Source organism: Vicia villosa, linkage group LG1 (genome assembly GCF_029867415.1).
Source record: "Vicia villosa cultivar HV-30 ecotype Madison, WI linkage group LG1, Vvil1.0, whole genome shotgun sequence".
Classification (NCBI taxonomy): domain Eukaryota; kingdom Viridiplantae; phylum Streptophyta; class Magnoliopsida; order Fabales; family Fabaceae; genus Vicia; species Vicia villosa.
The window spans coordinates 99866031-99938119 of record NC_081180.1 but is presented as its reverse complement, the minus strand read 5'-3'; the positions used below and the strand labels follow the sequence as shown (position 1 = coordinate 99938119).

At 34.5% G+C, this 72089-nt stretch overlaps 4 protein-coding genes across 4 annotated transcripts; 2 read left to right on the top strand and 2 right to left on the bottom strand.

Annotated features, from left to right (window-relative positions):
• The first annotated feature begins 20531 nt into the window (after positions 1-20531).
• Positions 20532-21550, top strand: LOC131613419 (uncharacterized). The gene has a single exon (XM_058885091.1). It carries the CDS (start codon positions 20704-20706, stop codon positions 21112-21114), a length of 411 nt encoding a protein of 136 aa, XP_058741074.1. The 5' UTR covers positions 20532-20703; the 3' UTR covers positions 21115-21550.
• Positions 21551-45046: 23496 nt separating this feature from the next.
• LOC131613412 (isoliquiritigenin 2'-O-methyltransferase-like) lies at positions 45047-46330 on the top strand. The gene is made up of 2 exons (XM_058885088.1): positions 45047-45566; positions 45649-46330. The coding sequence occupies exons 1-2, from the start codon at positions 45109-45111 to the stop codon at positions 46322-46324; spliced, it is 1134 nt and encodes a 377-aa protein (XP_058741071.1). The 5' UTR covers positions 45047-45108; the 3' UTR covers positions 46325-46330.
• Positions 46331-54076: 7746 nt separating this feature from the next.
• LOC131613404 (isoliquiritigenin 2'-O-methyltransferase) lies at positions 54077-55499 on the bottom strand. The gene is made up of 2 exons (XM_058885080.1): positions 54976-55499; positions 54077-54892 (listed from the first exon to the last, which is right to left on the bottom strand). Exons 1-2 carry the CDS (start codon positions 55425-55427, stop codon positions 54217-54219), a joined length of 1128 nt encoding a protein of 375 aa, XP_058741063.1. The 5' UTR covers positions 55428-55499; the 3' UTR covers positions 54077-54216.
• A 1436-nt stretch (positions 55500-56935) lies between these two features.
• Positions 56936-67353, bottom strand: LOC131643696 (uncharacterized). The gene is made up of 7 exons (XM_058913992.1): positions 66615-67353; positions 65584-66300; positions 60613-60965; positions 59017-59228; positions 58086-58342; positions 57801-57979; positions 56936-57534 (listed from the first exon to the last, which is right to left on the bottom strand). Exons 1-7 carry the CDS (start codon positions 66865-66867, stop codon positions 57451-57453), a joined length of 2055 nt encoding a protein of 684 aa, XP_058769975.1. The 5' UTR covers positions 66868-67353; the 3' UTR covers positions 56936-57450.
• Between the last annotated feature and the right edge of the window lie 4736 nt (positions 67354-72089).

Sequence of the window (72089 nt, the reverse complement as noted above, 5' to 3'; positions counted from 1 at the left end):
CAACACCTGCAATTTTGCAAGCTTTATTGTTTCCTAGCAGTACTGATCCACCATCTTGATCACATAATTCCTCGAACAAGTCTTTGTTTGGAGTCATGTGCCAAGTGCAACCTAAATCCATAATCCACTCCTTCCTAGAGTCACTGCTCGAAACCACAAGGACATCAGATGATTCGAAATCATCTTGAACAATGGATGCATTACCATTATCCTTACCTCCATGATCTTTCAGGCGTTCAGGACACACCTTTCTTGTGTGACCCTCCTTCTTACAATGATAGCATCGAATACTAGATGCTTCGCCACTATAAGACTTCGACTGGCTTTTGCCCTTTTTCTTCTCGAACTTACCATCCTTTCGCAAGAATTTTCCTTTAACGGAAAAACCTTCACCAACAGTCGAAGGTTTATGCTCTTTTCGTTCGTTCAAGTCCTTAGAATACATGGCTGATTGAACTTCTTCAAAGGTCAGAGACTCCCTTCCATACAAGAGAGTTTCTTTGAAGTGAGCATGTGATCGAGGCAAAGAACACAATAGTAACAGTGCTTGATCTTCATTGTCGATCTTCACATCAATATTTTCAAGATCATGAATCAGCTATTGAACATATCCAACTGCCCAGCCAACACTTTGTCTTCAATCATCTTGAATGAATACAAAGCTTGCTTCAAGTAGAGTCGATTTACCAGCGATTTGGTCATGTACAAAATTTCAAGTTTCACCCATAACCTTGATGTCGTCGTCTCCTTTGATACCTGCCGGAGAACCTTATCACCAAGGCTCAACAAAATTGCACTGTGTGCTTTCTCGATCATATTCGTCTTCCCTGCTGCCGTCAATTCTGCATTCATGGTTGCCTCTCCCTTCAACGCTTCCAAGCAACCCTGCTGAACCAGTAGGGATTTCATCTTCAAACGCCATAGACAGAAATCATTCACTCCAATGAACTTTTCAATCTCATACTTTGTTGAAGGCATCTTCTCCACGCTCACCGCACCAATTTGTTGTGAAAAACAATGTCAAGAACAAAATATAATAGGGAATTAGGGAAGATAAAAAGAACACAAGGAATTGGTTATAACTGCTATTCTTTAACTTTCTCTCAAAACAAGAGTACAAGTTTACAAGAATAACAAATAACCTCTCTCACCCTAAATTAGGATTTGCAGCTTAGTAATGATGAGAGACTAGTATGCTATTTATAATAAAACCTAACATACTAACTAATGAGCTTTTTCCACAAGGCCCATTACACAAGCCAACTTAATAAACAAGCTAACTTAACAAATTAGGGTTTAAACACTAAAACCTAATTTAACATGCTAACAACCCTAGCATCTTCGACACAAGCATGTGAACAACCTTCGACTTTATGCTTAATCCTGTCGAACCAAGAAGCTACCCTTCGACCATACTAGAGTTCGATCCAATATCTCACATATATATATATATATATATATATATATATCACATACAATTGACCTACTTACCAAATCCACAACAATTTTGGTCACTTATTTGTTGACTGTTGACATAGATATGATGAGTGCTTTCAACTAGGGGTGGCAAAATGTGTCGTCCGCCCCACCCAGCCTTAAGCCCGCCAAAAAAAGAGCGGGGGCGGGCAAGCTCGCCAAGTGAAAATGAGCATAAAAAGTTAGGCCACCTCGCCAAGGTGGTAGGCTTGCCCGCCTATTTTTTATTTATTTATTTTCATTGTTTTAATAAATTAATAAGTTTTTTTTTTACCTTTCAATTAAATTTTTCACTTATTTTTTAGAACAAGTTTTTATAAAGCATCTTTTTAACAAATTTTACTTAAAAAAATATTGCATATATTCACAAATAAATGTATAAAATAAAATCATCAAGATTTGAAATTACTAAAAATAACTAAAAAATGGCAGACTTAAGGCAGGACGAGCTGAACGAATAGGCGAAGTGAACTTTGGCAGGGCAGATTTTGATGGACGGCGGGCCCAAAATCCCAACCCAACCCGCAATTTTTTGACGGGTGCGCGGGTCGGCCCTGCGAGCCACGACCCGTTTTACCACCCCTACTTTGAACCTCAATCTCTAAAGGATCAAGCACACACCTTTTCATATAATGGTCCTATTGATGTTCATGGTAATCATAAGAATTAAGCCTCTACTTCTGCACAAGCAACTTCTCTTTTGACTCATCAAGACAATCTTCATGTTCCTCAAGGTCCTGAGTCTCATACCTGGTTTACAGACTCAGGTGTTTCTCATAATATTACTTCTAGTCCAATAAATTTACAAAATATACATTCTTGTGCATATCCAAATAAAGTTCTTGTTGGTAGTGGTCATAGATTAGTAGTTAAGTCAGTTGGTTCCTTAAAATTCAAATCCAAATTTATGTCAAATTCTATGTTGAAGTTGAATAACTTGCTTCATGTGGCTAGCATCATTAGAAATCTAATATTTGTGTCTAAACTTTCCAAAGATAACAATGTTTACTTTGAATTTCATTCTAACAAGTGCTATGTTAAATCACAAACATCTAGCTTGGTGTTGTTTGAAGGGTTTCTTGAAGATAATGGATTATACTGCTTCAACAATCTAGCTTTATAATTCTTAAATAATCTCATATGAAATAAGTCTCAAAACTTGTGCCCTATTATTAATAAACTATTGTTAGTCTTATATCTGATAATGTAGTTTAATTCCCAATAATGTTTCCATTTGGAACTCTAGGTTACCGCATTCTAATCCTAAAGCCATACATAACATACATGTTTTGTGTAATATACATTTGAATAATAATAATTTTATTGATTTTTGCAACTCTTGTTGTTTTAGAAAATCACATAGAATGTATGCTTTTTTGTATCAAACTAAGTACATTTGTTTCTTTGAATTAATTTATACTAAATTGTGGGGGCCATCTCCTACTCTGTCAAGTAGTGTCCATTCATACTATATTACTTTTGTAAATGTTTTTACAAAATACACTTGGATCTATCGGCTAAACAGAAAGATGATGCTATATATGTCTTCGACTTGTTTCAAATCTATGCCAAGACTCAATTCAATGCCAATATCAAAGCTATTCAATCTGATTATGGGGGAAAACTTAGGCCTTTCACCAAGTATCTTAATATCAAGAACAATGGAGAGAAAGCATATGTTGTTTGAAATTTTTTTGCATTGTGCATAGGCTAACTTGTCTTCATACTTTTCACCAAAATGGAAAAGTGAAGCAAAATTATATGCAAATAGTTGAAATGGGCTTCAACTTGTTTGCTCATTCATCATCACCAATCAAATTTTGGGATCATAACATCTTAATAACTATTTATTTGATTAATAGGATTGTTATGCCTTGCACAACAAGAGACCAGACTATAAGTCACTAAAAATGTTTGGTTGTGCATGCTTTTCACTTCCGAGACCTTACAACCAACATAAAATGCAATTTGGAGGCTCTACATGTGTGTTTTTGGGGTATCTCCTAGACAAAAAGGTTATAAGTGTATGAACAAGGAAGGAATAAATTTTATATCAAAGTATGTGGTGTTCGATGAAACCGAGTTTCCTTATCATTACTTATAGTCTCTATCATAGAACTCTGAGTCAAAAAGTCCAAACCAATCTCATAGAAATTCTACTTTACCTCTAGCTTTGTGTAGGAAATTTCAACATGAAGAGAAAATCATATTACTTCCCACATTGACAAAACCAATGACTTAACCATACTAACTTCAGTTTCCCAAATTGAGTCAGCTGGTCCAAACTGAGACAGTTGGTCCAAACCAAGATTTACGTGCTATTTTTTTTTATGAACCATCAAATATTCCAAATAATCCCCAACCTGTCACAAGCTCATCTACTCATAATGATAGTCATGCTCAAAATCATAGCCCATATTGGTGTGCACACATTCTAGCTCATAAGTCATTTCAAGAAAGTGAAAATATTTCCTCTCTCTCTCTCTCTCTCTCTCTCTCTCTCTCTCTCTCTCTCACTAGTTCATATCTCAGTCCACTAAGTCCGTATCTCCTTCCTTTCGTAGTCAACTTCCAAACACCTAATGACTTATCAATAATCATTCTATTCTAACAAGATCCAAAACTAGTAAATCCAAACCAAAAGTATTCCTTGTTCACTCATCATACAACACCATAAAGTATGCCTTATCTCAACCTTGGTGGTTTGGAGCTATGAAATTTGAGTATAACTCACTTATAAAGAATGAAACTTGAACTCTCACAAATATTCCACCTCATAGAAAATCTATAGTCTGCAAGTGGGTTTTCAAGGTAAAGGAAAATTTAGGTGGGAACATTAACAAGTATAAAACAAGGCTTGTAGGAAGAGGGTTTCACCAACGATAAGGTTTGTTTTGATTTTTATGAAACCATCTGTAGTAAAACCTATCACCATTAGAGTCATTTTGTCTTTAGCCCTTACATACAAGTGAGAAATTTAACAAATTGATATCAATAATGCCTTTTTCAATTTTGAATCCAAGAGGAGGTTCATATGCAACCACCATCTGGCTTTGTCAACACCAACTTAACTCTTGTGTACAAGGTAAAGAAGGGAATTTATGGTCTAAAGCAGGCTCCAAGGGCATGGTATAAAAATATCCATCAAGCCTTACTTTAGTTTGCCCTATCCCCCAACAAATGTGATTATTCACTCTTTTTTATAACCCTTAAGACATTAAGTTGTATGCATTGGTTTATGTTTGTGATACAATGCTCATTCGTACATCTTCTAAACTAATACATGATCTTATCATCAAACTCCATGATAGGCGATTCTTCTTCGGAACAGGATTTTCAAAGGTATTGGAATCATAAGGTATCATATCTTATCCACTCTTTGGACCGAAAGAAAATCCGAGTTCTTGGTTCTGTGCAATAACTCCTCGTGATTGATTGGCTCCGGTCGTCGGATAAAGTTTTGGAATCACATTTGGTGTGGCTTCCCCTTGATTCAACACACATCTTTGGATTTTCTTCGCGCTAAAGATATCAACTTGCATTTTGTTTTGGCAGAGTTTGTTCACAATGGTCGTTGGGAGTTTTCGCCTTCTTGGTATGTTTGGTCCCCCTCTCTTCTGTCTTGGATTCCAGACCTTCCCTGTTCCATAGATGATAGCTTGGATCTGTTAGTTTGGAACCATAACGTTACGTGCCCTTAACTCTGAAAGATGCATACAGTTTCAAAGATACGCTTTTGCCGGATCGTTCTTGGCCCAAGATTATTTGGTGCAGTAACATTCCCCCTAATAAGGCTATGCTGGTGTAGAGAGTTATGCATGAGAAAATTACCACTGATGTTTCGCTTAAAAATTGCGGAATCTCTTTGGCTCCATGTGTTATCTTTGTAACTCCAAGGAAGAAACTACTAATCACCTTTTTTTCCAGTGCAGTTTTGCTACTGCCATCTGGGACTGGCTTAGGAGCAAAGCCAATATCTATTCAAATCCATCTTCAATGGAACAATGGTTAAATTGTTGTAAAGGTGCTAACAGTAATCAATCTTCCCTTGTTCTCAAAGCGAAGATTATTCTCATTATCAATCAGATTTGGTCTTCTTCTAGGAATAGCTGGAGGCATAATAACATTCTCCTTAGTAAGTTCAAATCAATTAACTAGATCATGTCGAATGTGAAGCTGTTTGGAAACAATTCTGCCAACGTCTCCGCTATTTCCATTTTGGATTTCATCATCATCAAAGTGTTTGATGTCACTATCCGTCCTCCTCGCGCTCCTAACATCATAGAGATTTTATGGAGTCCTCCTTCTTTGGGTTGGCTCAAATGCAACTGCGATGACTCGTTTAATCCGGTTACTACGGTTGTTGGGTGTGGAGGGATTTTCCGAAATTACTTGGGTAATTTCATCCTTGCTTTTGCAGAGAGTATTACTTCGGCATTGTCGGTGTTCGCAGGATTTTCTGCTATTCTAAAAGCTATTGACATAGCTATTTCTCGTGGTTGGAGGAAATTTTGGATCGAAACTGATTGTAGTATGGTTGTTAATGCTTTCTTTAATCCGGATTTGGTTCCCTTGAAGCTTTTTCATAGGTGGAATAGAAATTTGAATCCGACTAATACTACTAACATCATCATTACTCACATACACAAGGAGAGGAACTCTTGTGCTGATTTTTTTTGTCTAGTTTAGCGCTCAACACAGGTTCCACCGTTATTTTCGACTCCATCCCTATTGGGATTAAGGGTGATTTTGTAAAAAATATGTTAAGAATGCCTTTCTTTACATTTGATAGTTTTTGATGGGGTTAACTTAGCTCCCCTTTTTTAGGTTTTGATTGTATCTCTTTCATTATCAATATATGAGCCTTATTAAAAAAAACACACCCTCTTCATCTATACAACCTAAATAATAAATCAAGAAAATTAAACGAAATTGTTTCCGTCTCTAAAACGACTACAGTCTCTCTCTCTCCAAAAAGATAATGAAAATATATCAAAGAAAATAGATCGTTTTAGAGTAAAACAATCTTCTTCTTTTTTTCTATCTAATTTTAATGATAAATTTATGAAATGTGTTGATTACAAATTTTAGAAAGAGTTAATATATATCTATTTTCTCCCCTGTCAAATTGACGATTTTGAAAAATCCCCCTATAAAAGAAGCTTGAATTTCTTCCAAGTCAAATGAAGATTCTTCTGTTTTGACCCCTTAAGAAACCCAAACATAAAAAATAATGACATGATAGAGGAGTTTTTTGAAAATTGTCAATTTGGCAGAAGACAAAATAAATATTAATTCTTAAAAATTACACAATATTTAATTGGTTATCGATGAGTAAATTTCCTATAAGAATAAAATAGGAGAATCTTCAAAAGACAAAGAAGGAATCCAAACTTTTTTTCATAATGAGTTTTTTAAAAATCACCAAATTGATAGAGAGTAAAATAGATATTAATTTTTTAGAAAATTTGTCTTTTATCTATAAATGTAATACACTTAAACATAATTATTATCGTAAAAATAATTATATTACTCTATCTTGTTTTATTAGAACGAACTAGTAAAGTGGAAAACATTTTTCCTCATGGATTTCTTTAAGAGTTCAGATCTTTTATTACTTGAATTAATCAGTTCTTGACAAATATTATTTTCTTTATCTTTATTTAAAAATACTTATCTTAAACTAATTAAATTATCATTGTATCTTATTTATTTAATAACTTAAATTTATTAATTATTCAATAAATTAAAAAAAAATATTTTTTATAATAGAATTCGGAAGGAGTACTTCAAAGCTTCCATGATTTAGTCCAATTGCAGGTGAGACGGATAGTTAGAACTTTCATTCACATTTGATAACTTGAATTCTTATCCAAAACTTCATAAGGAATGAGTTTAGTTTCAATTTCAAAGACGCGTTGAGAATGGAAAGAGATGTTGATGTTTTAAGCCCAGTCTTTACTGCATTTTCTCTTAGTCTACCTAAAGTTATTGTAGAAAAAGACCGGTTGACTAAACAAATCAATCAGTATCACCAATACTATTACTAGTCATTTGGAACATTTTAGCAATTTTTTTACAAGTGTGTTTGGATGAGGTAATTAAAATTTTTAAAGGAATTTAAAATTTAAAATAATTTAAATGATTCAATTAAATTTCATATATTTTTAAATTATTTTGTTTGGATAGAGTATTAAGATAATTCATTGTTAAATTTTTTAATAATTTTTTATACAATTTAAATTTTTTGGACCAAATTAAAAATTAAAAAGTAGGAACCAATTTGAAATTTTTTAAAATTTGAAGGATCAAACTGTAAATTTTAAAAATTATTAAGGACCAATTTGTAATTTTTTAAAAATTCTTAGGGTCAATTATATAATTTTGAAAAATATGAGGACCAATTTGCAAAATTTGAAGAAATAATAATACAAATACATTATATGTAGTATGAAAGAAATTTCAAATTCTTTGGTTTTGGTGTCATTTCAAAATGATTAAATTTAACTTGGATATAATACTCCATAAATTTCTATCATTTTAACAATTTTTCATTTTTGTATCCAAACAATAAATTTTGTGCAAATCATTTTAAATTCCCTTAAAACATTACATTACCTCATTAAAATGCTTCATCCAAACACACTCTAAAAGACTTGAAGAAATATTATGAATTGATAATTCAGGGCCGTTTAAGAGCCAAATAAGTTAATATAAGGTTTTAGGCATTACAATTTAAAAAAAAACCTTAAAAAATTCAATTTATTTATTTATAAATTTAAAACATGTTAAAATTCTTCTTTAGATTATACGGTAAAGGGAAAAGCACCTCCTTATTTTCAAACTTATGAATTTAACTTTTAATTTCTCAAATTTCCGAATCAGTAGAAACTTTCAACAACAAATGCAATGTTACAACAATAGAAAACTCTAGAAGCACTGCCCTCACCATAATGAATCTCTCATCTCAATTTGAGTCGTACTCTCATTCCAACGCTGCGGTGATGCAATGGATGGTCGGGTAATGGATATGTTAAAGGTGTATGAATATCCGTGCTATGAGTCGGGCATATCATCATTTTGATGGTTTAGTTCTTGTTTTTCATGGGACAGGAGAGCCACATCGTAGGTATTTTAGTACCAGCTGTAAAGGATTTCGAGACCCTCGACATAAAGGAGGAGCTTGTATTGGATGCAAGGTTGCAAGAGAGAATCCTCAAAGCTTATCTTCACTATGAAAAATATACTTCTTACTTCTTAGTTGTCGTCTTGCTTTCTCTCAAGCATTGAAAGATGTTATGTATAAGGCGGTTGTTGAGCCTAGATCTGTATGTGCTTGGGTTTGATTGTTACTTCTTCCAAATTGTACCTTATAGGTGCTCGCCTCATAATAGGCGGGATAAGAGGTTTGAGAATTAGAAGTCCTTGCAATAACATCACATTTTAAGGTGTGTGACTACTTGAAGAGGCACATATGATCTTGCTAAGTTAGTTGATAATGTGTTGGACAATATTATTTAGGTTATGTGGGAGTTTATATTGAGGAGATGGTAAAAAGATGGATGCTAACATAAGACAATGTCTCTGCAAAGTTATAGATTGCCACTTCACAATGGTTGTGAAAGTGTTGGTATAATCCAGAACGACCCCTTATAGTAGATATATAATGAAGATTTCGAAGGCTAAACACAAGTACATTCCACCCCTTATGATTACCACTTGGATGCTCCGTATTATATCCGGCCTGTTTCTAAGTTCATATGATACATGTCTATTCGCCAAAGTTTTTTATTTTTTAGTTATGTGTGTTTTTATCATCAAATAAAGTCATCATAATCATACACACATGCATTATAGTTCATTTCATTCAAAAATCAAAAGTCAACAAAAAAGTCAACATTTCATGTGTTGTAGAATTTGACTAAAAATTCATGCATCGTGCATCATTGTTAAAAAATTATTTAAATCATCACACTATTTCATTAGGAATATTCATTAATCATATCATACATCATAATAAAAAGTCAAAGAAAACTCAATATTTTACATGTTGAAAGAAATTGAATAAAATTGCATTATTTATGTTAATGGTGTAGTGAAGGCATACAAAAGCCATAAGGATAATGAAAAATGAATAATATGAAACTAGCTCAGGTAGAGGAGAAGATAACAAGAGAGATAAAGCTATTGATTATTCATTGAATAAAAGTAAAGATACAATGTTAGTATATATGTACAATGGATAATAACTAAAAATTATCTAAGAGTAGTTAACTGTACACATTTGAGGCTTGGATAGAAGGATAAATAAAGTAAGCTATGCTAACTTCCCTCCTCAAGTTGGACTATGTATGCTATGAAGTCCCAACTTGCACAAGATAGATGATAGCGCGGGTGAGTGCAATGGTTACAATACATTTTTTTTATGATTTCAAGGTCATTTTCTCTTAGCCTGCATTTGTCTATTGTGATAGCAAATATGCTATTTACCTTGCCCATAATCCTACATTCCATGAAAGGAGTAAACATATAGAGCTTGACTGTCACATTATTCGCAAAAACCTGTAGTCCAAATTGATACATCTATTACTTGTTTCTACAAAGGCTCAACTGGCATGTGCTTTTACTAAGCCATTGCACTCGCCAAGGTGCAATGGAAAAAGGAGATGTGAATATGGAATTGGCTTGAGAATTAATTTTTTACTGTTGGAGCAATTCTATGATGTTGTTATACTGCTCCTGAGTGAACCCCATTGAACATGTAGTTGACCCTTGTGGAGAAGCTTTAGAGGCAAGATTAACTGTAGCTGCGGATTGAGAACTATTACCAGCACTCTGTGGTTTTCCCTTGCCTTTAAACCCAGAAGGGAATCCATGCTTTAAAAACAAGTTTCCACAATGTGGTTTGTTCTTCCACAGTGGGTGCAGACACGACAGTAACCTCGAGCCCTTGTAAATCCTTGTGCTTTGCCCTTTGAGTATGGAGGTCTTCCATGAAAATGTGTTGAATTGGACTAGACTTGAAAAGCAGTAGTTTCTTCATTGTTATTACTATGGAACTCTGCATCTCACGCTCTTGTTGAATAACTAAGGAAAATGCCTTAGCAATGTCAGGTAAAGGACTCATAATCATTATTTGAGACTTGGAATGTGTGAACTTCTCATTTAATCCCTTTAAAAACCTAATAACACAATCTTGTTCACGATATTTCTGGATTGAAGCAATCGCACCACATGAACAAGGGATGGCGCAAGAACACGCAATAACAAGACGATAGTTGTCCAGTTCATCCCAAAGAACTTTGAGTTGTGTAAAATAGTTAGAAATATCAAGATTACCTTACCGGAGCTTGTTGAGATCCTCCTGAATATCAGAGATGCGAAACAAGTCACTATGCGAAATGCGAGTTTGTAAATTCTTCCATACACCAGCAGCGCCATCGATCCACAAAACTAATTTTGTAATGGATTCTGAAATAGAGCGATGAAGTCAAGCGAGGACCATGGTATTGAATCGAATCCATGGTGCATAAAGAGGATCTGTGATCGAAGGTTTGATTAAGGAGCCATCAATGAACTTCTCCTTGTTCTTGGAGATTAATGCGATATGCATCGATCTTGACCAACTGTGATAGTTCTTGTCATCGAGTAAAGAGGAAACAAGGACAAGTGCTGGATTTTCATTGGTATGTAGGTAGTAAGGGTTTGTGGAATTTGTAGAGAAGTTCTGGTAGGTCTTGTAAGCCATTGATGCAAGGAGAAATCAAGAACGCCGATGAAGAAAATAAGAAAAATCAGTTCTGCAATGTGCAAAAGACGAAAGGATGAAGTAAAAGAGGCGAAGATAAGGAATCAATGGCTACCAGAGCTTTGAAAGCTCTAATACCATGTTAATGTTGTAGTGAAGGCATACAAAAGCCATGAGAAGAAGGAAGAATGAACAATACGAAACAAGCTTAGGTAGAGGAGAAGATAACAAGAGAGATAAAGCTATTGATTATTCATTGAATGAAATTAAATATACAATGTTAGTATATATGTACAATGGATAATAACTAACAATTATTTAAGAGTAGTTAACTGTACACGTGTGAGGTTTGGATAGAAGGATAAATAAAGCAAGCTATGCTAACAATTTCATTATGCATTTTGAAAAATAAATTCATGATCATTTGATTTATCATCATTATATCCATTATAATTTTATTAATCATTTTCATACATCATAAAACAAAAATTAAGTTTCTAGAAGGTCCAAAATATCTTTTATTTATCACATCATTATTTCATGGATTTATTGTATCATTATTTACTATTTAATTAAATAAGCTTCTATAATGCACTCACACCTTTCTCACATCCTTTTTCTTAATTCTTAAACTATCCTTTCTAGAGTTTATAAATAAACCCATTCTCATTCACAAATCTCACCAAGAATCACTCACAAGAACAATCCAAAACTTTTCACAAATTTCTATCCAATTTTCAAGTCATTTTTATTTTTTTATTTAGGTAGACTTTTAATGTTTATTGTATATTTAATTTTATTTGCATTATTATTCTTGCCATACTTAATTAGTACCGTAATCATTACCATTTTGCATGGAAACTCCATCGATTCAAAATCAAGAGTTTAAAGTGTTCTTGAACCTCCATGAGCAAAAATGATTAAATTTGAATTATTATTTTTTGAACTTTTTGTTGCTTATTATTATTTTTTATTTATTTTGAGGATAGATTCTTGTTCATGAGATCGAGTAGACGAATTTTCATTATTCATTTGCTTATTTCCATGAAAAACTGAGCAAGTTTTGGCCAAATCACGTCAAAAGAGGGTTGTTGTGTTTTTGAATTTTTTAGTAAATTTTTTTTTGTTTATTTGCTGATTTTTAGTTGCTTTAAATTTTATCTCTTTAGTTTATTTTATTGTTTTTTAGTTAATGCATGATTGTTAATACAAGAAAATTGTGCGCAATAAAATCAAGGGTTAAATATACAATATCCTCTTTAATGTAGGCGAGATTCGGTTTACCCCCTATAAAAAAAAATTTAGATCCCCCTTGAAATGTTAAAATTCTATGTCTTTTTTCCCCTAAGTGCACAAGTGACTCCCCTGGAATATATATTTTTTGGATTTACCCGCCCCCTAAATTTAGTGTTCAAATTGTACGGTTAGGGGGGAATTAAAAAAATATTACCGGGGGGGGGGGGGGAATCAAAAAAAAAATTACAACGCGGTAAAGAGAAACTCTCCTACATTGTAGGGAGTATCGTATATATAACCCTAAAATCAATCTTCCAATAGTCTCAAATGCTTGATCAACATCAATTTACTTTTCCCAATCGCTTCACACACAAACCTTTTGTAATTATTTCAATAAACTCTTGGTCAACACCAAGCTCTTTTTCTAAAGCTTTTCACAATAAATATAGTCGAATACCACAAACCCTAAGTGATGAAGGAGGAATGATTGTGTGTATACCCCTTTATTCCGAGCCCTAAGATGTTTGTTGTATAACATGTATTTGAATGCTCACCTTCATCCATGGACTTTAATTCGATTCTAATAAATAACTTTTTTGTAATAAAAGGGCTTCCACCTAAAATCAACTTCAAATCATTCAAACCTTTTTGCCTCTTGGCTTTTCAATTCAATACCTTTTCAAAAACCAAAGACACTTTGTCTATTCCGCGACGAAGCAAAAAATCCTTTGACATGTGAAGATCAAACGTTTTCCACTAGAATGTGATGATGGCAAGAATATGTGCCAGTCCATATTTAGTCATCCATTCTTGAAGTGATGCAAATGTTCAATTATCCATGTTTTGGGCAACAATGTTTTTTGTGTGAATATGATCGAGTATCTCTCGATAAAATCAACCGACCCATAAACATTTGCTACCTAGAACTATGTAGCTTTGAGTTCTCCATCGCACATGGAGATACATAGGAGCGAGACCCAAAGTCTTGTCAGGCACAATAATAAAAAATTTAAATTATATTCCTCCCTTCTCTTCGCATAACAATAATAAGAATGCAAGTAACCTTTATGCCAACATTCGTCCACAAGACTAACTAAATGTGTCTCATTGAGTATAATAGATTTGAAGGGTGCTAATATCTTCCCCTTGCATAACCGACTCCCGAACCCTATTTTGGTTGCGATGACCATCTTACCCTTTCTTTCGTGGATTTTATCAATATTTTACCTTTTATTTTGGAATAAATAAAGTTCGAAGGAGACTCTGTTGTATTTCGAGCTTGCGATACGCTCGAGTATTTTTCGCGCCGTGACAACTATTCACACGTGTCTTAAATCGTTCCTAAAAAGGACATTGTATGGTAGAGACAGTTTGCGAGACCATAACATATTAGACGTTGTGTGTGGAGAAAGTTCTATAGTGACAAGAGATATTTTATATGCAATCATTCTAGTTGTTAACTTATGGTTAGGAGGAAGATACTCAATGAATTTGGGTGGGTTTGTAGCTTATACACCTTTGACATTATTATTGAAGCCTGATAGTGGGATACACCCAAACATTGTAGATTCTATTTGGAGGTGTTTGTTATCAAATGTTTCTATGAATTGGGTTGGTAAAAAATGTGGCATAATACCTTAAAAAGCTCTAGTTTGACGTTGGGGTGTTGGGTGTTATTGAGGCCATTTTGCATAATGCCAAGAGGGTGTTGAGCAAGCAAAGTAAAATAGTTCTTTGGCTATGATCATTCTAGATTTATCAAATGTTCTTAACATGGTATATTGACCGAACCTACTATGCAAGGCGGGGGTGAATTGTACATTTATTTATTTATGGATTGAGTTTCTTTATGGTTAGGCAATAAGGTGTTAGAGTAAACCCTAATAATCAATCAATATTGATTGTATTTTCCTTTGCATCATGACTTTGATATATAACTTGGATCATATTTTGGGAGACATCAAGAGATGTGTAATCACGCTCTCCAAGGTTTATAATGTCTATAATTATTCATCCTTCATTTCACATATTGAACCAAAAAAATATCACTACAAATCTTATAATTAATAAATATGAACAATGATTGGAGATCGAGATGACAACATACAGAGTTGGAAGAACCTGAGATCATGTCGTAGGGATCATATATCCTGACTGAGGTTAGTCAATCAGTGGCTCGGGTGGGGATATTCTTTCTACTAGAAAACGTTGATTTATCAACCTTCTTTGCCAAAGTAATGATCTTTGACAAAGATAGTATTTTTAAATAAAACTTCACCAGCACGTCCGCTTTCTCATCCTTCTTCAGAATCATACGCCTATGATGAGACGGAATGATCCGAGGGTAACCGGACTGAGCGAGATAAACAGGTACCGCATTGTCCGGATGAACGAATTCATCACCATCATAGGCCATTATCAAGGATGAAGTTGCTTTCTTTAAATATAAAGTACAAAACAACAGGATATTTGCATTATTTAACTACAAATCGACCTGGAATTATGTTTAATGTGTGTATGTGCACTAAATTTCATGCTTCCTCACAGGAATCTCACTTTAAGACTCTTAAACATATTTTAAGGGTACCTTAACGGAACATCAAACCAAGGTCTTTTGTTTCTTAAAGGAAGTGATTGTATCTTAGTAAAATTATTTGATTATAATTTTATTGGGTGCAAATCTTATAGGAAGACTATTAGTGGTACTTGTCACCTATTTGGAAATTGTTTGGTTTCTTGGCACAATAAGAGGTAACACAACGTTGCTCATTTTACTATCGAGCCTGAATATGTAGGCGCTGGTAACTGTTAGGCACAAATCCTTTGGCTAAATAAAAAACTACTAGATTATGATTTAAAATTTGGTTTCGTTCCAATTAAGTGCAATAAAGCTAGTGCGATTAGTTTCACTAAGAATCTAGTTTTTAATTCATGCACTAAGCATATTAATATTAGGCACCATTTTCTCAGGGCTCAAGTGGAAAAAGATGATGTGATTTTTGAATATGTGGACGCCAAAAATAAACTTGTTGATATTTTTTTAGAAAAGCATTGTTTGCGGATCCATCTTGCTTTGAATAAACTTTGATGCCGTTCTTATTTGTTTTAGCCATATGTTTTCTTATATACAAACATTTTCCTGTGAAGCAATTTTTGTTGTATATTAACTATAATTGCATGACATCTCCAAACTTTTATCTCTTAGTTGTTTAATCTTCTTATCTGATTAATCTAATTTTATTTGATTTTATTTGCTAGGCTACTTATCTTCTTATCTTGTAGCTGTTATATGACTAGTTGTGTTGCATTTTAAACCTTTTCAAGTGATATTTTTCTATAAGCATGTTGCTCTATTAGTTTCCCATAATGGATTATTTATGTTTGTTATTCCATCTTATTTTCCCTGATGATAGATGTTTTGATGATATTTGTTTATGTCATTCTATGCATGTATTACATTTGGCATGTTTATTAGTAGACTATTTTTTGTAAATATTTTTTTATAACTATTTTAGCTTATTTTCTTCTCGAATATGTTTTATGATTCCTTTGTGCTAGATATTTGCATTTTAGGCTCTAATTTCCCTATCTCCTTTTTATTTTGTCAAAGGTAACATAGGCCGCAATGAGTCTATATCTATTTTATGCATTTTATGAAGTTTTTTGTAGTGTAATTGTCGCGACGGAAAAATTGGAGATTAAGCTATTGATTAACTTAACTCACAAATAAAGCAAGAGTCGCCACCAATCTTTATTGCTTCCAAAGAAATGGGAAAAGAACGAATAAAACCGAAATAATTTTTTAAACAAAATTAATAAAACAAAGAGAAACGGGTACGAGAGTTGATTATGCAAGGGGAAGGTATTAGCACCCCTCACATTTGTGGTACTCCACAAGAACCTTTTTGAAAATCTGTGTAAAATAAAAGAGTTGTGTGCAAAGGATGAATAAGATGGGATTTTTTTTTTGTTTTTTTAGTTATGCTCGGCAAAACGTCGCATCTTGTGCCTACATACATCCTTTGTGCAACGGAGAAGTCAGAGCATTTGTAGTTCTACTAAAAAAAGAAACATGATGGTTTATTTTAAATGAAAAGACACTTTGTCATCTCAGAGGATAAAACTCAGTGAACCAACCTTGAACACGAGAACAAGTGGATTCTTTGCATCATGCGTGAAATAAGGGCTCCAACTCGGATATAGATCAACGAGTATGCCACTAGCTCTTTCAAGTGGAAAAGAATTAACTATATCAATCAATATCAAGGGGATAGGGAATTACATCTCAACTATGATAATTACTCGTGTCTGATCTTTAGGAAAAGATTTTAAAAGAAAAGCCAAATGGCAAAAGGTTTGAGTGAAGTTAATTATCAAAAGTCAGTTATTTACAAAAAGAATTTAAGTTAGGAAACAAGGAAAATTTTGAAAATGAGGGAGAACATTTTGAAAATTTAAGAAGGGGAGGAGATGAAGAGACTATCTTAAAGCATAAAGTAAAAGCCAAGGACAAGAACAATCTAAACAACCAAGAAGTCAACACTTGACATGAATTCAACATAAGCATTCCTTTCCTTTGGATTAACCTCAAAGCATAATACTAGATGAACAAAAGCACTTGAATAGATAACCATAAATTCAGAATAACAATCCAATTAAGCATATATCAAATAAAACTTGAACTCGTCTCAGATGAATTCGTATTAGATAAACTTATATCGGATGAACTTTCAAAGTTTCAGATTATTAGAACACCTGCACACAGACAAGACAACCAGATAAAATAGATAATAGATGAAATTCCAAGGGCCTTAGATGAATTGGTCTCAGATGAAAGGTTCCAAGGTCAAGGTCTTAATTCTAGGTCCATAGGTCTAACTCCTTGAGAAAAGGATAATAGCCATAGTCCAAAGTCTTAAATAACCATTTTTTAGGATTTTCTCATTATTAAGAGCCTTTTAACAAGCAAACAAGATATAAGCTCAAGTGAGCAAAGAGAAAATAAGTGCTCAAGAGAGCAAAAGAAAAAGAAGGTAAATATAAAATGCTATGAATGATAAATGACATAAAATAAAGAGCGGAAAAGTAAAGTGCGGAATAGTAAAGTGCAGAATAGTAAGGTTAAAATAATACAAAGTTAGTATCAATGATTAATGCTTCGATTCGGGGCAAATTTAACGCTATGTTGACCAATCATAAGTGAACTTATATGGAAAATGCGCCTATATGAGGCCGATCAATAATAATCTATGTGTTTAAGAACAAGTTAGAGAAATGATATAGAAGATCATCCTCCTAAAACTTGCAACACATGTAAAAGAACAAACAAGATGATCAAGACAAAGTCAAGGAGATTATAAGATCATTACATCAATCAAAGCCTTCTTAGTACTTAGGACAAAGTTATCATCAAATGCCCTGAATATAATGCAGCGTCAAATGGACGATGGGCTCGGTGAGCCGTGTACGGTGTCTAGGTGACATCATCTATTGTTAGAGCATCCAAACTCTTACTGTACTCTGCAACCCCACTCTGAATCGTCTGTCTGGCCCTCCATTTCCTTGCATGTGGAGCGTTTGATGCGACACGCTGCACCCTTCTATCATAGATGTTGGGGAAATGCTCGTATATCCAGCACTTGGCCCTCTTGGGAAGGCTCTATCCATATGAATAGATGCCTCCGTAGAAGTACGAGTTTTGGCCTCTGTATCTGTAGGAGTAGCATCCTCATCGGTAGCATGCACTTCCTCATAAGCACCAATTACCTTCTCCACAACAACATGAACCTCCTGAGCCTCAACAATTATCTTAGCCTCAACAGGTTCCTCCACAAGAACAGGCTCCTCCACAATAACTAGAACCTGCTCAGCCTCCACGGGAACAGGCTCCCCCACAACAACTGGAACATGATCATCCTCCACAGGAGCAGGCTCCTCCATAATAGCATAAACTCTAGCAAGTCGACGTCGAGGTGCGCAGAACTGCCCCTGACCCTCCACCTGCTCAGCTATTCGTTTCCAGTGAGAATCGGTATGAGCATGTCGTCCATCCCGTAGCTGGGAAGCCTCTACCTGAGCAGCTCTAGCAGCAGCTGCCGCTCTATCACTGGTCCTGTAGACTATGGTGTTGCCCTTTCCTCTTGTCCTCACTAAAAAGAAAGGAAAAAACAATAAAAAAAGAAGTTAAAAAAATGATATGCAAGATATTACCAGAAATTTCAAAATTTTCTAGAATTTTTCAAAAAAATTTGAACTATCAGTGATTTCAAAATTTCCGGTAGGATCTACTGGAATTTTTTGAAAATTCTGAAATTTCTGAGAAATTATATCTGAAATTTTGAAATTTTCGGTATCGCTCAATTTTTTTCTAAATAATTTCTGATATGATTGAGAAATTTTTGGTATGACACTTACTATTTGCAAAGAATTTTCTGTATTACTGGAAAATTTCCGGTATCGCCCTATAAGTTTCAAAATTTTCGATTTCCAACTACAAATTTGTGAAATAGTGGAAAATTTTAAAAATTTAAATAGAATGGCTAAATTACTCCCAGGATCCTTTAAGTTATTTAATTGTAACAGTTTGGTCCTTCTAGTTTTTTTTGTAACAACTTGGTCCTTTTGGGTGATTTATGCCTCCTTTTTCTCTCATTTTAAACATTTATAAATGTTGATTGTTGTATTTTTGATTGCATTTCATCATTTTTATACCACTCAATATAATTGCATCCACAATTAGCACATTTTCTCTGTTAAAAAAGGATAACGGTGTGCACATTTGATAATATAAAGGACTTAGTTGTAGCTAAAATAACATGAAGGACCAAACTGTTACAATTAAATAACTTAAAGGACTCTGGGAGTAATTTAGCCAAATAGAATTATATTTGACTTTTCACTTGTTTTAAGGAGTGTCATATATAATTTGATGGTGACATGCAGAATTCTCAAATGTTTGGTTATATTCAAAATCTCGCTAGTCCAAAATATGTTTTCTTTTACCTTCACCTAATTGACACTTTTTTTGGTAACATTTGCCTAATGGACAATGTGGGCAGTGCCAGTTCATTTATTTTAACTTTGATGCTATAGGTTAATCAGAGGAAATAGGAGTAAATTTCCAGAATCATGTTTGTTTTTCAGAAATGTGAGTGTGCGAGAAGTTCTTTACGGAATCTGGGCCTATTTGTGGTACAATATTTGGGCCATATTTTGGTACTATTGCTGCTGCTAGCATTCATATGCTTAACGAATTAATACTTCTTATTAGGTCAGTCACACAAACAAGATGTTCCAATTTGGTTGAACATAGTTAAAGTCTGATTTGCTGCATTGTCCATAAATGTTGAATGCGTAGAAATGAAGCCAAAAAAAACCCCTTTAATAAACTCATCAATTTAATTACATCACACTTAGTCAAGTTTGTCCCTACATTAACTCCCTCACTTACACCATTTTGGTCCCTAAAACTACATATTCTTTTTTTGGGTGACCACTAATTGAATTGTCTCACAAAAGGACCATGTGTAACACAATAGATCTAACACAAAACAATATAGATCAAATAAAACTCTTTTGAAAACACAAATTCAGAAGAACGAACGTTGTCCGTCTGATCGTAAACCGACGATCTTAAAAATATAAATTTTAATATTATAATTAAAAAAATATTTCATTTAAAATATATCATTGAAATTTTAAATGAATTTGATTTTGATCCAATGGTCATTAATATTTCGACTTTACATAAACCTAATTCAACACCCCCTATATTACTCAATTGGTCAATACCACTATTTGGAAAATAAGTTATAAATCAATTACCCTATGAACCCGGCACAATTAGCAACAGTTAGCTATATGTTACTATCATTACGTCACATAATAAACACCTGGAGTTATCTTTCGTCACACTTTAATCAACAACATATGAGTTTCATTTTACATCTCAGTTACATAGTTAAAATCAAATTCTTAGCCATGCACTTTTTATTTTAAAGTTACATGTATTTTTTTTATTTTTAAATTACATATATTTTTCATTTTCATAAAAACAACAAAAACATCATACATAACTTGTGAACCGAAAAGTGCATGTTATGTTAGCCTAATGCAGCAGTTGAACTAAACTGTTCCAATTGAAACCTTCAAACCTAACACACACAAAAAAAAAACTCACACATCATGTTCCAATCACATTAATATTTGACAAAGTGTTTGATTTTAAATATCCACAAAAACAAATGGGAACAGAAGACTTTACCTTCCCAAGAATAAATGACACTTTTCCATATATCATTGATTCACCTCCTCTTTGGAATTCATCATCAACATCATCCTCTTCTAAAAAGGATAATTTCTATGAAGAAAATTTGGACTCAAAGGGTCAAAGGAAGAGCTTTTCATCAACACAAAAAGGAAAGAAATCAACAAGAGAGTTAGAAGATGAAGAGGTTGTTCCAATGGATTTATTATGGGAGGTTTTCAATGAAGAGGGTGTTGAGTATAGATCCTTAACAATTGGTAATACAACAAAGAATTCTCTTATTCATCATACCAAGAATAAGCCTAGTATGTTGGAGATGTTGAAGGTTTTGAAGAAACTTTTTTCCATCAATAATTCTCATGGTAAATCAAGAAGGAGAATGCTTTAATTTCTAGAATTGTTTTGGTGATCATGCTATTGGTTTTTGGGTAAGAGTACCTATTCATGTTTTATTTTTCTTTAAGAGTTTAGAAGATATATGCATATGTAAAAGTACATGATAAAATTACATAGTTTTTTTTTTCTTTGATTCATGTGAGTTTAATTAATATATATGTACTTTTTTTAATTAAGTAATCACACTTTTGTCCTATTATTAGACCTTTTGGACTTGAATTGATTAGGCTTATTAGTGCAATAGTTGCTTGTATTTGGTTTAGTTTTTCTTTGAATTATGAATGATTTGTTTTGCATGTAACAACTTGTTGTATGTGGAAAAAATTGATTGGTTCCTAAAGGCTTGGGATAAGATTATGTAATAATATTAATTTGATATGTTGAAGTTGCTTTTGACAAAGTATGTAGAAAAGCTGGTTCAACATGTTGGTTGGGGTGAGTTCTCTTCTAAATTTGAAAATTTCAACCTAAATAATGGAATGAGTTGCTATCTAGAGCATCTTGTAGTTGTTCATTTAAAATTGATGTTTGTTTGTTTGTTCTACAACTGAATTAATAGTTCCAAGGACATTGATATCTAAGAGTTTGAATTTCAATTTAAAGGTTTGTTTGGTAAGATTAAAAAAAAAAAGAATTTTTAGTTTTTAATTTTTCGCTTTTCAGTTCACGTTAATGAAAAAGTTCTATTTGGTAATGTTATTTTAGTTTTTAACTTGTAGTTTTTTTACTAGCTTTTAACTTTTTTTTTTTAAAAGCTATTTGAAGTAGCTTTTGAGCTTGTAGCTTTTAACTTGTGTTTTTTTTTTTTTTTCATTTATACCCTTATTATTATAACAAAATATTATTACTCTTATTAATTAAAATGATCTTTTATGTTATTTTGTATTTATTAATTAATGAAGCAGCTAATTTATCAAACATTCATGTTAACTTATCAGCTATCGGTGACCAGCTATCAGCTACCGGCTAGTTTTACCAAAGAGAGCACAAGACTCTCCATTTTTGTACACTTAAAAAACTTATTAGATTCCAATCATGTCATGTTATCTAAGCTCATTTGTTTAAAAAATTAGTGGGTAGTTGATAAAAAAAAGTTTTAATTAAGGATTAAATTAAAGGAGTACTAGGGGTACTCAATCGCAACTACAAAAGAAAAGGGAGATCCAAAAACGATCCCAAACAAAAATTACATACCAATTGAGATTTAACAAAAATAATGTAGAGGATTTGCAGAATTCGTAAAAATTATAATTGGCGTAAATAATTTCTCCATGGGACGACCACTTCCAAAGTAACACTTTAATATTCCAAATAATATCGGAAAGACTCCACTTCTCCGATCCGTTCTACTCCATAAACTCCAACAATCTCCGATCCAAATTAATCCTTCTATTCCCTTCCTTACTCGTTTGGCCTTAAAAAAGAAAAACATATGCAAAAAAAATTCCCATAAAATGTATGTTATAACCAAATCTATATCCAACCAACTACAAATAGAACTCCACACTTTCTTTGTTATCTCACGGATAGTTGATAAATTAGTTTATAGAGAATGAGCTTATATAAGATGTCTATTAAGCTATATGATAATTTATAAAGAATAATTAAGTTAATTAATTGAATTTGTAATGTTTGATAAAATTAGTGGTTAACTTAAATGACACAAAAATATGTTTATGTAAATTTTAATTTTTTTTCCAAGTAAGATAACGAAAGTAAAGATAAGAGAAAAAAAATAATAAATTATAAGCTTTAAATTGAGTTTCAGACTTTTTTGTTGTATGATCCATGATATATTTAGATTGAGATTTTTAAACTTATACCATTACACAAGTCCCTCTTATACCCTCAGTGAAATTCCCAAGTGCACAATTATATTGTGTAATAAATAAATTTGTTTTCATGGAGAGTTGTGTTGACTGCCAATTTTTTATTTTGTGAAGATTATCTAAGCGGGTAGAAAATATGTTGGATTGATTTTTGTTGAAAATATAACAAGAATAAGAAAGCCTTAGAATCACGACGCTTCATAATGATATGTCTATATATTGTTGGAACAAACACAAAGTTTGCAGGTGAATCAATGGAAAAAATGAAGATTTTAAAAAGATTGAGAAATATGAGATATTGAGGTAGAGAGAGCAATGGAGGAAAATTATATCAAATGACATTAACTTTGACCAAATTACATGAGGGTATTTATAGGATACTAAACATTACAACTTGGAATCAAACAGACCCATAAAACAGCTGAAAAACAAATTATCACGCATGAAATCGATTTCCCCAAACGGGATAATAGATTGCCACATCTGCAAATGTAAAAATAAAACACTTCAAGTCTCAGGAAATCGATTTCCAAAATAGGGGTAATCGATTTCCCCTTCGCAACTTTGAATTTTCAGACTTCCAGAAGTGCTTTTCCCATAAGCTGTTTTCTACGGAACAGTCTCAAAAGCTTCCACAATACATTTGAACTATCAAGGACTTCAATACACCACCTTAATTCAGATGCTCCAAGTTCTTCATACCTAAACTTGTCACTAGCTTCTTGAAAACCACATTTGTTACACCTTTCCTTAACAAATCTGCAACTTGTTCTTCGACAATATCCTAATCGCAACTGGCCTGCACACACCATATCCCTCAAGTAATGAAATCTCATCTCAATATGCTTGCTTCTCTCATGTGCTATGGGATTCTTAGCAAGATTAATAGCAAACATGTTATCAACCAAAAGTGTGACAGCTTCCTCTACCTTGCTGCCCAACTCTTCCAGCAGATTCACAAGCCACGCATTCTGACACGCACACCACGACGTCGTGATATACTCGGCCTTACAAGAAGAGAGTGCTACCACAAGTTCCTTCTTAGAACACCAAGAGATGGGTGCTCCTCCAAACATAAAGACATAACCAACCGTAGACTTTTGATCATCCTTATCCCCGCACCAATTAGAATCCTTGTAATCAAGCAATTTGCACTTCCTGCCCGTGTCAGTTGTGGTAAAGAGAATTCCGCAGCCAAGAATATCTTTGACGTGTCGTAGGATTCTCTTAACTGCTGCCGAGTGAGACACCTTCGGTCTCTCCATGAATCTACTCGCAATACTGACACTAATCGCCAAATATGGCCGCGTATTGCGTAGATAACGTAACAATCCAATCATCTCCTATATTATGTTGGATCCACTTGTTGCTCATCATCACTTTTGGACAACTGTAACCTTGCTTCAATCGGTGTATTAGCAGCATTGCAATGCTCCATATCACACCTCTTTAATATCTCAAGTGCATACTTTCTTTGATGCATAAGCAGTCCCAATTTTGACTTGTGGAACTATATGACAAGAAAGTAAGTCATGATAGCAAGGTCACTTATTTCAAACTCCTCCATAAGTTCACTTTTAAAATTATAGATTCTTAACTCATTGCTTCCCGTGATCAACAAATCGTCCATATATATGCAAAGTATTATCACATCTTTGCTCACATTCGTCTTCACATAGACACCATACTCCGAAACACACTTCTTGAAGCCAACATCAACAAGAAAACCATCTATGTGTTTGTTCAAAGCTCTTGGAGCTTGATTCAAACCATAGAGCACATTCTTCAACTTGTAGACCATTCCCTCTTGATTTGTCACAATAAAACCAGGGGATTGTTCTACATAGACTTCCTCTTCAAGTGGACCGTTCAAAAATGCAGATTTCACATCCATTTGATACATTGATCAATTGTTGCAATTCAAAATGCCAAAAACAAGCCTACGGTTTCCAGCCTAGAAACCGGTGCAAATACCCCATTAAAGTCTATCCCTTCTCTTTGCAAAAAGTCCATCGCAACAAGTCGAGCCTTATGCTTGAAAATTTTGCCTTTTGGATTTGCCTTCACCTTATAGACCAATATCACACCGATTTCTTTCTTTTGTTCTGGTAGATCGTTCATCTTCCAAGTACTATTCTTCTCGATCCATTCCAGCTCTTCTTTCACCACACACAACCACTTTGGATCGCATAGTGCCTCCTCCATACTAACGGGCGCAGATTCGGCCATAAGCGCAAAGTGAATGAGATCACCATCATTATTAATCTCATTGTATCAAAATAATTTTCAATCTTGAAGCCTTTGAGACAAACCTCTCTGCCTTGCTGGTTGTCTATTGAATTCACCGTTTTTGGCTTCAAGCGGCTGTTGTTCAGGATTTTTAAGCTGCTGATTTTCTGTGTTTCCTTCAGGAATCGATTTCCAGATATGGGGTAATTGATTTCCCCTTCTTCAAAACCTTCAGGATGCAAAAATCTTGAAGGAAATAGATTTCCACCAGGAGGGTAACTGATTTTCACTTCTTTCATGGCCATTTTTCTGCTGTCAAACAACCTCACTGCATCCATAACCACATCACGATTGATCATGATCTTCTTACTCTTCACATTAAACATATTGGAACCTCCGGTAGGGTGGTAACCGAAAAGCAATATCAATTATCCTTTGTCATCCAACTTTTTTCGAAGTTGTCCCAGAATATGTTTAAACGCAAATTTACCGAAAACTTTCAAATGACTTAAACTTGGTTTAAATCGACTTCATACCTCTTATGGAGTCACTTTATCTAACTTCTTTATATAGCACCTATTCAACAAATAGGTAGCTGTAGAGACGGCTTCACCCCACAATTCCTTCGACAAGCTTTTACCCTTCAACATGATACAAACCATATTCATTATCGAACGATTTTTCCTCTCGGAAACACTATTTTTTTAGGCGTATAAGGTGACATAACCTTACGCACTATACCCTCCTCATCAGAATAATTCACAAACTCATTCGAGGTATACTCACCTCCACCATCTGTTTTGAGAATCTTCAACTTGTGACCGCATTGCCTCTCTGCCATGGATTTAAACCTTTTGAACACATCAAACACCTCATATTTCCTCTTAATAAGGTAGTTCCATAGTTTCCTACTAAAATCATCGATAAACGTGATAAAGTACTGATTGCCTCCATACGAGTTGACTTGCATTGGACCATAAACTTCAGAGTACACCACCTCAAGGTGACATTTGGTCCTATGACCCACATCTTTGTTGAAACTACCTTTATGTTTCTTCCCTTGCACACACTCTTCGAAAATCTCAACTGCAACATTGATTCTTGGTAACACGGTTACCATACCATTCCTATGTAATGCGTCGAGGTTTCAAAAATTGAGATGACCAAGACAGTAGTGCCACAACCACTCTTTTCGACTTGCCTCTGTAGAAAGACACCAATTCTCTATCACTTTCAACTCTATTTTGAAGGTTCTATTGAGATCCATAAGAGCTTTAAGGACTAATACTCTGTTTCGGTCTAAAACACACAAAATATTGTTTTCCATGCGAATCGTATAATCCTTCTCAAGCAATTGGCCAATACTCAAGAGATTACATTTAATTCTAGGAATGTATAGCACATATTTGATCAAGGAATGGCCACCTTCCCTTCTCATGATCAAACATCACCAACCCCGTCAGGCGCTAAAATGGTGTCATTCGCGAATCTCACTTTTATCTTTGTGGCTTGATTGATTTTGACAAACCAATCCTCTCTACCTGTCATGTGTGTTGAACAACTAGAATCCAAGTACCACTCATCACTCCCTTGGACTCCATCTCGAACCGTTACTATAATGTTTTGCTCCGGACACGTTTTTACAGCACTTTCCAAACTACTGCAACTGCTGCCCTACAACTTGCAGCTGCTACTGCTGTTGTCCAGCACATCACTACTACCGTAATTCTCCTCCTTGATCATCACAAGAAGCATATTATCATTATCCACTTCTTGTCGAGCAACCTTAGTCTCATCGCTTTGACTTTCCCTTTGTTTTGCATTACACTCTCTTGAGAAATGACTGTATCTTTGGCAATTGTAACATTTCAAGTTACTCTTTGCCTTATCATCCCCTTCATAAGCTTTCTTCAAGATCTCCCAAGATTGCTTCGCTGAATCGCAATTGCCAACTTTTTCAAAGTTGTCACCATCAACACAAGAGTGGATCAAGAAGAGTGCCTTATAATCTTTCTTCTTTTCTTCCTTATGTGTAGCCTGCTCTGCATTAGTAGTTGCAGCCCCAAGTGGTGTAACACCATTGTTAACCACTTCAAGAACATCTTGATAGTCAAACAACATCTTCATTTTTTACACCATTTTTCATAGTTCTTCGAATCAAAGGTTGAAAGATTGGAGGGAACACGATCATTGGATACGGTAGTCATCTTTGCAGCGGATTAAGGATAAGAATCAGGCTCTTAATGCCAAATGTTGAAACAAGCACAAAGCTTGTAGGTAGAGAGCACAAAGCACAATGGAGAAAAGCGGAGAGTTCGAGAAGATGGAGAAATATGAGATATTGAGGTAGAGAGCAATTGAGGAAAATTATACCAAATGGAATTAACTTTGACCAAATTATATGAGGGTATTTATAGGATACTAAACATTATAACTTGGAACCAAACAGAACCATAAAACAGCTAAAAAATAAATTATCGCGCAGGAAATCGATTTCCCCAAACTGGATAATCGATTTCCACAACTGCAAATCTAAAAATAAAACACTTCAAGTCTCAGGAAATCGATTTCTCAAATAGGGATAATCGATTTCCCCTTTGCAACTTTGAATTTCCAGACTTTCAAAAGTGCTTTTCCTATAAATTGATTTTTACAAAACGGCCTCAAAAACTTCCACAATACATTTGAATTATCAAGGACTTCAATATATATCCATTATTTCCTATCTCAAACTCAAACAGTTTTCCCTTCCCTTAAAAACACCTTGAAATCACATATTATTCCTGAAAATAATAACTAAACAAAAGGTAATAAACATATCCTTAAATCAAAATAAATTTATTAACTTGTCCTACAAATAAAGGGTTCAAAAGCAATAAACTTTTATGTCATCACTTAGCTATTTAATAGGTAATGTGTCTAAATATTATTGAAGTCTAAACAAATTCTCGAGATAGAATTTTTATGAGTTCAAGTGTGTAATTCATGGTTTTAAAAAATGTTCGTGACCACGAATACGACTGCAATAAAACGGTTTTGGCAGATTTCAATACCGATACCGTTATCAGTGTTTTCTATATTGAAGAATAATTTGTCATTAATTTACACTGCGACGACCGCAATACACCTATGCTAACCGAAATCGCGAAAACATTTACGCGACCGCGATCGTTTTTAAAGACCTTGATAGTACTTATGAGTAGAGCTGTCAAAATGGACTCGGTATGGTGATTGTTAATGTGTTTATCTTTGAGTATGGTGATTAAAATCCAGTTCCCACTTTGATAATTGAAAGAAACCTAATTTTAGGTTATAAGTTCCCAAAGACCACGCTCTTCTCTTATATCCTCTGAAGAACTAAAATGAAATTCAAAAAATCCTTTACCAAGTGGGACAAGCTTCCAAGCTGCAAAATTCTTCCAAATTTTTTCCTTCTTAACGAATCTTCTGTTAACGATGAATCCTGCAGTCTTTAATACCATTTTGATTCTCTTCTAGTGTGATTTTTATGTTGATCAAATCCCCTATCAAATTAGGTTCTAGAAGTTGGTTAACAATTAATTCAACTTCAGCATTGCTCATTAGTTGCGCATACGATTTCAGGGTAAACACGCGACCGGAGTAGCTATGGCTATATATATATATATATATATATATATATATATATATATATATAACAAATGAGGTCAATAACAACATGAATAAAAAAATCAACAAACACTACAACACGGAAGGCCTTCTAAAGCGCTTATTTTGGGCTTTAAAAGCGCTTTAAAGTGCTGTCAAAGCCAGCGCTGGCGTAGGTAACAAAAGCGCTTTTGAAAGCGCTCTTGTAGACCCCCTATAAGAGCGCTTTTTTCAGAAAAGCGCTCTTGTAGACCCCCTATAAGAGCGCTTTTCTGGAAAAAGCGCTCTGGTAGCTCCCCCTATAAGAGCGCTTTTTCTAGAAAAGCGCTCTGGTATCCCCCCCTATGAGAGCGCTTTTTCTGGAAAAAGCGCTCTGATAGCCCCCCCTATAAGAGCGCTTTTCCAAAAGCGCTTTTGTAGGTTGCGTTTTTTTTTTTTTTATGCTTTTTTTTAATCTTTGGCAGCGCTTTTAGTAATAAAGCGCTTTCGTAGGTGACCCTTTAAGAGCGCTTTTTAAAAGCGCTGTCGTTGCTAAATGAGGTATTTTAAAGTGCAGCCTGTAATTTAAGCCTCCCAGTTCGACCTGTAATATTTTCGACCTGTAATATATTTTCAACCTGTAATATTTTCGACCTGTAATATATTTTCGACGATATATTTTCAACCATAGGTAGGACAATATATATATATACTAATATAATACCATTATAATATCCAAAATTATATATCTACATCATTATAGTTCCTGTCAAACAAACTAAATCATGTAAAGTATGAATATAGAAAGTTTCACATGTAACTAATGTGAAGGCAAGCCTCTACAACATTATGTTTTGATGAAGACAACTATCATGAGCATGCATCAATAAAGGATGAGCAAAAAGATCAAATTAGCTATGGTTCAAGATTGCAACTTTCATGGAGATTAGCTTTGATTGATTGATCTTCAAGTCATAATGGTACAAGTTAAAGACTTTTACATTGATACTACTTAGTGCTCAAAAAATCATATAAACTTTCATACATATGCATGCCCAAACTCATATATGCATGGCATAAGTTTCCAACCTTGAAAAACATGCATTTTTACCCTTTGAGTTGAGGTAACCGGTTACCAACATTCATGTAACCGGTTACATTGTTGGCAGTAGCTATTTCTGGGCATTTTTACTTGATGTAACCGGTTACATCATTTTAGGTAACCGGTTACATGGTCGTGAATTTGAATTTTCTGGGCATAACGTAATCATGTAACCGGTTACATGCTTTAGGTAACCGGTTACACCTGAACCAGTGGCAACTTTTCATGTTAAATCTGTCCCAAACGAATTCATCTTTCAAACCTTTAACCATTGCATTGTTCTATCAATATGCAACCATTCTAAGAGGCATATAGTCACCTATATATACTATACATTTCAGATTTTATTCCTCACCTCTTTCATTACAATTTACCACCTTTTTGATCATATATTGTCATCATATATTTTCATACAAGTGTTTCATACTTGAACTTTCATTGAAACTTTTTCTACACATTGTTAGAAAAGTTTCTCATTCATACATAAACACTTGAGCACTATTATATCATTGTAAATTGTCTTGCTTGAAAGAGAAGATCAATCTTATAGATTGATATATGTTCATTAACATTTCTACTCAAATATATTCATTATTATTGACTTGCTATTCAGGATTGTTGAAAGCAAGGGTTATTGATTAGTGAGAGGATTGTTCTCATAATCAAGATTGTAAATCCAAGAGGATTGTTCTTGGTGGTTGAGATCTTGTTGTCCAGGATTGTTGGAAACAAGTTAGTGAAAAATCCAAGAGGATTGTTCTTGGTGGTTTTGTTAGAAGATTGTAGGAGGAGTCTTGTGTAGGCTTGTACAAAGATCTAACAATAGTAAAATCTCTTTCATGTTGAAAGGGGACTGGAGTACTCTCGGATTGTGAGGGGAACCAGTATACATCATTGTGTTCTTTACTTTTCCGCATTTTACCGCTTTCATCACTATTATCAAGAAAAGAAAAGAACCATTCAAAAACCTTCAAACACCAAACCAGAAAAATAAGTACAAGTATTCTAAAAACCGGATAAGTCTTTGAAAACCTAATTCACCCCCCTCTTAGGCGCACTCTTAAACTTACAATTGGCATCAGAGCAGGTTATAGGTAACCTGTTCCTAAAGATCCAGTATGGCTTCCGCAAATCAAAATCCAGTTTTTAGAGATGGTGGTAGTAACAACAAGCCTCCATTGTTTTGTGGTGAATATTTTGACTTTTGGAAAATCCGAATGAAGGCTCACTTAGAAGCACAAGGAGAAGAAGTATGGGAAGCAGTCCAAAATGGTCCCTTTGTTCCTACAACTGTTGTCGATGGTGTTGAATCAACAAAGCTTAAAGTTTCATGGAATGATGATGATAGAAAGAAGGTTCTTGCTGACAAAAAGGCTATCAATCTTCTTCAAGGTGCTCTTAGTATGGATGAATTTTTCCGAGTATCGGCATGTACAACAGCAAAGGAAATATGGGATACTCTTGTAGAAACTCATGAAGGTACCACCGAAGTTAAAAGATCAAGATTGAATACCTTAAGTCAAGAATACGAACTGTTTAGAATGAAGCCTAGAGAAACTATTCTCGAATTGCAAAAACGATTCGTTCATTTGACAAATCACTTGAAGGCACTTGGTAAGACCCTCACTAGCGAAGAACTAAATCTAAAAGTGCTTAGATCCTTAACGAGAGAACGGCAACCGAAAGTAACGGCGATATCCGAGAAAAAGAATCTATCAAAGATGACTTCTGCAACCTTGTTCGGTAAACTTCAAGAATATGAAACAGAACTCGGAAGACTTGAAACGCATGAAATTGAAATAAAAGATTCAAAAGATATTGCCTTAAAGACAAGAGCCAAGCATCATGATAGCAATCAAAAGGATGAATCCATTAGTGAAGAAGATGATGAGTTTATCAAAAAATTTGAAAAGTTTCTAAGAAAAGAAAGGAAAAAGGAGATCATTAAAGAGGAAGCACCAACAAGGAAGATTAAATGCTTTGAATGTGGAGAAAGAGGACATGTCAAAAGTGAATGCCCTAAACTTGAAAAGAAGAACAAATACTTCAAGAAAAATAAGGATAAAAAATCAAAGAAAGCATATGTAGCATGGGATGACAATGAAATAAGTTCATCTTCAGATGAAGAACATGTGAATCTTGCATTGGTAGCAACACACCATTCCGATGATGAAGACAATGAGGTTAGTAATGAATTTTCTCTTTATGATATTGATGCACAAGGTGCAATAGATGAACTATTAAAAGAATGCAAAATTCTCTATAAAACTATCTCATCTCAAAAGAAAATAATATCATCTTTAGAAGAGAAGGTTAAGATAATAGAAGAAGAACAAAAAGATGACAAAGAAAAAATGATTAGTGTTCAAGAAGATAGTGTTGCATGCATGAATTGTGAATCACTTTCTTTTCAAATTGTTCAATTAAAAAGAGTCCTTGAAAGGTATGAAAAAGGACAAATTGGTTTGGAAGGTGTCCTTAGGCAACAAAGATTCTCTAATGATAAAAGTGGTCTTGGATATGCAAAGTCTAAACCAAGTACTAGTAAAACTATCTTTGTGAAGGCAAGTGAACAATTCAACAAATTGGATAAAGCACAAAAGGTTCATCATCATCCTAAGAAAAGATTTCCTAAAAAGAAATCTTATGTTCCTAGATATAGAAGTAACTTTGAACCTACTTGTTTTTATTGTGGTATTATTGGTCACACACCTAATGCTTGCTATGTGAGAAACTTTAGTGTACCAAGTGGGCATTATGTGTGGGTTAAGAAAGGAACTAACTATGATGGACCCAAAGCACATTGGGTACCAAATCAAACTTAATTTGTTTTGTAGGTTTGCTTAAGGACCATTTAAAATCTATGGTGTTTTTTTTTACAAGTGGTGGTTCTAAGCATTTGATGGAAGACTTAAACTAACTTTCAAATCTAGTTATAAAGTTCAAGGGTGATTTCACATATGGATAATACCTTAAAGGAAGAACTCTTGGCATTGGCAAAGTTGGAGCACTAATTTTCATATCAATTGAAGATGTACTTTATGTTGAAAGACTAAAGCAAAATCTTCTAAGCAAAAGTCAACTTTGTGACAAAAGCTTCAAAATAATATTCACCAAAGATGAATGTTTGATGAAGTCACTCATGAGTTAAAACTCATAGGTAAAGAATTAATTGTGTTCATATTTTATTTTCAATAATTTATCTTTTTCCCATCCTTTTTGATAATGACAAAGGGGGAGAAGATATTTGTGTGTATGTGTATGCTTGCTTGTCTCTAATATTTGCAGCCACAAAGAAGTAAAATTCTCTATAAATCAAGGGAGAGCTTTGATCAAGGGGGAGTTATCAAATTTAGGGGGAGCATTCACATAAGAACATTACACTTCATATTTCAAAGGTTGTCATCATCAAAAAGGGGGAGAATGTGAAGGCAAGCCTCTACAACATTATGTTTTGATGAAGACAACTATCATGAGCATGCATCAATAAAGGATGAGCAAAAAGATCAAATTAGCTATGGTTCAAGATTGCAACTTTCATGGAGATTAGCTTTGCTTGATTGATCTTCAAGTCATAATGGTACAAGTTAAAGACTTTTACATTGATACTACTTAGTGCTCAAAAAATCATATAAACTTTCATACATATGCATGCCCAAACTCATATATGCATGGCATAAGTTTCCAACCTTGAAAAACATGCATTTTTACCCTTTGAGTTGAGGTAACCGGTTACCAACATTCATGTAACCGGTTACATTGCTGGCAGTAGCTATTTCTGGGCATTTTTACTTGATGTAACCGGTTACATCATTTTAGGTAACCGGTTACATGGTCGTGAATTTGAATTTTCTGGGCATAACGTAATCATGTAACCGGTTACATGCTTTAGGTAACCGGTTACACCTGAACCAGTGGCAACTTTTCATGTTAAATCTGTCCCAAACGAATTCATCTTTCAAACCTTTAACCATTGCATTGTTCTATCAATATGCAACCATTCTAAGAGGCATATAGTCACCTATATATACTATACATTTCAGATTTTATTCCTCACCTCTTTCATTACAATTTACCACCTTTTTGATCATATATTTTCATCATATATTTTCATACAAGTGTTTCATACTTGAACTTTCATTGAAACTTTTTCTACACATTGTTAGAAAAGTTTCTCATTCATACATAAACACTTGAGCACTATTATATCATTGTAAATTGTCTTGCTTGAAAGAGAAGATCAATCTTATAGATTGATATATGTTCATTAACATTTCTACTCAAATATATTCATTATTATTGACTTGCTATTCAGGATTGTTGAAAGCAAGGGTTATTGATTAGTGAGAGGATTGTTCTCATAATCAAGATTGTAAATCCAAGAGGATTGTTCTTGGTGGTTGAGATCTTGTTGTCCAGGATTGTTGGAAACAAGTTAGTGAAAAATCCAAGAGGATTGTTCTTGGTGGTTTTGTTAGAAGATTGTAGGAGGAGTCTTGTGTAGGCTTGTACAAAGATCTAACAATAGTAAAATCTCTTTCATGTTGAAAGGGGACTGGAGTACTCTCGGATTGTGAGGGGAACCAGTATACATCATTGTGTTCTTTACTTTTCCGCATTTTACCGCTTTCATCACTATTATCAAGAAAAGAAAAGAACCATTCAAAAACCTTCAAACACCAAACCAGAAAAATAAGTACAAGTATTCTAAAAACCGGATAAGTCTTTGAAAACCTAATTCACCCCCCTCTTAGGCGCACTCTTAAACTTACAACTAACTCATGTCAAACAAACTAAATCAGTAACATCAACAATATTATACTTCAAATCGACACAAATCCTACATGAATAGTTCTTGAATATAAAATTGACACAAATCCTCTTTGATTTCTTCCAACTTAAGTCTCGTGTAATAAATTATAAGAAATTATCTTAAGTTATAAATTCATACCGTGATTGGAATCTCTAATTGATTCGCTTGAAGGATTTCTTTCATAAACCTCAAAACATAGTATCCACAATCTGAACTGTTTCGCTGTTGCGGACACTACATAGAAAAACAAATAAGATTTTATAGTTGTCTTATTTTATCAAGTAGCATAAATATTATAAGCAAAATTGTGAAAAATAATGTACCTGCACTTTGATCCAAGTAATGTTGTTTGATTTAGTCCGGGATACCTGTGCGTCTCGTTGACTTCGGAACACTTGTATTGATCTAACAAAAATATAAAAGTATTTGTTTAGATCAGTCTCACAAATAATTAAATATATAAATATACACGAATATTTAGAACGATCCCACTTACAAATCAATCATTTCCTTCATAGTCGGATAATTGGTCCAGTCACCATTTACCGAATTCAGATAATTCACCACTTCTCTTATAGGGTTGATAGCAAGCAACAACCAGTGTGCTCTTTAAATTAAAACAATAGGTTATTTGAAAATTTTGCTACACAAAAGAAACAGAGATTAGATGAACCAAGAATGAGAAACTAACCCTACTGGTCGGGTATTATACGCCCAAAGAATCAGACTTTCTGTATTGCCGGTGGACAGGAATCTATCGACTAAGCGCTGTCTAACTGATTCCGATTCCGAAGCAATTATCATTCCGCTGCAATGGGCGGAAGACACGAAACGGAATATGTTTGACAATGCAGTCCCGCGCAACACTCTGTCATACAACAACCTTAAATAAAAACATAATAAACATTAGATTATTTTCATTGAAATGTGTAAATAAATTGTGGGACTAATTAAATAATATATCGGATGAGTGAATATTAACGGATGTATGAGTGCATATTACCGACGCCTAATTGTTCATGCGTAAAAATCTCTTCCAAGTCATCAATTGCAATATTTGACATGAATTCAATACCGAAGACACCTTCATCCATATTGATTTCACGTAAAGCACCATCCTTAAAATCGGACATATCAACAATTGTTCCGAGCGTCGTCCGATATCGAGGCACAAAAGCACCACCTTTTTTTGCCGCTGGCTTCGGAGGACCATTGGGTGGTACGCTACGAACTGGCTGCGTCACTTGTTGTGACCCCCGAGCAGATGCCTAAAAATCATATAAGTTAGGTAAAATATAAAATCATGCAGTTTTAGATTCAGATTATATATTAACACTTTAAATGTACCTCTTTTAGTGATGCAACAGACTCCTCCTCCTGTAAAATCCCTTTACCCTTAATTGCGGGTTTTGTAGGAGCAGTCTAAAATTAAAATGTAAAAAATAATTAATAAACGGTGCAGAATTGACATTCGAAAACTAAATGATTCATAATCGTTTTCAATATACCTCATCACTAATGGTAATGAGCTCCGAGGGCCTTGCAACAAATGATCCTATTGCATCTCGCAGCAATGTCGTCTCTGAGACCATGTCAGGTACCGGTAGCATCGCATCATGATCTAATACAACATCCACCGATACTTTCAGGTGTTCATCCGGGAGCGGTCTATGGTGAAGTAAATCTCCCAAAGTGTTGTGCACTTTTCCCTTGCCAACTAGGCGATAATTCGGTGACGATAAGTATAGTTGGCAAGATGAAATGCCCTAAACCAGTAGTAAATATGAAGTCATTATCATTAATAAAATAGAACAATTTGTAAGGAAAAAAATTTATAATTACCTCGGGAAATTTTCTTTGACAGTTGATACTAGCTTTATCACTAGTTTCTTTCACCGATGAAGTATTACACTTTTCTCTCATATACATATCTTTATCTCTTTGCAATTCAGAGACTTGTGCTTGCAATTCCTGCAATTTTTGCAACACTTCTTCATTGGTAGGATTTCTTCTCCTAGGATGCTTGTAAAAAGAGGTTGGAGTCACACCATGACCTTTACCCCTCACCCGACCGAGATACTCAGGAGCATCTAATGCTCTACTAAGTACGCTCCTATCATCCTGGTCCTCACCGGTGGATACCGATTGCGACAAGGTCTCCTGTAATTCATTTACATTTCAATAATTATTAGTGGAGATAAAAAAATCATTTATATATTAAAAAACATTTGATTTAATTAAAGACACAGTGTTATACTTACACATTCAGCATAAACTCTTTGAACATCGGGATCGACAGCTTGATTCTTGCCCACACGAGCTTCCTTCCACAACACATGTACTGGAAGTGAGGTTTCCTCAATTTTCGTCTCCTCTAACTATGCATTGACACAAATGATAAAATCGTCAAATAAAACACATTTAGACAATTAATTAAAACGCATTTCTATTTACTTATAATTTTTTCCTCTAAGCGTGCATATCCCAAACACCCTTTTTTGTATGGATACGCGGCTTTTGATGCTCTCGCACTATTTGTGGCACTCCTTTTCCGAAAAGATTCATCTCTTTGCTCTACAAACTTAGCCCAATCATTATCATTAATGAACATCTCATACTTTTTTGGACGTCCCGGGGCCTCTTCAAGAAAGTTTCCTTCTTTATCCTTAAGATAGTTGTTTGTTAGATAAGCTTTCCACCCTCTATATCTTTTTCCGGCCAAACTAAGAATGAAGCGTTTACGCTCATCTGGTATGGTAAAAGACCTCTGCAAACAAACATACGCATAGAGTGTGTTAGTATAAGTAATTTAATCAAATTATCGTCAAGATAATAACAACAACCATATATGATACCTTAAGCTCGTCCCAAATCATGTCTTTTTTCTCGTCCAACTCTTTGCTTTTCAGATTCCATTTAGCTACAGAGACTGGAATATGCAAACGAACAAGTGTACCAATATAGCTTGTCAACTTTGCAGAATTAGGACCAATTGGTTGGTTATCAGAATTCCATTCCAAATTATATATCAATCCTTGGTCTCTATGTCGAATGATTCCCTTCATAAGGGACACACCTCGTGCAACTTCTTTTGATGATGTATCCGGAGCATCTATATCTTGTGAGTTTTCCTATGGCTTATCTTGTGGGTTCTCTTGTGGGTTTTCTTGATTACTAGCCATTGAACCTGTATCAAACAAACTAAAGCACATTAGTACACTATTAATATGCTAACAATCTATACAAGTCAAATGGAAGTCAAACCATGCATGTACAAGTAAATCGGAATCGAAATTGGTGAAATCAGAATAAGCGTAAAAAAAAAAGAAAGTTGTCGGAATTGAACGAAATTTACATGGCTATGGTAAAACGTCCTCACGGACTCAAAAATGAAGTCGGTTTTCCGAAATTCAGACCCTAAGCCCGACTTTTGATCACGGGCAGAAGCAAAACCGATAAAAAAACAGTCCCGAAATGTAAAGATAAGTGAATGAGCAGCTCCGGAATTGTTAAAATAGTATAGTTACATGTAAAGAAGTCGACAAACGGATACATGGTTCAAAAGTTATGTACAAAACGAAAATATGCACCAAAATTGAATAAGTATTGTAACAATCGGAATACAAATTGAAAAAACTATACAAATTGAATATATAACAATCGGTACAAATTGAATAACGCACATTAGTCGGAATATGTATACTATTACCTTTTTCACTAACGTCTCTTTCTTTTCTTGGTAGGATTGTGTGATACGCGTCTCTTAACAACGCGGACGGTTGGATTGATCCAAATACCCTCATTATGATCATTTCTAGTACAAGATTCGTTCTCATCTTGATCGTTTCTTGTACAAGATTCAATGCCAACACCAATATCACCTTGATCTCCAATGTTTTCATCAACTATTTTGTTTGATAAAAGCACTATAGACCATTTCGTACTTGTCGGATCATTGACATAGAACACTTGTTTAGCTTGAGAGGCTAGAATGAAAGGCTCATCTTTGTACCCCACCCTATTGGGATCCACTTGCAAAAATCCTGACTTATCCATTCGTATGCCACTATTATTTTCAACCCACTTGCAACCAAATACAGGAATTTGAAACTTTGCGTAATCAAACACCAAAATGCGCTCGATAACCCCAAAATATGACAAATTTGCAAATTTCGGATTTAAGTCATTCGCACTTGATATGTGCATTGCTTCAGCTACCAAGGTAACACCACTATTTTGCATAGTACTTTTATCATCCTGTTCTTTGGTATAAAATGTGTATCCATTAATTGCGTATGCGCTATAAGAAAACACAATTATACTTGGACCATAGGCTAAACATCTCAACCTTTCTGTTACTGAAGCAGGATCTGAACGATACTTTGAATAAATATGTTCCCTAAACCACGGTATGAAACTTCGATTGTGCTCTTGTACTATCCAGTTCTCATTTCTATTCGGCTTTAAATCTCGGAGAACAACCTTGTGCATTTCAACATACGGCTCAACCTCAATCTCATTGTGCAGAACATACAAGTGCGCTTGATCCCGTTCGACCATTGATATTGTCACAACTTTATTTCCAATTAGCCTTTTTCCTTCTTTTTTTCGACAATATGAGATTTGGGGAGTCCAATTGATTGAACATTTGACAGATATTCAGTACAAAACTCAACTGCTTCTTCAACAACGTATCGTTCGGCAATACAACCCTCCGGTCGACTTCTGTTTTTCACGTACCCTTTTAATATTTTCATATAACGTTCAGCAGGGTACATCCATCTCATATAAGCTGGTCCGCACAATTGTGTCTCTTTCACAAGATGAACGACTAGATGAACCATTATGTCAAAAAACAAGGGAGGAAAACACATTTCAAGATCACATAAAGTAACAACTATCTCTTTTTGCAATGTTGGTAAGATCGCGGGATCGATCACCTTACTTCAAATTGACCTGAAGAAAAAACACAGTTTAGTTATTGCGCTTCTTACTTTTTCTGGCAGAATAGAACGTATACCTATTGGTAAAAAATGTTCCATTGTAACATGGCAATCATGTGTCTTCAAACTCTTTAACTTGAGGTCTTTCATGGACACAAGTCTTCTAATATCTGAAGAGTAGCCTTCTGGAACTTTAACTTCACTGAGGAACTTACACAATGTTTTCTTCTCCTTTCTAGATAGAGTGTAAACAGCAGGTGGCATATATGTTCGTCTTCCTTTCGTCACGGGTCCCAATTCAGTTCTCATCCCCATGTTTACCATGTCATTCCTTATGTTAACGCCATCCTTAGACTTTCTTTGTATATTGAGTAACGTACCTATAACACTGTCAAATACATTTTTTTCAATATGCATAACATCCAGGAAATGTCTTACGTACAACGACTTCCAATATGGAGGTTCAAAAAAAATTGACTTCTTCTTCCACCCACCCTTGACAAGTGAATGTGCAAAAGGCTTGCCAAACTAAGTGCTCACATCTTTCACCTTTTCAAAAATTTGATCACCTGACAAAAAAGGCGGGGCTGTATGATGCTCGGCCTTTCCATTGAATGCTTTTCTCCACCCACGGTAGTGATGATTAGAATTTAAGAATCTACGATGGCCGAGAAAGACATTCTTCTGACAAAGATCCAATCGTGTCGTATCGGTTTCATCTTCACAAACAGGACACGCTTTTTGACCTTTATTGCTGTACCCGGATAGATTTCTGTATGCTGGAAAATCATTAATTGTTCCAAACAACATCGCCCTCAAGTTGAAACTTTCTTTCCTATACCCATCGTAAACCTCCACACCGTTCTCCCACAAAAACTTTAAATCTTCGATTAAGGGTGCCAAGTATACGTCTATGTCATTCCCTGGTTGTTTAGGCCCAAAAATTAGCATAGATAACATCATGTACTTACGCTTCATACATAGCCACGGAGGTAGGTTATAAATCATAAGAATCACAGGCCATGTGCTATGCGAGATACTTTGAATACCATGCGAGTTCATTCCATCAGTAGACAATGACAAGCGAAGGTTTCTTGCTTCTTTTCCAAATTCAGGATATTCACTATTAACTTTCATCCACTGTGGTGAGTCTGCCGGATGTCGCAACTTTCCATCAATAATTCTTTCATCTGCATGCCAAGTCAAGTGTCTTGAATCGGTCTCACTATGATACATGCGTCTAAATCTCGGAATTATAGGAAAATACCATAAGACTTTGGCCGGAGAAAACTTTTTCTTATATCGAGGGGCACCGCATTTAGGACACTCATTCAACGCTGCATACTCGTTTCGAAACAAAACGCAATCGTTTGGACATGCATGTATCTTATCATAGCTCATGCCAATAGAGGACAACATCTTTTTGGCTTCATACGTTCGATTGGGAAGAACATTATCCTTTGGTAGCATATCTTTCATAAGGGCTAATAACTCTGTGAAACTTTTATCCGACCATCCATTGTCCGCCTTTAAGTTGTACAACTTTAACACCGCAGACAATCTTGTGAATTTTGAACAACCATCATACAACGGTTTCTCTGCATCGCTTACCAACCTCTCGAACATTTTGGGACAATCCTCAAGATCTTCTTCAAGCGCTTCTGCAATCTCTTCAACTCGATCGTAATCGTATGTGTCTGTGCAATCGTCGTTTGAAGAATACTTCGTATTACACCTCGACTCAACATTCCTGTTACTTTTTTCACCATGCAAACTCCAAACTGTATAACTTCTATCAATTCCAAACCGTAGTAAATGCGATGCCATCTGTTTCCCGTCAACCTTATCCCCATAACAGCAACCCAAGCAAGGACACGTCATACGAATCGGGTCTTCGGAGTGCGCAACCGCAAACTTAACGAATTCCCATACCCCTTTCTCGTATTCTTTCGACAATCGGTTTGAATTCATCCATGTCTTATCCATGTCTTAATTAAGCTAAACAAAAACGGTCAAACTTTCACTCTTCACAAGTAACCCCTATGGCGAATTCAATTCACAAAGTTAGTAAGTTCATCACTTAACGATTAACGAAATTGACATCAAGAATATTCCACATGTCGGAATAATGAGTATTACTTAATATAATCTAAAAGTTACAAAGTTAGTAAGTTCATCACTTAAACAATATTAAAACAGTACATCTATCACTCATGTTAAAACTTCAATACATTAAAACATTAACACAGTTTAGAATCTATCACTCATGTCTTAATTAATTAAGCTAAACAAAAACAACTAATTACTAAGGAACAGAACGGTATAATGTGTTTCTGTCAAAACGCAAAGGATACACGGAATGAATCAGAAGCAATAAAACGCAACATATTACTTTGGCGAGAGAGAACAATTAATTACCTGTATAGTAGTAAGCAACTTCTAGACCCGCACAATGTAAGATTCTTGAAAACGATCAAACTTTCACTCTTCACAAGTAACCCCTATCTAGCAAGATATTCCTAAAAAATATAAAATAAAAAACTTAATTGAAGAGTATAAAAATGAGGTCATAATCCATAGCTTAAAAACCAACAAGTTCATGGTATATTCCAATTAAGTTCAAAAGTGGGCAAAACAATAATTAACTCATGGTTTTATCATGCTATTAGTATTCGGGCAGCCACAACAACAATAGTAAATCATGGATTTATTGTTAAGTAAGCTAAACAAAAACACTAATTATTCACGTAACTAATTGAACAAGAAGAGGCTATTGAATATTATCTTAACACATATTGAAATTATATAAGAATATTATAATAACAATTCAATTTGAATTGAAACTAATTAGACATGACATATTAGACACAATTTCTAACAATTTATAACAACTACTAAGCTATGTCAAGAAGTTTAATAAGTTCTCAAAGATTAGAAAAGTGTTGCTGCCGCGTATGAATTTTACAATTCCTAATCAAAAAATTTCATTTATCAAAATTACTAGATTACTTATAACAACCGGAACCTTTCAAAGGCAAGATTCACCTCAAGAAACTAATACCAGGCAATTACTAATTCAACAAATTCCATAGATAGTTTATCACCTCAAGAATCTAAGGAAAGAAAAATCTTTTATAGCTATGTATCAAAGATAAAAACAGAATTTCAACTATAAAAAAACATATGAATAAACACTAAAATCATGTTCATATATATATATATATATATATATATAATTTTGTTCTGCAGCAGTAGGGTGTGTAAAAGTATTTTCACAGCAACATATCGATTCGGCAGCATAACGACATAGTAATCTCTCAACATCAAACCAGAAATCAAACATATTATACTCTCAAATTATAGTGTCTGATGGATAAAACCAGCATCAAACCAGAATCAAACCACAGCATTGTTATTCAATTGAAATGAATAAATATAATTTTAGTGTTATACTCTCAGGTTTTATTCTGGCCGTGTCCTTTGAATAAAATACCTATAAACACTAATCTTTCAAATGTCAAAAACAGAACTATAAATCGTGTACCTCCTTCGTCTTCTCTTCGTCTTCGTATTCTGGGCAGTGATTCTTCTTCATCTTCGTATTCTGGGCAGCGATGGAGTTTTTATGGAGGTTAAGTGTTGCGGTTTTGAGGATGAGCTACGGTTTTGAGGAATATTTATGGAGTTTTTATGGAGTTCTTCGTATTCTGGGCATGCAGCGATGTAGTTCTTCGTATTCTAGGCAACGATGGCAGAGAAAGAAGATTAGGGATTATGAAACGCATATCAGAATTATTTTGATTTTAAAAATTTTAATTAACGAAACAGCTATGAAAGCGCTTTTAAAAAGCGCTCTGGTAGCCCTGCCTTACCAGCGCTTTTTAGGGCAAAAGCGCTCTTGTAACCCACCCCCCTATAGCAGCGCTTTTGAAAGCGCTTTCTGAAAGCGCTTTCGTACCCCCCTATAAGAGCGCTTTTTGAAAGCGCTTTCGTACCCCCCCTATAAGAGCGCTTTTTGAAAGCGCTTTCGTAAACCCCCCCCCCTTTAAGAGCGCTTTTTTTGCGTATTTTTATTTGTAGCGAAACCTATACCAGCGCTTTTTCCTAAAAGCGCTTTAGTAGGGTGCTGCTAAAAGACAATTTTAGCATAGTGAAATACAAAGATAGAGGTTAGAAAGAGTTGATATAAAGTCATACATACAATTTCTCTTTACAAGATTATCTTTTAAGAATTAGGTCAAACTATAATTTTACTATGGTATGATAATTTATTGATTGAGCCTTGGATCACCTACTATTTATATGCACGCCCATACTCAATAGTGATGTGGCTGGAAGAAAATATTGATTAGGCTGGAAAAAATCTCATATTGATTAAAAATATAATTTAAAAATATATATATAGAGTGACATCTTTCATTTTATAAACGGTTATGTTTAAGTTAAACCAGATTCTAATTTCACAAAACAAAAAAATCAAAACAAAAAAACACCACACGAGAGTAGCTCTAAAATTACTTATAACAAAGTTTTTATAATAGAAAAGTCAAGGCAAGGCAAGCTAGCTACTATCCATGCACAAGTCATGACTTAAGCAATATATAAATAAAAAATTAAAATCTAAGAGCTAAATAAATCTAGCTAACTCACAGTTTTCAAAACCAAGGATAATTCAATTTATTTATAAATAAAACAAGTCATAAGAATATTGGAAATGCATATTTTTATCAGACTATGATTCTCGGCAATTTGAAAACCTGCAGCCATGTTTGCAGCAGATTTATAGCCAAATTATCGATAGTCCTAGTCCTGTATTGGCATGAAATGCACTTACGGTTTTGAAAAAAATAAAGAAAGAAAGAAGAATGTTATACATATTTAAAAATGTTAAATTGTAGTAGGAATTTTATAAATAACCTGTTTCTACTTTTTTTAATGATTAAAATGGCAAGTCGGTTAAACCTTTCCAATATTATATCTTCAATTGAGAAAGTAACTACTGGCCATGCATGAGTCACGACTTAAGCATTATACAAATGAAAAACAGATAGCGTGTGGTAACCTTTGACATAACACAAAACTTGTTTCAAAGGAGTTCCACCAAAGACAAGGTTTTGACTTCATTGAGACCCTTTCTCCCATTAAGAAAGGTAACTACTGTAGTAGCCATGCATGAATCATGACCTAATTAAGCATTGAATGAATACAAAGAAAATAGAGAGCGTCGTAACCTTTGACATACTGCTACTAGTAACACAAAACCAAGTATATAATTTTATTTTATTTTTAAAAAAGAAACTCATAAATTAATTAAGGAGTAGATATAAGTCCTCCGAGCTACCACAAAGTGATCTTTGATTGTTTTTATTTTGCCTATAAATAGAGTATCAAACCATGCAAACACAACAACATCATCAACTAAATATCATTCATTCATTAGTACTATATTATATATCAAAAGAAAATGGGAGATACCAACTATACTAGTAATGAGGAAGATAACAAAATTAGTGTTTTTTCTGATGAAATAGAAACAGAAGACAGTGCTTGTCTTTCAGCAATGGTACTTACCACTAATCTTGTTTATCCTGCTGTCTTAAATGCTGCTATTCATCTCAATTTATTTGAGATCATTTCTAACTCATCACCACCTGGTGCTTTCATCTCACCTTCACAAATTGCTTCTCAACTCCCATCATCAGCCCAACACTCCGACTTGCCTAATAGGCTCGACCGAATGTTGCGCTTGCTCACTAGTTATTCCCTTCTCACTTCCTCCACTCGAACAGCCGATAATGGCAGCAGTATCGAGAGAGTTTATGGACTCTCGTCGGTCGGAAAACACCTTGTCCCTGATGAAAGTAGAGGCTACTTGGCTTCATTCACTACATTTCTATGTTATCCAGCATTGTTACAAGTTTGGTAAGTTCTTTTATAATTAACTTGTTTAATATATTTAATAAATGTAGAAAATGGAATAAGAAATAATTTTGTTGTTATTCAGGATGAATTTTAAGGAAGCAGTGGTTGATGAAGACATAGATTTGTTCAAGAAAGTGCATGGAGTGACAAAGTATGAATACATGGGACATGATAAGAAAATGAACCAAATATTCAACAAGTCAATGGTTGATGTATGTGCAACAGAGATGAAAAGAATGCTTGAAATATACAGTGGATTTGATGGAATATCAACACTGGTTGATGTGGGAGGTGGAAGTGGACAAAATCTGAAAATGATAATATCGAAATATCCATCAATAAAGGGAATTAATTTTGATCTGCCACAGGTAATTGAAAATGCAGCACCAATTCCAGGCATTCAGCATGTTGGAGGAGATATGTTTCAAAGTGTTCCACAAGGTGATGCCATCATACTAAAAGCTGTATGTCATAATTGGTCTGATGAAAAATGCATACAATTTTTAACCAAATGTCACAAAGCATTGTCACCTAATGGAAAAGTCATTATTGTGGAATTCATATTGCCAGAAGAACCAACCTCAACTCAAGAGTCAAAACTTGTTTCAACTATTGACAATCTCATGTTTATCACAGTTGGTGGAAGGGAAAGAACTGAGAAACAGTATGAGAATTTGGGAAAAGTATCTGGATTTTCTAAATTCCAAGTTGCTTGCCGTGCTTTCTCATGTTTAGGAGTCATGGAATTTTACAAATGAAGCAATTATTACAACAACAGTAACTTTGAATTTTAAAATAAACAGTAAAGTCAAAATAAAGACCTCTTTGTGAGGTCAATATAGTTATTGTACTTTGTACTTGTTGTAATTTCTGCTTTGGTGTTATTATGTATTGTGTCATTGTGTGTGCAATTTAAGAATATTTGTTTTGTTTTGTGAAAGTATAAGTTTAAGTTTGGTTTTCATGATTTCAAGGAAGATTGGTTTCTCTTAAATTTTTATAGATTTTTGTAAGTTGGATTTGCTAAAAAGAATATATGCGTGACACCCTATACCTATATGGGTGGTCAAAGCTTATAAGGATTTTAGATAGTTTATTTAATAGAAAAATCAATTTTTGAAAAATTTATAATTATACTCTCACCCAAAAAAAATTCTCAAATCATTCTAGTTAAAATATGTGAGAAAAATAAGAACGATGTAGAGAGGTAGGTGATGAGAAAAATGAAATTTGGATTTTTTTTTCTTTTTATGGATGTTGAAAAATGATAGGTAAGCTCTCTATTTATTGGTCAAGACGTGGTGTAAATTTGAAAATAATTTATGAGACAAATTAATGACCTAATCGGTTAGGCTAATCGATAAGTCAATGTAAATAATTGATTATTGTGACCAAAAATGAAAAGTTTAGATATAGAGTCGTTATCAATATTTAAGAGACTGTCACAATCGATTACATATTTAATTATCTATCATCTAACTGATTAGGCCAATGATTTAATCAATAACACAGTTGCAAAAAGTCTCCTACTAAATTGAACAATTTCCTAATCAATTGGCTAGGATCCAAAAATATTTTTTTGCGATTTTAATAGAGAAATAAGAGACTTCACTATATTTTTAGTGTGTGTCATTTAGCCATAATACTTTCAGAAATTCCTTTATGTATTTATAAGACACTAATCAGTCAAACAAACATGATCAGACGAGTTTTTGCACTTTCCCTCTTTCACACTCTGAAGTTTCAAGTCTTGACATTATTATCTTTTATTTAAGCATACAAGGACCTTGAGTCTTCTTAATAAGGTTTAAGATATCTTCTTGTTAATTACCATCATTTGAGTTGAAAGGTTAAATCACATGAGATAAAAAATCATAAATGTTCACTTGAGAGTCGTTAGACTATAATGTTGACTTTAATCAAATGTCTATCTTGATTCGAGAGGATAACATGATCAACTATATTGTACATCTTTGACCGCCAGAGCTAACTTCGACACTTACTTGACTTCAAGTGTTGTCATCTTTAAAACTAAGCAGCTAATGGTTGACTGGCATCCTTGCTATCCATATGATTTACAATCTTAAATCACTTATTGATTGTACCTGCAAGTACATAAATTCTCATTCTCCCTTTTTGATGATGACTGAAATTTCTGGTATATGCATAACACATGCTAACACAGCTGTCTCACATGATGTCAAGACAGATGTTACGATAAATGTTACGACATCTAGAAACAAACCAGGCATATCAAACTGAATTTGATACTTAGTTAAAATTGCAGAATGATAAATAACACATAGAAATGTTAACCAAGTTCAGTGCAACAACACCTAATCTGGGGGCTACCAAGCCAGGAAGGAAATCCCCTATCAGCAGTATTAGTTCAAAGCTAAACAGTCCAAGTTTATAACTTCTCGCCTAATCACTACCAGTGCAACTTTTGCCTAGAAGTCGACATCTAGACCTGGAAAATCATCATTCTACAACCTAAATCACCTCAGTGATATCTAACAGCCCCAATTCCAATGGTTGTATCAAGAACAACCCAATTTAGAAGATTACATTTCAAAGACAAAATACTTAGTCTTGCTTAAAAGCTTCAACCAAGAACAATACTCAACTTAATGCTTAAAAGCTTTAAGGGTGAGAACACACAACTTGACAAACACTCAAGCAACATACAGTTTACCACACAGTATCAAAAGATATGTGAGAGACTTAAAACATAGTAGACTCTCAAAACCTAAGCTTTCTAACCTTCCCCTAATATTAGAATTGTGAAAAGATTTGGTTACACTAGATATAGGGATCTCTTTAAATAGTTTTCACCAGTTCATGGGCTTCGAAACACTTTACTTGATCCACAAGCTGAGAGATGCAACAAATCTCTAGAGAAATCTTTTTGAATCTTGAAAACAAATATTGTCTCATTCATCTAAATTTAGAAACGTTAATTTCGGTGGAGATTTGATTCATTTGTTATAGATTAAATCTTCCTGACCTGCGTAAATCACTAGGATACATCCAAAGGAAATATCACATAATTAATTTAAAACATATCAATCATGTCAAGATTCTAAATAGCCTGTGTAATCTTCTGATACAGAATGTCACGACATCTATCACAACATCTGTTTTTTCCTGTATGCTCATACTTAGTTGTAACAAGAGATCAAGATGTTACGCCATCTTGCTTAACATCTTTCAAGCATCATGTTTTAGCACAATTTTGCCAACCCCAAAATCATGGATCTAACGATCTCTCCCTTTGACAAATTTTGGCTAAAACAACTAAAGACCAAACTGCACAGATATATCTCAATTCAAATGCAGATACACAAACACAAGCTACATGCTTAACATGTAAACTTTATACATGAGGAAGAAGATAAGTGATACTTGTAACACCCCTTTCTAAACCCCGCGGCAATTAATAAGTTTATTCAGAGTACATGAAAATAAGGGTGTCACAATTCAAAATTTAATTAAACATCGTAAGGGTGAGTCTCATCATAATTAACAAATTTTATAAGGTTATAAAGCAACAACACATCATAGCTGCATCGTTCATCCAATTGTTTCATGAACAGACATTCAGACAAGTTTCATCATCACAAACAATCAATCAACACATCATCAATATTTATAACACTGGAATACATCCAATCATGTTATAAAAATATGCATATGTATGAACTGACACTATGCATGTGGTACCAACATCATCAAATGGGAATAACCCATGACCGATCCAACAACATCAAGATACGGCCCTGCCAGCACAGATTCCACACAATGGGAATCATGCCCTTTACTGATCCAACACATCATCATGGATACAACATCATCAATGAATATGAATGAATGCAAACATACATGAACATACTTATACCATCGTTAAGTTTATGAGTAACATCATCAAATACTCATTTCATCATAATCATCATCATCATCAAGCATGTTTATATATATATGCATCATTCAATCACAATCACATCATTAATCATCAAATAGATTATTTCACAAGGTTCGTTTAGCTCGAAACGGCACACCAAACGGACCAACGGTTCAAAAGTTATGCTTCTTTAAAACTTTTCAAAAAGGGTCTATCACTAACAGCACGCGGCGCCAACATAGGTTCGCGGCGCCAACTGAGCGTCTCAAAACTCCTTGGCTCTCTGCCAAGCACTTCGCGGCGCAAACATGTGTTCGCGGCGCGACCTGAGCGAACCAAAACTTCCTGGCTTTCTGCCAAGCACTTCGCGGCGCTAACCCTGGGACACGACGCCAACTGGCGATTTTCAGAAACCCCCGATCGCAGAAAACAGCATTCTATTCATTCCAAACTCACTCAATTCATACCAGTACGAACTTAAGGAAATGGAATGCACATACAACACGAAATACACATCATAATACACCAATTACACATCAATTGAGACCATAACAACACAAACATCATGGATTCAAACATAGGGATCAAACATCATACAATTTGACTCAATCCCTAAATCTATCATATGACTCAATCGACCCGAATTCTACATCTATTCAGTATTATCAACCCCTAACCCGATAATAGATGCTAATCAGATAAGTCTCCCCTTACCTTAGCCAAATTCTTGAATGGGTCTTCTTCCTCTTTGGTTCTCCTTCACGTTCTTCAGTTCTCCCTCTCACAGCTTCTCTTTTCACAACTTCTTGTTTTCACGTTCTAATTTCTTTTCCCTTATTTCCCTTATTTTATGAAAAATATAAAATTAGAAATGGGCTCCTTCACAATTACACCCCCACCTTACTAATTCCACCACATGGCCCAATAACTTAACATTTTATATTTTTCCACATAATTTGATAAAATGCTAATTTCCAATAATTAATTTAAAACTTAATTAAATAAGAATTTTCGGGATGGTACAGTACTCCCCTTCAACACAGTGTACATGAGGAAGAAGATGAGATATACTCCCCCTCAGACACAGTTTCAATTTACCATCCTGAAATCTCTATGTGAAGAATCACATAACTCAGAGAACAAGACACAACTAGGACACAAACAGGATGTTAGAACATCCAACATGACATTATGCAGACACAACCAAAACAGAAGTGGCAGCAGCAGAAGCAAAAACAGAAGCAACACAAAAACATACTCAAGACAACAAACAAAGACAGACTCAAGACTCACTCCCCCTAAATTGTAGAATTCCTTAATTTAGATACTAGAATCAATGACATTTTTCTCCCCCTTTTTAGCCAAAAACTGACAAAAATGGGTAGAAAGAAACTAACACAACAAACCAAAACACACAAGAATTGATTTAAAACAAACAACAACAAAAACTGACTCAATAACTAGGTGCTTGACCTAACTGACTCAAACAAAAAAACAAACAGCACACTCATCCAAACTAGACGAACAAAAACAGCAATTGATGAAGAAAATTGAAACAGAAAAACAGACTTAACCCAAAGAGACAAAAACTAACGAGGAAAATAATATACTCTAAAAAAATAGACCCATCCTTTTTTTGATTTTTTCTTTTCCCTTTTTTTAACAGAGAGCATATAACAGTTATCCAAGTCTCCCTCTTGAGTCAATGAAATTTACCTAGTCTTAATCAGTATTTGAGTCTGAATCATGTAGATGAACATGATTCTTTTTCAGGGATTTCATCTCTGTCACATATGTTTTCCCTGTTCTGGATGCTTCAGTAGATGTTCCAATATTTGTTGCTATGTTGAAATCAGCCTTCTTTGGATCACTGCTCTTATCCTCATTGGACCTCAGCAAATGAATCTTCTTAGCACCAGAATCTTTGGAAGATTTGCTCATTGTTGAAACGCAGTTTGTGAGGATGGTGAGGTTTTAAATCCTTTAAATACAATGAGAGTTAGGTAGAGTGTAATGAAAATCTTGTATGTAACGATGTTCCAGTCAAAGAAAACATTTTTGAAAGAAGATAAAATCATTCTTCGTAACAGTGCACCATTCATCGTAGGAGAGATACATGTTTCTTATCAGCTTTTTCTCTTTCCCAAGCTTTGACTGCTGGAAGATGTTACAACATTCTAAATGACATTCCTATGCCATTGAAAATGCTTTTTTTGAGTTGCACATATCACAAGATGAAGGCATATAGGTGACAAACCGACCAAGCAGCTATTACTATAATTCTACAGCAATGCAATTCCAAAATTAGCCCTCATGTTCTTAATGTAACTTGCACCTCAAGTTATGATAAAAACACTTCCTACAACTTTTCAGACATACCAATCTTAGGAGTGTCAATTTTTTCCTGTAGCAAGACTCTTGATACAATGGTGACTTGAACCAAAGACTTATTTTTATAAACATAGTTAAATCCTTGAGTATCTTGAGTGCAGTAGCTTGTCACACAACAATTTCATGACATTCAGTTTGACATTGTACACTTATAGTAATCAACTCAATAGAAAATACATCTTTCTTCAGCCAAGTAGCTAATCTTAAGGAAATACCAGGATTCAATTAATTATAATCCAGTGACCAGAATATCCTCCAATAATAACATCTTCATGGACTTTTCCAAAAGCTTTTACTCCATTATTCACCATCATTAGTTATTTCATCTTTGAAACTACTGATGATTCCAGACTAAAATCAACTCCAAATAATAAACTCCCTTTTAGACAGAGTCTTGCTTTACTTAAGAGCTTTCTTACTCAGTGCCTGCTAGCCTTTTCAAAATTCCTGGAATATACACTTGCTGAGATGATGGTTCAACATCTGGTTGAACATCACTAAAAGAACTTCTCTAAATAGAATAATTCATAAGCATAATGTGTTTTCCTTTTAGGGTAAGATAAGAATCTTTGAGGACTTCTCAAATAATATATTTTTCTTTGTCATAAATCACACAAGAGAAAGAATATACCTATTTTTATCCACTAGATATTCATCTTGCATTAGACTTGGCCAGATCCATTAGAGTATATTATGTAGTTTTTGTAACATTCTGATGTTGCACCTTTTAGTGTGACATCTTGACTTCATCTTCCTTGACAACAAGTAAGAGAATAAACAACTAAAAACTTGTAGTGAACACAAATAGCAATTGTTCTTAAATTCGCACAAGAACACCATACATCTCATTAGAGATAAAACATCCTTTTCTTGATGGCAATACCTTCAGACTTCACTCAATTGACTTATGTTTATCACAATAGTCATCAGTCCTTCAGTGAGAAGATCATAACTAAGACTTAGATACTCTATTCAGTAATTGTGGAGGCGTAAAAAATACTCGAGCGTTCGCACGCTCGAAATATAACAGAGTCGCCACCAAATTTTATTTATTCCAAAAGGATAGGAAAAATATCGTTAAAACCCACAAAAGATAAGGATAAGATGGTCATCTCAACTACGAACGAGTTCGGAAGTCATTTTTGGGAGAGGAAGGTATTAACACCCCTCACATCCATCATACACGATGGGACCAATTTAGTTAGTCTTGTGATCAAATGTCAATGTGATGTTTACTTGCATTCTCTACCTATAAGGAGAAAGAAAAGAAAGGATTTTTAGTTTCTTTATTATTGTGTTCGCCAAGACATCGCATCTTGTGTCTAAGTATTCCCTCGGGGTAGAAAGAACTTTTTTTGGGTTAATTGATTTTATTTATTAAAAGGTTCACAATGAGGAAAATGAAATTCGCGCTTGAACGATGAAAGAGATTCGTACTTGGGTGAGAAAAAGAGATTTGCACTTGGGTGAGAAAATAAAGTGATGAGTTTGAATTGATTTTAAGTGCTTGGTGAAAAGGTGAGATGACTCGAGCTTTAAGGAGTCTTTAATGGAATTCAAGCATTCAAACAAAGGCTTAACGGCCATCACCTAAGGGCTTTAGAAGAACTTGCACAAATACATACAAATCCTTCTTGATTCATCCATTATAGACTAAATTCAATTCGATTATTTAGGCTATGTTTGGGAGTTTGGAGGGGAAGGAAGGGGAGGGCTTTGGAAAATAGGAGGAATTGGGTGAAAAAGATAAAAAGATTTTGGGTATGAGGGTTTTGGAGGGTTTGAGTTTATTCATAACACCAAAAATCCCATAAAATGGGGAACTCAAAAATTGTATTGAAGGAGGGTTTTGAAGGGCTTACATAAAATTTCCAAATATCTTTTAGGTTGTTATAGTATTTTGAAAATTAAAAATTTAGTAATGATAATAACTCTTTTATCATTCTAAACAAATTCATTTTTTCAAAAAATGTCAAATATTTTCCTATATTTTTTTAAAATTTTGTTTTTAAAAGCCTTCCCCTCCCCTCCCCTCCAAACTCCCAAACATAGCCTTAAGGTTTTTTGCAGTTTTTAATTATGAGAAAGAAATCGGAAAAAGGTTGTTGCTTGGAAAAAGAGTTTTTGTTAAAAATGATGATTTATCTACTATTTTTATAGAGATAAGTTAAAATGTCAATTTAATTAATTAATTTTTATTGTCCAAGTGTCCACTACTTTTATGGATAAAAATTAAAAAGTGTCAATCAAATTAAAAAAAAAAAAAAAGTACAATAACTATATTGACCTCACAAAGAGGTCTTTATTATGACTTTACTTTTTATTTTAAAATTCAAAGTTACTGTTGTTGTAATTGCTTCATTTGTAAAATTCCATGACTCCTAAACATGAGAATGCACGGCAAGCAACTTGGAATTTAGAAAATCCAGATAGTTTTCCCAAATTCTCATACTGTTTCTCAGTTCTTTCCCTTCCACCAACAGTGATAAACATGAGATTGTCAATAGTTGAAACAAGTTTTGACTCTAGAGTTGAGGTTGGTTCTTCTGGCAATATGAATTCCACAATAATGACTTTTCCATTTGGTGACAATGCTTTGTGACATTTGGTTAAAAATTGAATGCATTTTTCATCAGACCAATTATGACATACAGCCTTTAGTATGATGGCATCACCTTGTGGAACACTTTGAAACATATCTCCTCCAACATGCTGAATACCTGGAATTGGTTCTGCATTTTCAATTACCTGTGGCAGATCAAAATTAATTCCCTTTATTGATGGATATTTCGATATTATCATTTTCAGATTTTGTCCACTTCCACCTCCCACATCAACCAGTGTTGATATTCCATCAAATCCACTGTATATTTCAAGCATTCTTTTCATCTCTGTTGCACATACATCAACCATTGACTTGTTGAATATTTGGTTCATTTTCTTATCTTTTCCCATGTATTCATACTTTGTCACTCCATGCACTTTCTTGAACAAATCTATGTCTTCATCAACCACTGCTTCCTTAAAATTCATCCTGAATAACAACAAAACTATTCGATTTAGCGAAATTCAACACGTATTATATATATTAAACAACTTAATTATAAAAGAACTTACCAAACTTGTAACAATGCTGGATAACATAGAAATGTAGTGAATGAAGCCAAGTAGCCTCTACTTTCATCAGGGACAAGGTGTTTTCCGACCGACGAGAGTCCATAAACTCTCTCGGTGCTACCGTTGTCAGCTGTTCGAGTAGAGGAAGTGAGAAGGGAATAACTAGTGAGCAAGCGCAACATGCGGTCGAGCCTATTAGGCAAGTCGGAGTGTTGAGCAGACGATGGGAGTTGAGAAGCAATTTGTGAAGGTGAGATGAAAGCACCAGGTGGTGATGAGTTAGAAATGATCTCAAACAAGTTGAGATGAATAGCAGCATTTAAGACAGCAGGATAAACAAGATTAGTGGTAAGTACCATTGCTGAAAGACAAGCACTGTCTTCTGTTTCTATTTCATCAGAAAAAACACTAATTTTGTTATCTTCCTCATTACTAAAGTTGGTATCTCCCATTTTCTTTTGATATATAATACAGTACTAATGAGTGAATGATATTTAGTTGATGTTGTTGTTGTGTTTGCATGGTTTGATACTCTATTTATAGGCAAAATAAAAACAATCAAAGATCACTTTGTGGTAGCTAGCTAGAGGACTTATATCTACTCCTTAATTAATTTATGAGTTTCTTTTTTAAAAATAAAATTATATACTTGGTTTTGTGTTACTAGTAGCAGTATGTCAAAGGTTACGACGCTCTCTATTTTATTTGTATTCATTCAATGCTTAATTAGGTCATGATTCATGCATGGCTACTACAGTAGTTACCTTCCTCAATGGGAGAAAGGGTCTCAATGAAGTCAAAACCATGTCTTTGGTGGAACTCCTTTGAAACAAGTTTTGTGTTATGTCAAAGGTTACCATGCTATCTGTGTTCTTTGTATTTAATGCTTAAGTCATGATTCATGCATGGCTGGTAGTTACCTTTCACAATTGAAGATATAGTATTGGAAAGGTTTAACCGACTTATCATTTTAATCATTAAAAAAAGTAGAAACAAGTGACTAAAATTCCTACTACAATTTAACATTTTAAAATATGTATATGATTTAAAATGCTACTAAGGCAGTTTGCTTTTACTAGTGACTTATATTTGCTAGTTTTCTAATTTGCTTTTCCTATTGACTTATTGCTAGTTTGCTATCAGTGGTTTGTTTAAGTAGCTCATTGAAATTTTTATTAACATGATATGATATATTTTTATTTTATAGTTAAATTAAATTTTTAAATTTTTTATACATTTAAATATTATATTTTAGAATTTATAGAGTTCTTATTTTCTCTTAAAAAAATTCTTTATTGAAAGTTAGTTACAAGAGGGAGAAACAAATGCATTTATAATAGCAAACTGTTTAGCTGATATAGCAGACTATTCCTATTACAAATTGATATTTGTGACGTGATGACTATGGGGTGTTTATTTCAACTTTTTTTTAAAAATAATTTTTATAGTATTACATATTTTTATAGTAAATGTGCTTCCTCATGTATGAAAATTCGTTCTTTTTTCTGGAACAAACTTTAACTCCCGTTTTATTATTGAATAAAATTTTTACAAATAGGTGGAAAAAAAAATTTTAAATAGTGACTAACCCAAAAACTGATACCATCTTTTACTGAAGTGAAGTATGAACAACTAAACTCGTTTGTCTTCAAACAAATTTAACCATAATTAAAATTAATAGAAATAAGATCTTAATATTACTGAAAAGAGACCCGAAAAGTCTATTGAAATTGACAAGAATTTTGAATAACATGAATTGAAATCGCTTTGGAATAATATAACTTGTCGCTGATACGGCAACCAAACTCAGTTTGAGTGTTGGTAGAAAAGAAAACTGCGCCAACACTGAATAACAGCCAGTTTGATAGTTTGCTGAGGGTTTCAAAAATGACATTTTAGACATTCAAAAAGATCAACATCATATAAACAAATCAGATCCAGAGTGTGTGTAACCCATCCATGCAAGCAAATGTAATATTTAAGTAATAAAATCAATGGGATAAGAATCATGAGTTATATTTCTAACATGAGTATGAAAGACCTATCAAAATTGTCTACATACAAACAATCTCAGTTTTTAATTTTGAAATGAAATATGAGCAGGAGCTGTAGTCGTGTGGAAGTGACCGTTAGGGGTTTGATTTGATGCTTTGTCTTGTCTCCCAAGGCATACTGAATTTTGTCACAACAAATTGATAGATACAAGAAATATGAATCATATGATAAAACATAACCAAAAAATATGTTCCATGGATGACACAGCATCAGTGTAGATTGTAGTTTTGAGACAGTTCAATTCCTTAAGAAAACACCTGTGCTGAATGAATCATCAAGTCGGCAGAACTGTGAAACTGTGAAACGAACTCTGCAGCATATGGTCAGCATAGATCACAAGTTCAACAAATCCGCAAGATGGCCATGTACATTATATCAAGCCTACTATATAGGGATAAAAATGTTAATAAGAAACTCGCTTTATTCAGTTGCTTTTTCATGTGTATTCCTCTTCTCATCCATCCTATGATGGAATAACTTGGCCATGTGTCTCCTTTCACAGTCCTGTTTCAAAAGACGAGAAAAACCATGACTCAAAGAGGACTGACAAAAAGAACCCCAACAAAAATACTTACATATAACCCACCAGCAAGGTCTCGGTAGGAGATTCGAATTCAAGTCTTTGTGGGATATGAATTGAATCTTTACCAATTGAACAACCTTTGTTGGCACATAACAAGTACTTTCATCCCTATCACTACAATCCTACAGTATAATCTATTATAGGGGAAAAGAACCATTTATATGAAGCTGTGTATAAGTTTCTTCACCTTGAACATATTAAGATGAAAAGGTTTATCGGGATTCATCCTTCTCAGCTTCTGATAAGTATATGCAAAACTTAGCTGATCACGAGGAGTAAATCGCTCAACTTCATTGAACCAAAGACAGTTGAACAAATTTGACATAGGGGTGTGGGCCCTAATAATAAAAGAACCTTCTGGAACATCTGTCAAAAGAAAAAATACATATAAATCATTAAGTCAGTGATAGTACATTTATTAGGCAACAAGTTCAGAGAATTGACAAAAAAAGAAATTGTTAAAAGAACATACTGCTTGGAAGAAGCTTATTTGGATCGGATGCATTGAATCTTTGGAGTCCGTCAGCGCGGTAAAATGCAAATTGTTGATCTATAACCGTATGATTATACTTGTTCAATTTCTTGTTTTGTGCTACCTCTTCCCACATACAATGCCGGTCATAGTGATTGGATATTGCAAATTCATAACCCTTTCGCCACAAGAAGTACTCCAAGATGAGTAAAGGATCAAGCTGAAGCCTTAATTTGCTATCCAACCAAATTGAATACCTGAAACAAATTTCAAAGAAATGCATAAGAATAAAAATCAGTTTATCTATATTATTATAAGCTCTTGGGACCCTATTTTATCTTTCTCTTTCAGACACTAATGGTTAGGTCTATTGTATGATAAAAGAATCTTAACAAACTAAAAGCTTTTTTCACCAGTTTATCTAAAAGCGACGCATCTATTAAGAAATGTGGTTGGATCTAATTCATCCCTACAAACCGGCTTGTAGGATGAGGATAGCCCTCACTTATATACACATGTTCAGGCCATATATTACCCGATGTGGAACTCTTAACACACAGTCCAACAAATCTTAAACTCGACTCTGATACCAACTTGAATCTGAATTTTGTGGTTATTATGTAGAGAGAATCCATATATACAGGTCTAAGCCTGCTAACCAACCCCACTAATTAGGGGGGCAGATGAACTAAGAAAGGAAAGATTAAATACAATAATATTCTAAGAATATCCTAATTGATACTACTAATAAAATCAATAGATACTAATAATAAAACAATATATCGACAACATGGTTAACATATTTTTCTTAGTTGATAATTCCATTTAGTGTATAATGCCCCTTAGCAGTTACCGTGATTAAAACATCATCCAAATTAATATTGTCAAAATCAAAAGAACAATACAAATATCTAATTAAATTTGGACTCACCTTGCAAATGGAAAAAGTCGATGGGCCAATAACTTTGGTATTTTTCCCACTCGCCGCATATCATCATAGGGTAGATTCTTCACGATCACTAACTTCCAAAAGCCAATGAAACCCATTCTGTCAGGCGCATGACCTTCAGAAGAAAGTGTCTTTACTGTAACTTCGTCAGTAAACATAACAAAGCAGACATTCTTCCTTGACAAACGAGTGATCTGAAATCAAAATGACAAAGATTAATGTAATAAAACACACTATCGGAATTGGATTGATGGTTGATAGTGGGTAGAGTTTATCAATCTCGGATAGCGATGCGAGCCGACCCCAAAGCTGGGATAGCAGAATGGCCGCTATTTGATTATTTGTTAAGACAAATTACATGAATAATATTAATAACTATAAACATATATCTAATGTAAAATTAAGCAAATAACTCAATACCCATAACAAAGCACAGGCTTAGTCAAAAACTCTTAATCAATTCAACATCAACAATTCTTAATAAAATAACATCGGTGAGGAATATTGAATTAAGAAAGAAAACAGAGAAATATTGTATTAATTTAAAGCAAAAGAACAGAATAGAGTTTTAAATTTTAATTTAAGAAAAAAAATAGAGGAAGAAGAAAAGAAACTTTACCGTGAGGAGTAGAGGAAGAAGATTAAAAGAAGAAAAGAATAGATAAAGAAGGAAAGAAGAAGAAAAGAAACTTTACCGTGAGGAGTAGAGGAAGAAGAAGATTAAAAGAAGAAAAGAATAGATAAATAAGAAAAGAAGAACTTAAAGGTACCACTACGAACTAACCTGAAGAGAAGACAGTGATGCTGGGAGGGAGGAAACACAAAAAGCGGTGGCGCTAACACAAGAGAAAGATGAAGCACAGAAGACAAAGCAAACATGAGAGAGGGAAACGAATCTGAGAGAGAGGGGGAAGCGAACACGAGAGAGGGGAAGATTGGATATGAGGACTGAGTGCAAATTGGCAAAAATACCCTCAGAAAGTTTTTTTTTTAAGGCGTATATTGGGGTTTTCATCCTTTAAAACAGAAAGTGGGTTTTAACCTGCTCCGGGCCAGGAAGTTGTTCCGCTCCCGCGACCCGTGAATGACCCAAAAGTGGCTGCGACTCCTAACTGCACCACGATGGGTGATTTCATAGCGGCTGGCCTCCCCGCTGGTCGGCTCTCCCGGGATAGCGCCTTTACCAACCGGGATTGATATCTGTGAGTTGGTTACTCACATGCATCTTGTCATTGAGATTTTAATAGTTGCAACTTACTTTCAAAACTATAACATTCAATGCTAATAAAAAACTCAATTTTAAGAAAGGTAAGTATTGCAAATAGCTTATGCGATAATGCGTAAGAAAATGTATAAGCTTTCAACCATGCCAAAAGGAATACAAATATATAAGCTTTCAACCATCCCAAAATGAATACAATTGATATCAGTCGCCAGAGAGACTTTGGGACAAAATTAAAATGAAATTCACAGGTGATTTAGATTAGAATAATTTAATGTAGCACAAAATAAATTGCACCATCATTTTCTCTTGAATGGAAATCAAAATACAATATTTATTGAAAGATTAATCATTACCGTCTTGGTGGCCGGGATCCTCAAGCGATCAGAATTTCCAAATATACATGAAATCACCGCAATGTGGCATCTGCTAATGTAACTTTCATCATCTTCTGACATATCAAATCCAGTGCTGGGTGAACCTTCAGGTCCTTTAACAAAACCACATTTTATGTTTTGATCACGTGCCAAAAATGAATTTTCTCTTTCTTCTAAGCTCTGATGTCCAGCAAATTTTGGCGTCCATTGTTCTAATTCCAGTGGCTTCTCTTCTTTCTCTACATACTGTAAGCTAAACCTTGCAAATTTACGACTTTCTAGTGGTTCTACAAGTAGTGAAGTTGAGTTTAACAACTTCATCTCACAGGAACCTGTAAAATAGGTGACAAGTAAGCAAACAGGTTACACAGCTTTTTTACTTTTGTTTTATTTTAATATATTTTTTGGATAATGTTGGAATAAAGGAAATATCACAATGAGCAATTAGATATATCTGCATAAACTTGGAACAGGTTGTAATTGAGCAATATACTGAGTAATTTAAAAACTAATTTTAGAACTATTCTGCCAGATTTAATAAATGATTCCATGAGAAAATATGGAGACAGCGAGAAGGGAAAAGTAAAAACTACTCATATATAAACCATGTCCACACAGATTGTTAAGGAACCAGTTTAAACCAGATATTTATTTAAATAAGAAAAACGTTATAATTTTAAAATATTATCAAATATTCAAAATGTTAGAGCGCTTCTTGATGTTTTCATATGATAAAGAATTATACAAGCCCTTTGAAAAGTATCCAAGCGCTTGGGGAACCCTCCCTTAAAAGCTAGCTAACAAGAAGAGAGTTGAACCAAGCCACTTAAATACTTCACCAAGCAATCCATAATACTCGATGAGGGGCTAGGACACTAATAAAACTAGTCAAACTGAATCAGGTAAGTGTGTGTATATTATTGAATGAAAATGATGAGCACAGAGGCTTTTAAAACTATGGAATCGCAAATGAAAAAGATAAACCAGAGTTCTAGAACTCCTCGCCAGAGCACAATGCTCCTAACCAGAGAGAAAACTCTCCTAACCAACTCAACAATATTTCAAAACACCCTCTCCATTACGCAACCCTCTCTCTTATAACACAACTCACATGAGGCTGGTGCACACCTCACTAACTGACTTATTCTCTCCCCCTGGCTTTCTTTCCGTTCGTGCAATCCTTCCAGAAGTTGGGCTTATGCAGATTTATCCCAATGCTTGGCTCACCATGGGCCATAGGCCATAGGCCTAAGTGTCCTATCACTGCCTCCTCTTGCAAAAGCGACTTTGTCCTTAAGGCTGAGGAAAAGAAATTGGCTCTTGAGTATTTCTCCGTTCACCCTAGTAGTATCTACTATCTACTACAGCCCTTTCTTTCCACTGCACCAAGCATTGTTTGATACCTTGCTTCTCCCCTAGGGTCTCCCTTAAAATTAGGAAGTTTGGGTTATTCTAAGCATTTGAATAGTGCCCAATTACTTCCTGTTCCAACATACTCCGAATTGTCTCCTGAAAATATGCAGCAACCTCAGTTGTGAAACCCTCTAACTGAACCTCTAGACTTGTGCACTTCCCCATCGTCGACAGGCACCCTGTGGCCATCACCCAATCCTACCCTCATTGTCAGGTGCTTCCGTACTCTAACACCCAGCGCTGTCGTCACTCGATGCAAAATAAAACTGTGGCTTGCACCAGTGTCCACCAAGATCACCATTGGTACCCCATTAAGATTCCCCTCCATTTCAAGGCCGAAGGCTCAGAGAACTTGAATATGCTTGACTTGAATATGTTGACCCCCGTGGTTCAAGACAAACCCATGAAGTTGTATTCCAGCTATCACCTCAATCACTATACTATCACTACATCTTCTTCATTTAAGACCTCATCGTAATCGAAAATCACCACACGCAGTTGCTCTCGGTGCAAAAGTGCATTGGAAAATAGTGCTCCCCACACCGGAAACAGGGGCCACAAGCTCTGCAATCCTCGAGTTTAGAATAAGAAAGATGTTTGATTCCTCTATTACTATCTATGTTCCCCCTTCGCGATTCTCCGCGCCTCATTTACAGTGTTTGATTCTGATTATGTTGGAACTGAACCGACCCCCTTTGGGTTGGTTACTCAAAGGTGGATTGGATCCAAAATCCCTTTTGTTTGTGCCTCGGTTATTGGCGGTCCCAAAATTTCCCTTACCGTGTGGCCTAGAGTCCGAATCACCCCCTCTCCATCGACATACATTACCTCTACCGTTACTCTGAGACGTCGTCATCCCTCAAATATTTGTCTCAACATCTTTCACAAATCTTCAAACAAAGTACCCCAAATACTGCTCCTTTGGGAGACAACCTACCTTCGGCGAAATATACCCGTTATGTATTCCTGAACACTCTCAGTTTGAGCCATGTCCTTCAACGCTTCAAATGGATTATCACTCGCTCTTCCTCCATATATTTCAATCATTGCTTGCTTCAGTTTGAGACAGATCAGATCACCCTCTGCTTCAAGTAAGAGGTTAAACCAATGAATGGTCACACTTTCCATGCTCAACTTAGCCAGTCGCACATTCACCGTCCCCAACAAGCCTTGCACAGTTGCACCTCTAAGTATCTGTTTGTGTGATCCATCCCACTGGATCTTAACCATCATATGGTGGTAATTCCACTTTCTTCCCCTCCATCCTATATTCTAACATTATCTCTTCCACAAACAATGAAACAGGGGTCCTTTCTGGTGAGCGACGAGATTTGATGAACTCCTCCTCCAATGATAGATAGAAATTAGCAAACGCCTGGCATAGGGAATCTTCCCACTAAAACATCGACTCTGTCTGACATTTTAGTGGCACCCTCAACGAATCTGGTAGATCAGACCAATGATAAGACTTGCAAAATTGAATCAAGTGTGTATATTATTGAATGGCAATTATGTGCCTAGAGGCTTTTACAACTAGGGAATCGCAAATAGAAAAGATAAACCAGAGTTCTAGAACTCCTAGCCGAATGCTCTTAACCAAGGTGAAAACTCTCCTAACCAACTCTAACAATATTTCAGAATACCCTCTCCACTACCTGATCCCTCTCTCTTATAACCAAATCACATGAGGTTGGTGCACACCTCACTTACTAATTCTCTCACTCGGGTTCTACCGACTTTCCCTTCGTGCAATCCTTCCAGAAGCTAGGCTTATGCAGATTTGCCCCCAATGCTTGGCTCACCATGGACCATAGGCCCAAGTATTATATAAGGCACCTCCTAATACCCAAGTCCCTATTTCCATCCCCAAAATATTTGCAGTGGATGCAAAATATTACCTCCGTTTCAAAATTAGTGTCACTTTAACGAACAAAAAAATTGCTTCAAAATGAATATTATTTTTAGTTGTCTAGGTAATATTAATTAATTTTTTTCAATTATATATTCTAATTTAATACAATGCACATTATATTCCACTTTGCATTTATGATGATGGAAAATACAACAAAGTTAACAAGGATAATTTGGTAAAACAATTATTCGCTTCTATTTATTGTATTTCTTAATGTGTCTAAAAACCAAAAACGGCATTCATCTTGAAACACATGGAGTTTACTTGAGTTGGTATAAACTGGTCATATTTAGATGATCATCTCCTGACTGAGACCAGAAAAAATAAAGTTTTATAAATATCTTACATAGTCATAAAAATAGAGGATAATTTATTTCGTCACACAACTTCAAAAAAAAAATCCTGAAACGTTCAGCTTTCCACAGATTATTAGCCTAAAATATTTTTTTCCCAATACACAAGTCTAATGAAGAAAGTCATCTACTAACCGTCACTGATCAGAAAAACTGCATTCTGAGTAAATTAAAATTTAATACATCAAATGGACAGATAATAAATGAACTGGTATTCTCTGTAGCACACCAAATGGCATAATAAAGCAGGTTAGGCAAGCAATAACAACGGCGTCATTATTCTATATTTCTACTGATTCCTTTTTCCAGGTAATGTAATTCTAAACAAAACATATGACCATTTTGTGGAACACCAATACAAAATCATTTAAAAAGATTAAGTAGGAATAGTACAAACTATGTAAGCGCTGAACCAAATGATAAGAACTCAACAACAAAAACCTACCTAAGTTTCTCAGTGCCCTGCACTTTAAAAAAAATTATTGAAAAAACTAGAATGAAAACTAGGAGGGACCATGTAACAAAGAAGCAACGATTCCAACTTCTTGAATGTAATCATTTCCATTTTTCAATCAGAATGGTTAAACAATTACTACGGCATCTTTTAATATAAAACTCAAGGCTGTTTCTGCCCCTGCTATAACTGCAAAATGGCTGAAGGAACCAAATTAATGAGCTATATGTTGACTGAAATAGAGGTTTCAAAGTATTTACTAGAATGGAGATAAACCATTACTGATGGAAAAGTCTAAAGGTTCAACTGGAATATATAAATGCAAGTAACACTAAGGTATAGTGTTAGCAATGTCCTCTTTTGAAAACAAAGCCAGGATTGTATGTGAAGGGCAAAAAAAAAACAAATAGGAGGGAGTGCATGAATAATGCCCCATTTCAAGGATACCACAACCGATATTCCTATTTGAGTAATAAAAATATACAAGATATTCTACTCCATGTCCAACCAGCGAAGAATACCCTTGAATTTCAATTTTCCCGAGACTTCTATCTTTTATTCAACAACAGACACCCCCACCCACCCCACAAACAAACAAAAAAATACTGAGAACAGAACAGAGCTATATTTTAGTCCCTAAGCATCAATAACATGAATGAAGTAACAAAAGTAATTACAAATTCTACTCTTTGTGAATCATGAATAGCACTAATGAGGTAACAAATAAATAATACCGAAAACAAATGCAGATAACTTTCCAAAGGTGATAATAGAATAGAATTCAACAATAGATGTTTAGTGAGAAAAATAAGCTTCACCTGAGTATCTGCGACGCTTGCCTTTCCTCTTTGTTTCAGTGCGTGATTTTTTGTTAGTTTTTTCATTTATAATAGTTGCAGGTCTAGAATTTATTTTTCCACCACCAGAGATTTTCTTGTTATTGGAAGATTCCCCATCAATATCCTCCTCAGAAGCAATATCATCATTATTTCCCCCATTCAAAGACTCATGAGATTCTTTCTGAACTTCAGTGTCCAAACTTGGTGTATTAGAATCAAAAAAGTCATCATAGTCATCATCAATGTCATCTACCACATTCTTCTTTTCCATGTCAACGTTTTGCGACAATTTCCCATCACCTTCAGCGGAGTGTCTCCCATTCTTCAAAGAAGCCTCGTACTCCGCTTCATACCTTTTCAATTCATGACGTCCCGCCTCATTATACAACCCATCACCTTTTCGCTTTACACCCATATGAGAACCATCTTGAGAAAACTTAATATCATGATTCGTCTTTCCAGGAACATCATTTTCAGTATTAACATCTCCGAGATCCCTACTTATCTGCTCCTTCATATCCTCATCATAATCACCATCCCTTCTCCTATCATCCTTATCCCAATATCTCGAATCCCTTCCATGTCCCTCAGAGCTATGCCCGAAATCAAGAACTTTCTTCTGTATCCTTGGTACATTCGTAAGAAAATCAGAATCGCCTTTTATATCATCCGTATCACCGCCATTGTTACTTATTTCTGCAACCACAGATTAACAATCTTAAAACAACATAAACAAAGATCACTTCAAAACAACAAAATGCATAATCAATCATGATTAAACAAACATCCTATTAAGTTCAAAAATAACTAAACCCCAATTCAATGAAATACAAAAACCCCAAACCAATGAAAATCACAGATTCAAACACCATTTCTCACGCAACAACTTCACCTAACAACCAAAATGTAGCAAAATCCACAATGCAGATTTCAACAAGTCCAAAAAAAGAAAATCCATTGTGATATTTCACAAAACAAAATACTAATAGGAACTCAGAACGGAACTTCACCTTCTTTAGAAATGTAAGAAAACGCCAGAAAAGTAACAGCAAGTACGATAAAGAGGAAAACCAAAATCGCAACCACCGAGAAATGAGCAACTCTATCTGATCGCGCCGATCTCCGGAGCCGTAACTGCTTATGACTAACACCGCCGCGAATCCCGACGGCAACATGATCACCGGAGCCGTTGGTAATGTGTAGATCGTGAGACCCTAACCTCACCCCAAGCCTCTCCGTTCCCGATTGCCTCTGCTGAGCCATACCATAACACACACACAAACACAATAACACTGTTTCTCTCTCTAGATTTTCTCGCTCTACAATTTTCTCTCTCTAGAATTTCTCTCTCTAAAAACTTGCTCAAAGATTCAGAGTGAAGAGTCTATGGTTAGTGTAGGTTTTTGGTGAGTGGTTGAAGAAGAGTGTGAAGCAAGCGAAACAGAACACGGTGGTTGAATTAAAAAAATATTATAATTTTTAACTGAATCGAAAAAATGAAAATAAATGGAAGAAAAAGCTATAAGGGAAGCAAGCAAAGCGTGAGAGTGATAGAGAGGTTGCCGGCGACGGTGGGGCGCCGGGGATATAGCGGCGGTGGATTATTTCACTCACGGGAGTGAGGGGTTCATTAAGAAGGTATACGAATCTAATCTTGTGTGGGATTTTGAAGATTTGTATATGAATTTTTTATATTTTATAATTTGATTTGATTATTTAGATTATCTTTTGTCGGTTAATTAAGTTATTTATTTGAAATTGTGAAGTTAATTACTGGAGTAATCATGTTTTGAGCTAGTTTTGGAAGATTTAACATGATTAAGTTAAAAGATGAAATTTGAGTTTTTTGGACATAACATAGGACTAAATCTTACAGCTCCAGTGGCGACAAAATTGACAATAAATGAAACGCGCTGGAAGAAAGCACCGTTTTCTATTGATAGGCACGTGTTGCGAGCATCGAGTGTTTCTAGTCAGTAAATTAATTGCCAGTAATTATTTTTTTATGAATATCATGGGAATTGTTTATATTAAAATATTGTTTTTATACATCTTTACTAGCTCAATTTTTAGAAAATGGATTTCATGCCCTCGTGATGTTTGTCTTGAGTTATTTTTGGGTAGGTTCAATGTCCATTTCATAAATATTTAAGGTAGATTTGGTTTTCTAGTTTTTAAAGTGTCATGCTAACATATGTACTCTAAGAACACATGTTAAGGATACTATAATTAAAAAAAATTAAATGTAATAAAATAATATTTAAAATTCCGACACATTGAAGGCACGAGTTCATAAGAACAAATTTATAAATAATTTTTAACTTGTGTCTTTGGAGCACATATTAGCTTTTTCCTTTTTAAAAATATTATCTTAATTTTTTAATTATGTAAATTGGATACGTTCATTTTTTCCGTCTAATTTATTAGTCAAAGTTAATTCGTAAGATCATGTGGAAGACGTGGAATGCCACATGATTGCAGGGGTGTTCGCGGTGCAGTTTAGGCGATTTTGACGAAAAAAATCATTCGAACCGCAAGAGAAAAAATCGTGCGATTTGGTTTGGTTCGGTTGGCTTTTAAAAAAAATTCGAACCAAACCAAACTAAACTAATGCGGTTTGGTTCGGTTGGTACGGTTTTTTACAAATATTTTATTGAACCATACATATACATATAGATGACAACATAATGTTGTATTTAGACATTCATACACTATCAAATAACAACAAAACTCGCCATATTTTGACAACAACTTTCGATTTAATATGTATAAATTAAATTAGACAAAAGTGAAATAATAAACATAAAATAATAGTATAAAACAATATAAAAATTATTAGAATGAAAAAAAATAGAAGAGACGAGAGATTAGTGAAGGTGAGAAAGAAAAAACAAAAGAGTTGAGAGATTAGAGAAGAAGATGTGCGATAAAAACGAAACTAAAATAGGGAACATTTGCATAAAAATGAGAAGATGAAAAAGAAAGAACATAAGAGAGTATAGATTATAGAAAAAGAGGGAAGATGAATGTGGCAAAGAAGGTGCGATAATGCTATTAGAGATTTGAGAAGATCGGGACTAAAATCATATGTGTAAGGATGGGAAAATTGTTCGTAATCATGAGGCTAAGGTGTAATAGATTTAAGTTTGGGTTGGACGTGAGTTAAGTAAAAGTTAGGTTGTAACATAATGTAGTTTGATTCAGTTTGGTTCGGTTTACAAAATACAAACTGCAAACTGAACTGTGCGGTTTTGTTAAAAGATGACCCAAACTAATCCGAACCAAATGCGATTTTTTGCGGTTTCAGTTTGGTTTGGTTTGGTTTGCGGTTTTCTATTGGGTTGGTTTGGTTTTGAACGCCCCTACATGATTGGGTATAATTATGTGACTAATTTAGTGATGGGAAGTTCATTACTAATTTTTTTGTTGGGTTTTGATTAGAGTTCTTCATCTTTTCCCCAATTTTGCATATGAGCATTAGAACTTGGTAACAAGGCAAATTAAACATTACGCTATTATCAAAGAAGAATAAGAAGTTCATTGAAAAACAGAGGAAATATAATGAGAAAGTTATTTACAAATTTCATTGAGATGGATCATCGACTACCACAACAACACGAAAGTGAAAGAACTCTCACAACAACCTTATCTTTTGAAACAACTCTTAACACAGAGGGGAATTTAAAAGTTTAAGATTTTTTTATTAAGTGCACTGAAAGAGCAAATTCATATGGATTTTGAAGGGTATAAGGACGTGGAGATTTATGAAGAGGGTTTTGAATTTGTGTTTGTGTCTATTTACACTGTGCAATGGGTAAAAATAGAAACAAACTCATCAAACTATTTGGGGTGGGTTGAGAGAGAGAAGAAACGCATTGCATCAGAATTACTCGCAAATTCTCATCTTGTCCATTGAATAAACAAATCAAAACCATTATTATTTTGTTAGGTTTGGAATTTAAGTTTTCTTGGAGTGAATTGGCGGACATAGAATCAAAACTAGAAGATGATTGGAGATGATGAAGAAAAGTTTGTAACCTTTGATGTGAACCCCGTACTTCATTGTTTGTCGTGTTTGAAGCCATTTGTCAACTATAGTTTTTGGTTTCTAATAGGGAAAAGGTTTCCATTAATATAAGAGAAAAAGATTTTCAAAAAAATGGCTTGTTTTCATTAAGAAAGAAAGGGATGCACACCACTTGTGTGGCCTCTTACCTCCTGTTGTCGACACTAAGTAACTTCAGGTTTGTTTCTCAACACATAGTGGTTGTTTTATCTAGTCAGGAACATAGGGTGTAATTGTATACATGTATTGAGAGAGTATAAATTTCACTGAGATGGATCTACATCATAGAGAGGCAATAACTCTAAAAAGCTGAAAATAACACCAATGCCACATTATGTGTTGATTTTGCTTCAACTTTTTTATTTTGCTTTTGATTTCTACTATAATCTAATAAATCAAATACATTTTTGAATTACGGGTTTCAAATACAATTTTTTGAGTTTGAGTTTTTGAAGAAGATGATGAAATATTAAAATGTAGAAAAATTCTTTTAGTGATCAATTTTTTCTTCGCTAAATTGGTCACAAAAGTTGAATGTTACGTGTCACTTGCCACATCAGCGAAAAACTAACACTGTTGCTGACATTTAGACAAAAAGGGCTAATATGATTTAGTTTGTAGAGTTAAGGGATTAAAATGGTCTTTTTTAAAGCTAAAGGACCGAACTGGACCCCGAGTCAAAGATGTGGGAAGAAAATGAGTATTTAGCCGATGTTCAATGAGGACATGGTTTGGATATTAAAAAACTAAAATTCTTTATCAAGTAATGAGGACTCTCAAATCTAGGTAAGAAGATATTTGAGAACATGTGTTCTTTATAGCACGTGTCTCTCAAGAAAGTATTTTAGGGATTTAAACTGAGCTATAAAAGTTTAATAAGTGTATCATATATAGGTACACATTATTCTAATTTTGAATATCTCACACTTTTGATTGTTACTTAATTGGACATCTGAGTGTTTGCATGTATCCCTATCGTCGGACAGGAACACCAAAACACAAAACCACATACTACAATTTGCCCTCGTATCTAGGTCACCGTCTCATTCGTAAACCTTGTCGATCCTCTTAAGATTATTTGGTATTGTCTATAGGAAATGACATACGATGTTTCCATTATATCTTTGATTTTGATGGCAAGTTCTAATGAAACCTCAATTAGGGATCCTTAGTATAGAAGAAGCGAAAGAGGTTCTTTAAACAATCCCTTGAGTTGAACGAACCATGATTGCGACCAAGAGGAGTACACTAAAGAAATGGATATAAAGAGAATGAAAGAGGCATGTCGCCGTTCCTGGCTTCCACTTTTTGATAAAGTTTTCAATTGTTGGGATGATATCCATGACGTAGCCTACATTGCAAAACAATTCTATATCTCTTGGGAGGACTTACCCATAAATTTTTCGGCTAGATACAGAAAAAAAATCTTACACAATCACTCTTCATTTTCAAAGGGCCTTCCTCATTTAAAATAAGCAATATGTGGTCCCCTCAAGGGAGGGCGTGATGAGGACAAGGTTGAAGCGTACCAAAATACCATGTACTGGATCTTATAAAGGCAATGGTATTTGGTTTTGATGTTCATCGTGTGTTGGTGGACTCGAGGAGCTCTAGGGTAATCATTAGAGTAAAATTCCTAATTATCGAGTGCAAGCTCGTTTACAATTGCATAGTAGGGAGACTGATGTTAACATGGTTATACGTGGCATCACCAACAATCCACATGAAAATAAAATTTCATACCAACTCCAATAGGTTTTTCATACTCAAAATAGATTGGGAGGCATCATGCACGTGTAATATAGATTTGTTGGCAAAATATAAATCATCTAGGGAAATCACAAACTTCAAGTTGAACACAAATAACTAGTGGATTTAGATGCTATGTTAGAAAAGTAACAACTCAAGGAGGAAGACGAGGATGGCAAAACCCTATATTTGGAAGCAAGGAGGAAAATGGAGCGACATGAACCCTAATAGGGAGTTTATCGAAGTCGTTATCACAGACGGTCCTAAAAAGATCATCTGAATTAGGTTCAACTTACCAAAATTCGTACAGTACCAACTTATCAAATATATACAAGAGAATAATGATTTATTTGTATGGTCCCAAAATAAATTTAGATATAAGTTTTATACTGGAATAACCTGTCCTAAATCACTTTTCCATTATAGACTTCGTACTTTGAGGACTTTTTACTAGGATATCTTTGGAAAAGGCTCAAAGGGCTCGATCCACCAACTCTTAAACTCTTAAATAAAATGACAGGAATATAGATAACAAATGCGCGATATCACATGGAAAACATGGGATTAATCCAATCCATTAGCTATTGTGGGAGGACGTGTCAAGCCACATGCTAAGCGAGTCAAACGGAATTCCCTCAATGGATAAATGAAGTATTCGTTGTATTAACCC

Excerpts from the sequence above, each read along its gene's own strand:
- LOC131613419 (XM_058885091.1), top strand. The coding sequence starts at position 20,704 with ATGGGAACAGAAGACTTTACCTTCCCAAGAATAAATGACACTTTTCCA.
- LOC131613412 (XM_058885088.1), top strand. The coding sequence starts at position 45,109 with ATGGGAGATACCAACTATACTAGTAATGAGGAAGATAACAAAATTAGT. Across the intron at positions 45,567-45,648 it reads CCAGCATTGTTACAAGTTTG|GATGAATTTTAAGGAAGCAG; the intron begins GTAAGTTCTTTT and ends GTTGTTATTCAG.
- LOC131613404 (XM_058885080.1), bottom strand. The coding sequence starts at position 55,427 with ATGGGAGATACCAACTTTAGTAATGAGGAAGATAACAAAATTAGTGTT. Across the intron at positions 54,893-54,975 it reads CCAGCATTGTTACAAGTTTG|GATGAATTTTAAGGAAGCAG; the intron begins GTAAGTTCTTTT and ends GTTGTTATTCAG.
- LOC131643696 (XM_058913992.1), bottom strand. The coding sequence starts at position 66,867 with ATGGCTCAGCAGAGGCAATCGGGAACGGAGAGGCTTGGGGTGAGGTTA. Across the intron at positions 66,301-66,614 it reads TTCTTACATTTCTAAAGAAG|AAATAAGTAACAATGGCGGT; the intron begins GTGAAGTTCCGT and ends CTGTGGTTGCAG. Across the intron at positions 58,343-59,016 it reads CGACTTTTTCCATTTGCAAG|GTATTCAATTTGGTTGGATA; the intron begins GTGAGTCCAAAT and ends AATTTGTTTCAG.